Source organism: Ahaetulla prasina, chromosome 2 (genome assembly GCF_028640845.1).
Source record: "Ahaetulla prasina isolate Xishuangbanna chromosome 2, ASM2864084v1, whole genome shotgun sequence".
NCBI classification, from domain to species: domain Eukaryota; kingdom Metazoa; phylum Chordata; class Lepidosauria; order Squamata; family Colubridae; genus Ahaetulla; species Ahaetulla prasina.
The window spans coordinates 2,646,761-2,707,708 of NC_080540.1; the positions used below are offsets into that span (position 1 = coordinate 2,646,761).

General features: G+C 43.0%; 3 protein-coding genes and 1 pseudogene across 9 annotated transcripts in view; all 4 read left to right on the plus strand.

Moving 5' to 3' along the window:
* The window catches only part of LOC131192804 (zinc finger and SCAN domain-containing protein 30-like), a 9,388-nt gene extending 6,840 nt beyond the window's left edge, over positions 1-2,548 (plus strand). Inside the window, exons 5-6 of one of the 2 annotated variants that reach the window (XM_058172339.1) lie at positions 1,744-1,870; positions 2,409-2,537. In XM_058172339.1, coding sequence (XP_058028322.1) covers positions 1,744-1,870 — 127 coding nt within the window. In that variant the 3' untranslated portion in view covers positions 2,409-2,537. Of the gene's footprint in view, positions 1-1,743; positions 1,871-2,408 lie in introns of both variants that reach the window. The other variant, XM_058172337.1, reaches the window with a different exon arrangement.
* LOC131192838 (zinc finger protein 420-like) overlaps positions 1-6,698 on the plus strand; it is a 265,780-nt pseudogene extending 259,082 nt beyond the window's left edge.
* A 4,955-nt stretch (positions 6,699-11,653) lies between these two features.
* LOC131192681 (zinc finger protein 91-like) lies at positions 11,654-41,262 on the plus strand. Of its 4 annotated transcripts, XM_058172063.1 has the most exons (5): positions 33,035-33,419; positions 33,699-33,815; positions 34,375-34,457; positions 37,774-37,900; positions 38,464-41,262. In XM_058172063.1, the coding sequence occupies exons 2-5, from the start codon at positions 33,719-33,721 to the stop codon at positions 40,623-40,625; spliced, it is 2,469 nt and encodes an 822-aa protein (XP_058028046.1). In that variant the 5' UTR covers positions 33,035-33,419; positions 33,699-33,718; the 3' UTR covers positions 40,626-41,262. The 4 variants fall into 4 exon arrangements, with proteins under 4 accessions (XP_058028049.1, XP_058028046.1, XP_058028047.1 ...); XM_058172066.1 differs by lacking the exons at positions 33,035-33,419; positions 33,699-33,815; positions 34,375-34,457; positions 37,774-37,900 and adding exons at positions 11,654-12,438; positions 19,224-19,350; positions 20,333-22,483 and having other exon boundaries at positions 39,187-41,262; XM_058172064.1 differs by lacking the exon at positions 33,699-33,815.
* Positions 41,263-47,140: 5,878 nt separating this feature from the next.
* On the plus strand, positions 47,141-60,627 carry LOC131192707 (zinc finger protein 345-like). 3 transcript variants are annotated; one of them, XM_058172124.1, is made up of 6 exons: positions 47,141-47,259; positions 47,392-47,517; positions 47,804-47,920; positions 48,471-48,553; positions 55,614-55,740; positions 57,798-60,627. In XM_058172124.1, the coding sequence occupies exons 3-6, from the start codon at positions 47,824-47,826 to the stop codon at positions 59,648-59,650; spliced, it is 2,160 nt and encodes a 719-aa protein (XP_058028107.1). In that variant the 5' UTR covers positions 47,141-47,259; positions 47,392-47,517; positions 47,804-47,823; the 3' UTR covers positions 59,651-60,627. The 3 variants fall into 3 exon arrangements, with proteins under 3 accessions (XP_058028107.1, XP_058028109.1, XP_058028108.1); XM_058172126.1 differs by lacking the exon at positions 47,392-47,517 and having other exon boundaries at positions 47,143-47,259; XM_058172125.1 differs by lacking the exon at positions 47,141-47,259 and having other exon boundaries at positions 47,290-47,517.
* Positions 60,628-60,948: the final 321 nt, after the last annotated feature.

Sequence of the window (60,948 nt, forward strand, 5' to 3'; positions counted from 1 at the left end):
CCCTTGCATAGGTCTTTGGAGACTCAAGATGTTGTAGGATGTAGTGCAGAGCCATATTAACAGCATCATCTGTTGATCTATTTGCTTGGTATGCAAATTGCAAGGGGTCTAACAGCGGATCTGTGATGGTTTTCAAGTAGGAAAGCACTAGCCTTTCAAAGGTTTTCATGACTACAGATGTTAAAGCAACTGGTCTGTAGTCATTCAGTTCCTTGATGGTGGGCTTCTTCGGCATTGGGATGATACTAGAGCATTTGAAGCAAGAAGGAACATAGCACATCTCTAGTGATTTATTGAAGATTCAAGTGAAGATGGGGACCAATTGGTCAGCACAGACTTTTAAGCAAGAAGGAGTTATCTTGTCTGGGCCTGGAGCTTTCCTGGCTTTTGTCTGTGAAATAGGTCCTGCACTTCCTTTTCTGTGATCACCAGGGGTTGTTAACCCAATGGGATGGGGTCAGTTGTAGGAGGCTTGGCTGTTGTTGGTGTGTCTGAGATGGGGGTTGTGGAGATAGGTGGCTGTAGTTTCCTTTCAAACCTGCAGTAAAACTCATTCAGGTCATCTGCCAGTTGTTGATTACCTTCAGCCTGGGAAGGAGGTAGCCGGTGATATTTTTAAGAGTTTTCCACATGTTTTCCGGTTCATTTGCTGAAAACTGATTCTTTAGCTTTTCAGAGTAGCTTCTTTTTGCTGCTCTGATCTCCCTTGTTAGTGCATTTCTGGCCTGATTGTACAGCATTTTATCACCTTTTCTGTAGGCTTCCTCTTTTAAGGAGATCCCCCAAATTGAATGAAGAACAAAGACACCCCTGACTCCAATTTGTCTTTTAAAACCTTTATCAGTGCCGATTTGGGATGCTTTACAGAAGTCACTTGAAATTGGTCTCTTCCCAGCTTTTTGTTTAGGAAAGAGTCAAAGGGGTTAGGTGACCTCTTTATGGGTTGTTTATGTTGTGGATTTTTAATGTAAGTTACAACTTACACCTTTTAGTGTAAGTTACTTACACACAGATGAAAAGGATGAATTGTACAGTAGGGGCCAAAATTATGGAAACCTTTTGGGAAAAGTTTATTTTTGAGGTTTGATGGCTAATAACACTACTTTTATTTTTTTGGAGTTTCAAGATAATCATATTCCACTGCTGGAATGGCCTGGGAATAGCCCAGACCTTCACCCAATTGAACATCTATGGAGCTGACTAAAGAAACTTGTTAGTCAGAAGTGACCCAGCAATAAAACCCAATTAATAGAAGCAAACCTTCAATCTTGGTTGCACATGATAACAGCTGCAAAACTAAAAGACTTGGTTCACTCCATGGGAAGACGTTGTAAGGCCATAATTCATGCTAAAGATTATCCAACTAAGTATTAACTGACGTGACAATTTTTGTATATCTTGTTTTTTCTATGTGTTTTAATTTTCTTCTTTATGTTGTAACTGCTATTCTAATAGCAAATCCTACATAAAAGATATTGCATTACATTCTTGATTAAATTATCTTTCCATTGATATATAATTTTATGGTGGTGTTAGCTAGTTTTAGAAAATATACTTTTCTCAAAAGGTTTCCATAATTTTGGCCACTATTCTATAACATTTCCAACACCCCCCTTCCCTGAGAGATCAGGGATTGGGGTTATCACATCTTGAGCCCAGCCAGGGAAATGTTCAAATAAGCATAACACTGTGATTAAAGGAAATTCTTCCTGAGTCTGCTCACAGGGATTCTTCCTTCTTTAGGGTCCTTTGTCCTTTTGGGAGGTGGTCATCAATTTCAACAGTGAAGAGTGGTTGCTGCTTGATCCCAGCCAGAAAGCCTTGCATGAAGAAGTCATGTTGGAAACGTCTAGGATCGTGGCCTCTTTAGGTAAGGGTTCCTTTGGAAGAAAACTTAAGTAAGAGCAAGGAGTCATTAGACAGCTTATTTACACCTTGGGAGATCTGTATAAATGTTTTTTTTCTTATTTCACGTGTCCTTATCACCATATTTTCTCCTACAATTATTTCAAGATTTACGATAACTTTTATTGTCATATTTTACTGTGAGCACTTTGGCCCACATTAAAAATGAAATTTTGTTGCCAGCTTTCAAGAGCAAGTATATATCTACCCCTACACACATACATAATACACATGTACACATGCTATATACATACATATATACCTGCACCCATTATATATATAATGATAATGATATCCTTCCCCCCTCCATCTATCTATCTATCTATCTATCTATCTATCTATCTATCTATCTATCTATCTATCATCTATCTATCACTGTCCATTTTGAAAACATAGTGGAAAGAGGAAACTTGAGAGTTCACAAGGTATTTTGCAATGATATGTATATTCTGTCATCGAACATCTGACATTTCTGATTTCCTTTCTCCCCTCCCCTCCCCCAGCAGTTGATGAACAGAAGAATGAGAATTGCCAAGAGCCAAATCTGGTGCCATTGCAAATAATAAAAATTGAAATCCCAGAAGAAACATCCGCAGATAAGTGGGCAATGAGGAAACAGGAAAAAAACCAAACTTACAATGGCAATGAAACATTCACTCTTCGGCATGCAGACATGGATCATTTTCTGACCCAGGTCATTTTCAAGGAAAGCAATACGCGCAACACTCTAGGGAGTGAGGAAATGTTCAAAGGAAAATCCATGATTAGTAATGACTATGAAATTAAAAAGAGAGAGAGCAATAGTAGCAACGTTATTCCCCATAAAATGATCCATATGAAGGAGAATCCCTATAAATGTGAGGACGGGAGAAACAGTTCCAGTTTGATTAGTTCCCTTACTTATAAAAAGACCCATATGGGAGAAAAACCCTATAAATGCCTGGAGTGTGGAAAGAGCTTCAGCAGCAGCAGTTATCTGACCATCCATAAAAGAATCCACACAGGAGAAAAACCTTATAAATGCACAGACTGTGGAAAAAGCTTCAGTATGAAAAGTTCCCTTACTTCTCATAAAAGGATTCACACGGGGGAGAAACCTTATCAATGTCTGGAGTGTGGGAAAAGCTTTGGGAACAGAGATCATCTGACCTCTCATCAAAGGACCCATACAGGGGAAAAGCCTTATAAATGCACAGACTGTGGAAAAACGTTTAATTGGCATGGCCACCTGACTTCTCACAAAAGGATTCACACAGGAGAGAAACCATATAAATGCCTGCAGTGTGGGAAAAGCTTCAGTATGAACAGTTCTCTTACTTCTCATAAAAGGATCCACACTGGAGAGAAACCCTATCAATGCTTAGAGTGCGGAAAAAGCTTCAGTATGAACAGTTCCCTTACTTCTCATACAAGGGTTCATACTGGAGAGAAACCCTTTCAATGCCTGGAGTGTGGACGAAGCTTTAGTATGAAAAGTTCCCTTACTTCTCATCAAAGAATTCACACGGGAGAAAAACCCTATAAATGTGTAGACTGTGGGAAAAGCTTTAGTATGAAAAGTTCCCTTACTTCTCATCAAAGGGTCCATACAGGAGAGAAACCCTATCAGTGCTTAGAGTGTGGGAAGAGGTTCAGCCACAGCAGTCAGCTTACTTCCCATAAAAGGGTCCACACAGGAGAAAAACCCTTTATATGCACAGTGTGTGGAAAGAGTTTCAGCAACAGCAATCACTTGACCTCCCATAAAAGAATGCACACCGGGGAAAAACCCTATAAATGTACGGATTGTGGAAAAAGCTTCAGTATGAACAGTTCCCTTACCTCTCATAAAAGGATCCACTCAGGAGAGAAACCCTATAAGTGTGTTGAGTGTGGAAAAAGCTTCAGTATGAATAGTTCTCTTAGATACCATAAAAGGATCCATATGGGAGAAAAACCCTATAAATGCACAGAATGTGGGAAGAGCTTCATCCGAAGCAGTGATCTTGCTTCCCACAAAAGGATCCATACAGGAGAGAAACCCTTTAAGTGTACTGAATGTGGAAAGAGCTTCAGTATAAACAGTTCTTTTAATTATCATAAAAGGCTCCATACGGGAGAAAAACCCTATCAGTGCCTGGAATGTGGGAAGAGCTTCAGCAAGAGCAGTGTTCTTGCTTACCATAAAAGGATTCATTCAGGGGAAAAACCTTATAAATGTATGGACTGTGGCAAGACCTTCAATTGGTATGGCCACCTGACTTCTCATAGAAGGATTCACACAGGAGAGAAACCCTACAGATGCCTGGAATGTGGAAAGAGCTTTAGTCATCGTGATTCCCTTACTTCCCATAAGAGGATCCACACAGGAGAGAAACCATATAAATGTATGGAATGTGGGAAGAGTTTCAGTCACAACAGTCACCTGACTTGTCATAAGAGGATCCATTCAGGGTTGAAGCCCTATATGTGCAATGAATGTGGAAAAAGTTTTGTTACGAGAGGTTCTCTTACTAAACACATTAGTATCCACACAGGGGAGAAACTATATCATTGCACAGAGTGTGGTAAGTACTTCCGATTGAAAAGTCATCTAAATTCCCATAAAAGAGTACATACAGGAGAAAAATAGTAGAAATGTGTTGGAAGCGGAATAGGGTTTTGTGAAAACAGGATTCTTACTTCTTATGAAAAAAGCCAGTGGGGAAATCATGCATAGTGTATGGAAAAACCTTCATACGACGAAATCAAGTTAATTCCCATAAAAGGACTGATTCAAGGATCTTGTGGAAGACACCTGAAGTAAGCTGTCTTTTTTTTTTTTTTTGGCGAATCACCTGCCATTGGAGAAATTGAATAAAAGTATGGATTTTGGAAAGAACTTCCAGGATAGATTTCTTAAATGTAAATGTTGTACCTTGATGAACGTATCTTTTCTTTTATGTACACTGAGAGCATATGCACCAAGACAAATTCCTTGTGTGTCCAATCACACTTGGCCAATAAAAATTCTATTCTATTAATACCATTTTACCACAGTCAGAGTTGGAAGAGATCTTCTATCCCTGCTCAAGCAGGAAAGCCAATACTGTTTCAGACAAATGGCTGTTCAATGTTTCTTTAAAAACTTCCAATGTTGGAGCACCCACAACTTCTGAAGGCAAGTTGTCAGGAAATTTTGTAGTTTTAAGGTTGGTTTTCTTGTTGATTAGTTTCCATCCATTGCTTCTTGTCCTGACTTCAGGTGCTCTGGAGGATGGGTTGCCCCTGGACTAGACTTCCAAGGTCCCTTCCCAGCCTATTATTTTATCCTCTGTTCTTTGTGGCAGATATTGGAACACTGCTATCATGTCACCGTAGTCCTTCATTTCATTAAACAAGACATCTCCTGCGACTGTCCTTCATATGTTTTAGCCTTAGTCATCTTTGTTGTTAGTCTCTTCACTCTTTCCAGAGCCTCCACATCTTTTTTATATTGTGACCAAAACTGGATGCAATAATCCAAGCGGTCTTTATAATGTAAATTGTCACATTTGTTATGTCAAACCTGTCTGGTCAAGCTGTCTTATCTAGGCAAGAAGCAACATCTGAAGTAAGTCTGATAAGGCTCCACGCTTTGTGGAGAGTTGATGTAATTGTGTTCACACTACTGGCCTTCTTTAAAAATGTAGCAAGCTGTTGATTCTTTTTTCATATGTGTGCATAGGTTTCGTTTAGAAGTGATTTTTTTCCTGAATATTTGTATGTACATGCCTGCTTAGACTTGTATTTGTCCAGTGCAAATGTGCATTAACCCAGCTGAAAGGAGAAACATAACTGGTGAGTTTATCACAGCTGATGCCTCTTTACTTTAAAAATGGTTTTATTGATCTAACATTGTACCATATGAGCAATGTCTTTTTTTAAAAGGAGGGATTTAAATTGCTTAATTTAAATTATTCAGTTATTCACTTCTCCACCTAAATAACCAGAACCTTATTTTCTATTGGGTCAACGTTTTAAAATATCACTTTAGTGCCAATTTTGTGATATCAAGGTGAATAGAAAGATCAATCTAATTTGAAATGTTAAGGGGCCATGGCATTGCAAGTTAGGAACAACTCCTTTTTCTAGTATGATTGTGTCTTTGTGCTTTTTATCTTAGCATAGCTTTTTAAATAACATCTTAGTATATACTTATTATTAACTGTATTGGTTTGCGAGGTTAATATAATAAATTATTGGGAACAATAATTGTTGTGAAATGTAAATGTTTCCTACTTAATATGCAATGAAGAAGAAAATTAAATGAAGAAATCAGATGAATACGCAGGAGATTTTCATGGGGGACGAAAAGTGTGATAAAATGTTAGAAAGTGGAAGGTAGAATGATTTCAGATCTGATTCAGTTTCACACAGCCGAGAATGATGCACATACATATCCATGGAACATGAGGAAAGCATTCTTCACGCAGGATCCACCTATAAAGGCAGCAACAAAGTGGTGCAACTAGAGCCTATTTTAATGTGGGAAGACCATTAGGCTCCTTGTACATATATAGAATTTGAGCAGAACTTCCCAATTACATATTTTTACATCTGTGGAGATAATCCATTCATCATTGAATGTGCTTCAGCCAACTTTCTCTTCTTCCTTTGCCCCGGAGGATTCAAAGGGGGACCAGAAAATTTCAGCCTTTTGCCTCTTTCTACAACTTGGAAGGTATTTTTGGTCTTTAAGTCAGAGCAACGTTTGAGTCAGAGCAACTCTAGGCACATCTTTTTATCTGCGCAGGACTGGACTAGAATTTTAAATTTTAAATTTGGTTTTAATGGGGTTTTTACTATTCTATTGGGGTTTTAATATTCGGCCGTATTTAATAAGTTTTTTAATTGGGGTTTTAACTTGTATTTATGTATATTTTTTACTTGGCTGTAAACCGCCCTGAGTCCCTTGGGAGATAGGGCGGTATACAAATATGATTAAATAAATAAATAAATAAATAAATAAATAAATAAATAAATAAATAAATAAATAGGCAGCGTCTACATTCCCTTTCCTATTTAATACCATTAAATAATGTATTGATTGAATAAGTCCAATATATCCCTTATTCTCCAGCGAGTGATTCCACTCTTTCTTTCCCTTTGCAAATGAAGTCCTGAAAGAAACACCATCATTATTCTGAAGGATCTTTGGGGGCGAGTGGAGGCCGAGGGCTTGAAAGGGGATCCAGTGTGGGGATCTGGAGATCATCCGATTTATTCGCCTCAGTGACGGTGATTTCAAAGGGTCCCTTGGGGGGCTCCCATCAAAGAAGCCGGAAAGGGGCTCCTGAGGGATTTGCAGATCCCTCGCATCCTGGACATAAACTGTTTCAACTCCTACCCTCAAAACGACGCTATAGAGCACTGCACACCAGAACAACTAGACACAAGAACAGTTTTTCCCCCGAAGGCCATCACTCTGCTAAACAAATAATTCCCTCAACACTGTCAGACTATTTACTGAATCTGCACTACTATTAATCGTTTCATAGTTCCCATCACCAATCTCTTTCCACTTATGACTGTATGACTATCACTTGTTGCTGGCAATCCTTATGATTTACATTGATATATTGATCATCATTTGTGTTGTAAATGTTGTACCTTGATGAACGTATCTTTTCTTTTATGTACACTGAGAGCATCTGCACCAAGACAAATTCCTTGTGTGTCCAATCACACTTGGCCAATAAATTCTATTCTATTTTATGTACACTGAGAGCATCTGCACCAAGACAAATTCCTTGTGTGTCCAATCACACTTGGCCAATAAATTCTATTCTATTTTATGTACACTGAGAGCATCTGCACCAAGACAAATTCCTTGTGTGTCCAATCACACTTGGCCAATAAAAAATTCTATTTCTATTTCTGAGGGGGACACTGGGGGCGGAGGGAGAAAAGGGGACCAGAAGGAGGCCCCGTTCGGTCTCTGACCCACAGAAAAATCATTCCGAGGACACCAAAGACCCCAAAATGGCGGCGCTTTCCTCAGAGACGCATCCGCCAGTCTGTCTCAGTTCTTCCCGCCAGAATAGGCTCCTCCCACTCCACTCAGATCCGCTTTTCCCGCTTCTCCGTCTGAGGGAAATGCACGGGGAGGGGCGTGGCCAAGGGGAAAGGGGAGGAGTCGCGCAAGCTCCCGGCTCCCTCGCCCTGCAGCCTTTCCCCCAACGTCTCCCCTGGGGGGGAGGGGTCCCAGTCACCTTCTTCCCCCCGCGCCCCCCCCACGCATCAATCGTCCCTCCCACTCCCCCACCCTTGACAAGGGAAAGTCACTTTTACTTCCTGGGAAACCTTTCACTTTTCCCGTGTCTGTTTTCCTTTTAAGCTTCCGCGGTGCGAGTCTCTCTTTCCATCTCTCCAAAGCTGCCCCCACAGCCGCGATTTCACCCCAGGTGCCAGCAGAGGGCGCTCTCCTGGCTGCCGGCTGACTAGCCCACTGCGCATGCTCTACTCCGTCTGCCTGGTCGGGTCTTTCCGGCTGAGAGTTGCTCCCTGGGAATCTGCGCCTGGCAAGAGGGGATCCTGCGATGCAGATCCTTCCCAGGGGAGGGAAGGAGATTCTGTGGCTTGGAGGGAGCGGGAAACCCGCCCCATAACTGCTCTTGGCTGTGCATGGGGAGAGATCCAAGAATGGGGCTGGGGGGAGGAGAGAAGGAAGCCTAAAGGGATCCCCTGCTCACGTCTCCATTTAGATTCAGATTCCGAGGCTGGAAGGATCTTTGGAGAGCCAGCAGAGACCAGTTTGACCGGTGGTGCCAGTGGCTGGAAGATCCCTTCTGAGCCTGGCAGAGAAGATGAAGCAGGAAGGGCCCCAGGTCAGAGATTCTTCCTTTGGGGAATACGGAGGGAACTTCACCTGCTTGAATTCTTCTATATCTCCCTGATAGGGTTTGGGAGATTAATAATCCGAGTAGGATAGAATAGAATAGAATTTTATTGGCCAAGTGTGATTGGACACACAAGGAATTTGTCTTGGTGCATATGCTCTCAGCGTACATAAAAGAAAAGATACGTTCATCAAGGTACAACATTTACAACACAAATGATGGTCAATATATCAACAGAAAACATAAGGATTGCCAGCAACAAGTTATAGTCATACAGTCATAAGTGGAAAGAGATTGGTGATGGGAACTATGAAACGATTAATAGTAGTGCAGATTCAGTAAATAGTCTGACAGTGTTGAGGGAATTATTTGTTTAGCAGAGTGATGGCCTTCGGGAAAAAACTGTTCTTGTGTCTAGTTGTTCTGGTGTGCAGTGCTCTATAGCGTCGTTTTGAGGGTAGGAGTTGAAACAGTTTATGTCCAGGATGCGAGGGATCTGCAAATATTTTCACGGCCCTCTTCTTGATTCGTGCAGTATACAGGTCCTCAATGGAAGGCAAGTTGGTAGCAATTATTTTTTCTGCAGTTCTAATTATCCTCTGAAGTCTGTGTTTTTCTTGTTGGGTTGCAGAACCGAACCAGACAGTTATAGAGGTGCAAATGACAGACTCAATAATTCCTTTGTAGAATTGGATCAGCAGCTCCTTGGGCAGTTTGAGCTTACTGAGTTGGCGCAGAAAGAACATTCTTTGTTGTCCTTTTTAATGATGTTTTGATGTTAGCTGTCCATTTGAGATCTTGCGATATGATAGAACCCAGAAATTTGAAGGTTTCTACTGTTGATACTGTGTTGTCAAGTATTGTGAGAGGTGGAAGTATGGAAGGGTTTTTCCTAAAGTCTACCACCATTTCTACGGTTTTGAGTGTGTTCAGTTCCAGATTGTTTTGGTTGCACCACAAGGCTAGTCGTTCGACCTCTCGTCTATATGGATTCGTCATTGTCTCGAATGAGACCAATCACTGTTGTGTCATCTGCGAACTTCAGTAGCTTAACAGATGGATCATTGGAGATGCAGTCATTGGTATACAGAGAGAAGAGAAGTGGGAGAGCACACAGCCTTGGGGGCCCTGTGCTAATTGTACAGGTATTTGATGTGATCTTGCTTAGCTTCACCTGCTGCTTCCTGTTTGTTAGGAAGCTTGTGATCCACTTACAAGTCTGTTCCGGTACCTGTAGCTGGTTTAGCTTAGTTAGAAGAATGTCTGGAATGATGGTATTGAATGCTGAACTAAACTCTACAAAAGGACCCTTGCATAGGTCTTTGGAGACTCAAGATGTTGTAGGATGTAGTGCAGAGCCATATTAACAGCATCATCTGTTGATCTATTTGCTCGGTATGCAAATTGCAAGGGGTCTAACAGCGGATCCGTGATGGTTTTCAGGTAGGAAAGCACTAGCCTTTCAAAGGTTTTCATGACTACAGATGTTAGAGCAACTGGTCTGTAGTCATTCAGTTCCTTGATGGTGGGCTTCTTCGGCACTGGGATGATGGTAGAGCGTTTGAAGCAAGAAGGAACATAACACATCTCTAGTGATTTATTGAAAATATGGGTGAAGATGGAGGCCAATTGGTCAGCACAGACTTTTAAGCAAGAAGGAGTTATCTTGTCTGGGCCTGGAGCTTTTCCTGGCTTTTGTCTGTGAAATAGGTCCTGCACTTCCTTTTCTGTGATCACTAGGGGTTGTGAACCCAATGAAATGGGGTCAGTTGTAGGAGGCTTGGCTGTTGTTGGTGTGTCTGAGATGGGGGTTGTGGAGATAGGTGGCTGTAGTTTCCTTTCAAACCTGCAGTAAAACTCATTCAGGTCATCTGCCAGTTGTTGATTACCTTCAGCCTGGGAAGGAGGTTTGCCATAGCCGGTGATATTTTTAAGAGTTTTCCACATGTTTGCTGGTTCATTTGCTGAAAATTGATTCTTTAGCTTTTCAGAGTAGCTTCTTTTTGCTGCTCTTATCTCCCTTGTTAGTGCATTTCTGGCCTGATTGTACAGCATTTTATCACCTTTTCTGTAGGCTTCCTCTTTGGAATGTCGTAGCTGCTTAAGTTTAGGTGTAAACCAAGGTTTGTTATTACTGTGTATTCGCAAGTTCCTTGTAGGTACACATAGGTCTTCACAGAAGCTGACATATGATGTTACAGTATCTGTGAGTTCATCCAGGTCTGCAGAGGTATCTTTAAAATATTCCAATCAGTGCAGTCAAAACATGCCTGTAGCTTTAATTCTGATTCCTCCGTCCAGGTTTTCACTGATTTAATTATTGGTTTTATGGCTTTAAGTCTTTGCCTGTAAGCAGGTACAAGGTGAATCATGCAATGATCAGAGTGTCCTACAGCTGCACGTGGTAAAGACCGATAGGCATCTTTTAGTGTTGTGTAGCAGTGGTCTAAAGTATTCTTGCCTCTGGTGGGACAATTGACATGCTGAAAGTATTTTGGTAGTTCTTTCCTTAAGTTTGCCTTGTTTAGATCTCCCAAAACAATGGCCAGTGAATCAGGGTGTTTGGCTTCAGCCTCCATGATTTGGTCAGCTAGAGTAGATATTTAGGGAGCCAAATTAGCGGATTTGTACTTGTGTCCTTCCAAAAAGTATCTCATTTGGAGCAAGTCTCCCATTGGGTCTCATCCATCACTACTGACGGACAGAAGGGTTTTGTGGGCAGAAAATAAAATCCAGATCCTCTTTTGTCCTGTCCTCTTAATTGATCTTCTTTGCTTATATTTCAGGTTCTGAGGTCCTTCCAGGAATGGGAAGGAATTGGGTGGATCTCATAAATCTTTCTCCTGATCTGTCTTTTTGAGGGATCCCTGAGGATAAAAGTCAAGGTCAAGCTACCTCACTAGGTAAGGGCAGACTGTTCCACTGGGTTGGGGACTTTCTAGAACGATTCTAGTTCTCCTTATTTCTCTGTGTCTTCTCATGTCTTAGTCGCTGGACTTAGTAGAAGGTGACCCAATAAGAAAGATAGAACTCCTTCTTCAAGCTAAAAGATTTAAGGCTCACAAAGGAATTCCCTCCCTTCAGAGCAAGCCTATAATTTGCCTTTCACAGAAGACCGACTCTTGTAGGGACCACCTTGAGTTGCATTCTGGCTCTTCCTCCATCCTGAGAGATTTCTCTTTGTTTTTGGCCTTCCTTAAGAGATAATTTTGACTAAATTCCTACAAAGATCCCTGTTGGGCTATTTCCAACACTGACTTTGCAGGCATGTTTCCTGGGTTGCTAGAATATCACTACTTTCTCTGGTTTCAAACTGCAGAGAGGATGGGGGGAGAGAATTTACCATGATTGAGCAAATGCTTTGGTTGCCAAGAATATAAACTTCCAAAAGGTTAGGAGAACAATCTAACTGAGGTTTGTTCTTCAGCATGTGGTGGGTTTGGTCTTCTTTTATTCTTGGCTCCCAAGATGGAACCTATGAAAGGCAAGAGTGTAGAAGAGGCAGATGGAGGTTTCCTGGGCAGGACAGGAAGAAATCTTAAGTTGTGCCTTCAGGCTAGAAAAGATGGAAGTTGAATCCTTTGCTGTTTCCATCCTGTCTCTCTCCTTCCCAGTGGACAAAATGGAGTCACCGTTGTTCACTGAATCATCTCCTATTGGTGGAACTGAAAGAGCCACTGGATTCCTGACTCAGGTAAGAAGGAAGAGATTAACAATTTATATGGGAGAGCTGTAGGAGACCTCTGGTTTCCTTTGGGGACTCAGCCTGTGATACTGTTTAATTTAACTTTTTTATTAGTTTATCGAAGTTTAAAATACAAAGGAAAAAACATGAAAAATTAAGAAGAGAGGAAGGGGATATAGTGTAATGGGAGAAAAAAAAAGGCATCAACTTTCAACACTCTGGTACAGTCGAAGATAACAATCTTAAAACCATAAGATTTTGCTTTTACACAACATAATGTACAAATTATTTCTATAACAATAAGCCTGCCTACTTTACAAAAACAGAATAAAAGTTTCTTTTTTTTTCTCATTGCAAGCAAAATCCGGAAGCAATTTCCAGCCAGAGGTAAAATGAAATATAACCTCTTATTTGGATAAAAGAATCATTTTAACCATTTCAGCTTCTTGCTGTGGGGAATAATATACAATTCATTCTCATATTTTGAAATCTAGTCCATAATATTTTACCAATTTTAGAATATTGTTCAGCATTACTTAAAGAACCGGCAGACCTGTGTATACATACATATTCATTTAGAAATACAAAACTAACTTAAAGCTTTCTAACAGTAAATATATCATTTTTATCCATCCTAATTAATTAAACCATATTTAAATCACTCCATCCAGCTTATCTTCATAGAGTAGAGTCTTTTTCTTCTCGGGAGAGTCTATCTTGTCTCCTTTCCTAAAGAAGTTCTCCGCTTTATTTATATCCATAAAGTCCCAAAGTTGTTCTGTTAGACGTAAATTGGTCTGAAGCAAATCTTCCCTGATTAAATTTTCCCTCACTGAAATATCTATCATGTCTTCTTTTCTTGAAGAATTCTCAGCCATGTTAATGTCCATAACGGCAAAGTCCCAAACCTGACCTCTTGGAAATTGTGAATCTACTTGATACAACACCATCATCATAAGAAGAAGAGCTGAAGTCAGATTTATATTCCTTTTTAACAGTTTATTTATATATTTTCACATTACCTACATAAGTGCTTACTGAACAGCATATTGTCTGGATCAATTTTTTAAACAATAATACTTTTCCCACTTCTAATTTCTACCTCTGCTAGGCAACCATTTATTTATTTATTTATTTATTTCGATTTTTATACCGCCCTTCTCCCGAAGGACTCAGGGCGGTGTATAGCCAAGTAAAAATACAGTATATACAGATTAAAAGAAGTTAAAAGAAAACCTATTATATTGTGGCCGAGTCCCATGTTCAAAAATATTCTGTATCTTCTTTTTCTTTTCTTTTTTTAGTGTCAGTCTAACCATTTCTGCACGTTCTAAATTTTGTTTTAATTATATCATCCTTTGTAGGAGTTTCCACATTTTTCCAGTACTATGCAAGTACAATTTTTGCTGCTGTCAAGTCATGTAATATTAAATATAGGTTTCCTCTGTCATACTTTTCAGGTATTATGCCTGGCAAAAATATTTCTGGCTTAAAATCTATGTGTTGTTTTAACATCTTCTCCAACCTGTTCATTTTTTCTTTATCAACTTTTCATCTACTCCTAACATTATTTGTCAAATATTGTAGGCTCTTGATAGAAGCCATAATCCTTAATATCTTTCTCATATCTCGATTTTATTTGCATATGCGGCCACCATAAGTCCACACCTTGATTCTGTAACTCTTGTTTGCTTTAAGTTCTCTTTCAACATTTAAAATATCTTTATATGTTAAATTTTTTTTCCAGATTTATTATATTTGGGTGTAGAAATACTTCCATTGTTGAGAGCCAAACTGGAATTTTAATATAAATTTTTGCTTTCACCTTTTCCCATACTGAAAGTTGAGCATTTCTTTTATAGTGTCCTTGATGAGTTTTTTTATTTTATTTACATTTATATCCCGCCCTTCTCCGAAGACTCAGGGCGGCTTACATTGTGTAAGGAAAAGTCTCATTCTATTTGTATATTTATATACAAAGTCAACTTATTGCCCCCCCAACAATCTGGGTCCTCATTTTACCTACCTTATAAAGGATGGAAGGCTGAGTCAACCTTGAGCCTGGTGGGACTTGAACCTGCAGTAATTGCAAGCAGCTGTGTTTAATAACAGGCTTTTTACAGCCTGAGCCACACCGCGGAGAGTCCTGCGCAGCACAGTGGAGGTCTTCCCTCCCTGAATCCAGCGATGGCGCAGGACTCTCCTGCACTTTGCAGGACTCTCCTGTGCTGTCTAGCCAGCTGCTCATCTCAGTGCACAGGAGCGACAGTGGGAGGAGGAGTTGCTGTCCCTGCCACTTAGTGCCACCCCTCACTTAGTGGCCGCAGTACCGGTGTATCGCTCAGCCTCCTGCTTTGTTGTGGCAGCAAGCAAGGAGAAGCTACATCCTACACACACAGACACACGTGTTTCTCTTTGTCTCTTTTCACCCCACGAAAAAAATAAGCCCTGGTGCTTAGTTTGGCGACCAAAAAATTATAAGACCTGGTCCTATTTTCAGGGAGACATCATAGTAGATTAAAACCACAGCTTTTATCCTTATATTTCAGACAAAAGAATATTTCATGCTTCCCTATTTTGGCTGCCTCTAGCAATCCTCTTCCTGTTGTTTTATAATAAAGAAGTGTCAAAAGTAGTGTTCAAAACTTCAAAAACGGGTGGTAAGCTGTAACTAAAGAGAGCCTGTATAGCTTCTAAAGGTAATAGTCTCATAAATGTTTAAGAAATGAAGGACACAGCTTATTGTCTGTTTGAAAAATAAATGCCAAAATGGCTCTTTTGTCCAACAACATAGTTTCAACGCCGCCTCCCAGCTTCAGCTCACCAGTTATCTTGGAAGCTCAGCTTCTAAAACTACTTGCAGGCCGTTGCTGTTATCGGAGGATCTTGAGGGATGATTCTGGGACTTTCCTTCACCTTGGAAAGTCAAGCAGACAAAAGGAAGGCTCCTCCTCCTGTTGTTAAGTTGGAAAAACGACAGTCCAGAGAGAGGGGATTCTTTGGGTATGTCAGCTGCTGGCCATGTCATCCCCTCTTTTTCTCTTCCTATTTTTCCATGGTTTTTGTCCTTTGTATTTTATACTTCGAAAACAAAAATGTTAAATTGAAACGTTCATGAGTGTGAGCAAGGGTGACCCTTTAAAGAATCATAAAGACCATTTGATTACGATGTCAGAGGAAATCCCACAGAACCTCTTGCAAACATGACGAAATATTGGGGCCACTGGTAGATGGTTTGTCTAAGGCACGCTATGCCACTTGATGAAGGCAGGTTGATGATATTGAAGATCTGCAGAGTCAGTCAAGGTGATAAAAGGTAAAGGTAAAGGTTCCCCTCGCACATACGTGCTAGTCGTTGCCGACTCTAGGGGGCGGTGCTCATCTCCATTTCAAAGCCGAAGAGCCAGCGCTGTCCGAAGACGTCTCCGTGGTCATGTGGCCAGCATGACTCAACGCCAAAGGCGCACGGAACGCTGTTACCTTCCCACCAAGGTGGTCCCTATTTTTTCTACTTGCATTTTTACGTGCTTTCGAAACTGCTAGGTTGGCAGGAGCTGGGACAAGCAACGGGAGCTCACCCCGTTACACGGCAGCACTAGGGATTCGAACCGCCGAGCTGCCGACCTTTCGATCGACAAGCTCAACGTCCTAGCCCCTGAGCCATAATGCACTAATTGAATGTCAGCAGTAGGCTATGGATTCTGCCGTTTTTATGATATAATGTGTTGGGTCTACCTAGGGAAATGTCAAGTGAAGAATTTTTACTTTGGCTTTTAGTCCCAAAGGTGCTTTTCTCAAGAGGCAACGGGACTTCCTGGTTGTTGAAGAAGCTTCTTGGATGAGAAGCAAAATGTCTTCAAAGAAAAACCAGAAAGTCCAGTTGCCTTTTGAAAAAAGCACCTGTGGGACAACTTCGGCCCTCAAATTCTGATTTCTCCATTTTTAATCATATATATTTTCTTTTAACTTTCATGGTATTTTATTCTTTATCCTGAAAGATTTAAACTTGTTCAGGGTTGCCTTTCTTCCATTTCCTCTTTTTTGTTTTACAGCAGTCCTTCTTCTCCCTCTCTTCTCTTTCCTCTCCCTCTCTTCTTTTATCTTCCTACTTTCTTCTTTCCTCCTCTCCTATTCCTTCTCTACTTCCCCTTCCTTTCTCCCCCTCCTCCTTTCTTCCTCCCTATCTAACCTTCTCTCCTATTCTTATTTCCCCTCCCTTTCTTCCTCTCTTCCCTTTCTTCTATTTCTCTCTCTCCTTCCTCTCTTCTCCCTTCCTTCCATCTCCCTACTCCTTCCATTCTCTCTATATTACTGTATTCATTTTCAGTTCAGTATTTTCCACTATGGTGTCCAAGAAACCCCGATTTCTCCTCCATTGATTGAATATATTTCCCATCACATTTTTTAATTATTAACAATGTATGTCAACAATTAATTTTAATTATTAACAATGTATGTCAACTTATTCCATTTTTACCTTAACCTTTTAACTAAATTAACCTTCCACATCTTATTTTCTTCAGTTCCTAATTTCTTATTCCGACATCAATGAATTGTTTTTCTCTTTTACTAGCATTTCAATTTTATATCTCAATTTCAATTATTTTCACATATAAACCAATCTATCTTTCACATTGCGTCTGCTGATCTATTTTACATTAGACAATATACTTCTTTTTTGCTTCTTACATACATTTCATTTCATCCTTACTTACATCAAAAGAAAATGGTTTAAAGGGGAAGAAATAATGGATAGTAGAAAGGGAATTAAAGCATTAATATGAGGATTTAAGGGAATGGTACTAGTACTGGAACTTGTATGTAAGAAGTACCGTATTTTTCAGTGTATAAGACGCACCTTAATTTTTGGGGAGGAAAACAAGAAAAAAAGAATTCTGCCTCTGCCTACCAGCATCAGTATCAGCAGCATCCTCACTCGGATTTTGATAACGAGCAGCACAGATCTTTTTATCCATTTAAAACAAGCCCTATCACTATACATGCATTTAACTGGAATGAGTGGGGCAGGGGATGATTTTCATGGGGGCAGAAGAGGGACTTGGCACCGAAGGTGTCAGGCCTGGAAACCATACTAGACTTTAGGGTTCCAAACGCTGCCACATTTTTTCCCTGAGGGGAAGAAGGAGGGTTGAGGGGTATGGTAACATTCTTCAAGCGGTCAAGGTCGGATGGTGTTCACATCTGCAGGAAGAGTGGCGAGAAGATATTCGAATGAACTGGGAGAACGTGGGACCATGTGACCAGCAAAGGGGTCAGGGGGGTGGGACTCTTGGGGTTTGTATAACTGGGAAAAGAATCTGGAAGTTCAGTTTTGGAATTTCACTCATCGTGTGCCAGTTTCCTCATGCTAGTAAAGAACTCTGAAAAACAATGGCTTCTGAGTTTTTTTTATGCAGAAAAGGTTTTTCTGGAACCTTGCTCGCGAGATGCCCCCGTCTTCCTACCTATAGCTCTGGGGGGAGGGTTGGAGCACAGCCTGAGGAACAAACCTCTTCAGGACGGTGGGGGGGGGATCTGCCCAAAAGCTTTGACGAACAAGACGGGCCACACCGTTTGTGGCTGGTCACCACTCTGGCTGCCCAGTGGGCAGCTCAGGCCAGACAATGATCCCGATGACTTCACTCCCCAGCAACGTGAGGAGCCACTGCTGCCGCCACCGCCTAAGCCCTCTCTACGCCCAGGAGCTGAGTCGGGATTGGGAGCCTCTATAGTGAAACGTCCCTCCTTTCCAGCCACCCCTGCCCGTTGGCTCGATTCCCCAATGCAATTCTCAGAGCCGCATTTCAGATGTTGTGCAGTGGGGAACCGGGAACCGTTTTGGATTTGGGGAGGGGATTGCGGGTCTGCCGCCTGAAAATGCTTTCCTTCCTGTTGCACATTGCAGAGCCGTGCACCCTCGTCCTCTTCAGCAGACTCACCTCTTTCCTCCTGGCCAGATCTGTCGTCTAAAACTCGATGCACTTTTTTTGCTTCTGCACACCCCACTTTTGGAATCAGGAAGGGGATTGTGGATCTGCTGCCCCAAAACGCTTTACTTTGGAATCAGGATTTCCCAATTCCAAAGGAAAGCATTTTCAGGTGGCAGACCGTGATCCCCTCCCGGAATCCAAAACAGTTCCTGGTTCCCTGCTGCACATTGCATGGGATCTGGCCAATGCCTGAAATGCAGCTCTGAGAATTGCATTGGGGAATCGGGCCAACGGGCAGGGGTGGCTGGAAAGGAGGGACGTTTCACTTTAGGGGTTCCCACTCCCTGCTTGGCTTCTGGATGTAGAAAGGGCTTAGGCGGTGGCGGCAGCAGTGGCTCCTCACGTTGCTGGGGAGTGAAGTCATCGCGACCATTCTCTGGCCTGATCTACCCGCTGGGTGGCCAGAGGGGTGACCAGCCACAAACCATAGGGCGCGCCTTGTTCGCCAAAGCTGCCGGGCAAATCCCCCTCCCAAACTGTACCGAAGAGGTTTGTTCCTCTTCGGGACAGGCTGTACCCCAACCCAGATCCCTGCCACCTGGAACTGCCCGAGAATGTCCAAAGGGTGGGCGCTGGTGGGTGGGCGGGGCTACATTTGGCATATAAGACACACCCAGATTTTCACCCTCTTTTTTGGGGTAAAAAGGTATGCCTTATACACCGAAAAATACGGTAAATTAGAAGAAATATACAGATTACTGTAAAATGGAATAATTAATTGAAATTAAAGTATAAAATTGAAATGTTAGTAAGAGATCTTGCAAATTCTATTGAGTCTTCTCACAAGGATTCTTCCTTCTTTAGGGTCCTGTATCCTTTGGGGAGGTGGCTATCCATTTCAACAGTGAAGAGTGGTTGCTGCTTGATCCCAGCCAGAGAGCCCTGTATAAAGAAGTCATGTTGGAAACATCTAGGATCGTGGCCTCTTTAGGTAAGCGTTAATATGTAACTTGTTAAACATGATTTCATTTCTTCTGTTTTCTTCTTACATTAATTCCAGTCCCCCTTCATGGTCTTCCAAGTAGCACAGTTTCAGTTTCATTTAGAAGAAAGAGATCAGATTGGTGACCAGCAAAGGTTAACATTCAGTCTCGTGGTCATCCTTGGGCCCTGGGTCATTACTGCAAGTTGGATGCATCATAGTTGTTGTTGTTGTTGTTATTATTATTATTATTATTATTATTATTATTATTATTATTATTATTATTATTTATTTATTTGATTTTTATACCGCCCTTCTCCCGAAGGACTCAGGGCGGTGTACAGGCAACAATAAAATACAGACTCTACAATATACAATTTAAAATGCAAGTTAAAAAACTTATTATAATTAGCCTAGAACTTTAAAAATTTATAAAAACCAAAACCCAATTTAAAATTAATAAAAAATTTAAAATCGATGAAATTTATGTAATTTAAAATTTAAAATTTAAGCCAGCCCCGCGCGAATGAAAAGATGTGTCTTCAGTTCACGACGAAATGTCCGAAGGTCAGGTATTTGGCGTAAGCCCGGGGGAAGTTCGTTCCAAAGTGTGGGAGCCCCCACAGAGAAGGACCTTCCCCTGGGGGCCGCCAGCCGACATTGCTTGGTGGACGGCACCCTGAGAAGTCCCTCTCTGTGAGAGCGTACGGGTCAGTGGGAGGCATATGGTAACAGCAGGCGGTCCCGTAAGTTGAGACAATTTGTGTGCCACGTCCTGATGTCAAGATTTGTTTTTGCTTTAACTTTTTAACTGCCAGGAATGAGGGTTAGATGAGCAGCCATGCTAGTCTTTTAAGTTATTAACTAATATTCATCCTGCCATTTCCCTCGTTCCTTTCTCTTCAGATGCCTAGTAGTAGATAAATCTATGCATAGGGACACCAAAATGGATGTTGTATATTATTCTAATTTATTTTTCTTCCCCCACAAGCATTTGATGCGCAGAAGAAGGAAAACGACCAAGAGCCAAATTTAGTGTCATTGCAAATAATCACAACTGAAATTCCTGAAGAAACATCTACAAATAAGCACGGAAGGAAAAAACATGAAAAGAAGCACAATTTGAGAGAAAAATCTATTCTTGAATCGGTGGAAATAGATCGTTTCCTGATCAAACGTGATTCCAAAGAAAATACGGGGAAATGTCAAAGTAGAAACAGATTCAAAGCAAATCCCAATGTTAGTAACCCCTGCAAATCAGGAAGAAGCTCCAGCAATAATGATCTTACTTCACATAAAAAGAACCAGGCAAGGGAGAAGCTCTACAACGGTGTGGACTGTGGAAAAAGCATTGGGAAAAGAGGTAATTTAACTTCTCATAAAAAGATCCATAAATGTGTGGATTGTGGAAAAAGTTTCAGTAGGAAGGGTTCCCTTACTTCCCATAAAAGGATACATACTGGAGAAAAACCCTTTAAATGCATAGAATGTGGGAAGAGCTTCAGAATTAGTAGTGACCTGATATGCCATAAAAGGATCCATTCAGGAGAAACACCTTATAAATGTGTGGATTGTGGGAAAAGGTTCAGTAGGAAGTATTCCCTTACTTCCCATAAAAGGATACATACCAGAGAAAAACCCTTTAAATGTATAGAATGTGGGAAGAGCTTCAAAAGTAGTATTTACCTGATGTGCCATAGAAGGGTTCATTCAAAAGAAAAACCTTATAAATGTGTGGATTGTGGGAAAAGATTCAGCATGCAGTGTTCCCTTACGTTCCATAAAAGGATACATACAGGAGAAAAACCCTATAAATGCATGGAGTGTGGAAAGAGCTTCAGGGGAAGCAGTGCTCTCAATTGTCATAAACGGGTCCACACAGGAGAAAAACCCTATAAATGCCTAGACTGTGGGAAGAGCTTCAGGCAAAGTGGTAGCCTTGCTTCCCATAAACGGATCCACACGGGAGAAAAACCCTATAAATGCATGGAGTGTGGAAGGAGCTTCAGTGTAAAGAGTGCTCTTACTTCTCATAAACGGGTCCACACGGGAGAAAAACCCTTTAAATGCAAACAGTGTGGGAAGAGCTTCAGCAGTAGTAGTTCCCTGATATGCCACAAAAGGATCCATACAGGGAGAAAACCGTACAAATGTGTGGATTGTGGACAAAGCTTCAGTGTGAAGGGTTCCCTTACTTCCCATAAAAAGGTACATACTGGAGAAAAACCCTTTAAATGCATAGAATGTGGGAAGAGCTTCAGAAGTAGTAATTACCTGATGTGCCACAGAAGGATCCATTCGGGGGAAAAACCTTATAAATGTATGGATTGTGGGAAAAGGTGCAGTACAAAGTGTTCCCTTACATCCCATAAAATGATTCATACAGAAGAAAGACCCTTTAAATGCATGGAGTGTGGGAAGAGCTTCAAGGGAAGCAGTTCTCTTAATATTCATACACTGATCCACACAGGAGAAAAACCCTATAAATGCCTAGACTGTGGGAAGAGCTTCAGCCAAATCGGTAGCCTTGCTTCCCATAAACGGGTCCACACAGGAGAAAAACCTTATAAATGCGTGGAGTGTGGAAAGAGCTTCAGTGTAAAGAGTTCTCTTACTTCTCATGAACGGGTCCACACAGGAGAAAAACCCTATAAATGCCTAGACTGTGGGAAGGGCTTCAGCCGAAGCAGTAGCCTTGCTTCCCATAAACGCATCCACACAGGAGAAAAACCCTATAAATGCACGGAGTGTGGAAAGAGCTTCAGTGTAAAGAGTGCTCTTACTTCTCATAAACGGGTCCACACGGGAGAGAAACCCTATACATGCATGGAGTGTGGTAAGAGCTTCACTATCAAGACTTCTCTTACTTCTCACAAGAGGATCCATACAGGAGAGAAACCCTATAAATGTATGGAGTGTGGGAAGAGCTTCAGCCGAAGCAGTCAACTTAGTTTGCATAACAGGATTCATACAGGGGAAAAACCTTATAAATGCACAGACTGTGGAAAGACCTTCGCTGCCAGTAGGTCTCTGACTTCCCATAAAAGGACCCACACAGGACAGAAACCCTATAAATGCATGGAATGTGGGAAGAGCTTCAGATTTAACAGTAATCTTGGTTTACATAAGAGGATCCACAACGGAGGGAAATAGAAATGTATGGAATGCGGAAGGAGCTTTTGTGAAAGAGAACGCTTCTCAGGAAAGAATCCAGAGTAGGCAGTTATGATGTTATTTCACATTCAGGAGTCTGACAGCCCACGGATAAAAACTGTTCTTCAGCCTTTTTGTGCGGCTGGCTATGTTTCTATATCTTCTTCCCAATGGTAGGGTAAAGTAGTGGTGACCAAGGTGAGAGTCGTCCCTGAGAATTTTCCTCACTCTTCTAAGGCAGCAAGCCGTAGCGATCTCATCAAGTGGTGTCAGGGGACAGCCCACGATGTTTGTGCTGTGCTCACCACCCTCTAATAATTTTCTATTTGCGGTTGTCAAGCCAGCATGCCATGCTGTGATGCAATAAGTGAGGATGCTTTCTATTGTGAACCGGTAAAAGGAGGTCATTAGTTGTTGTTCCACCCTGTTTTTACATAAGACCCTAAGGAAATTGGGCCTTCCTGGCCATCTAGATCATGTTCTTTTTCCAAGTGAGGTCTTCACTGAGATGGACTCCCAGGAATTTAAAGGAAGAGACTCTACACAGCCCCCCTCAATGTAAAGTGGGGCAGGTTCCTCACTCTTCCTCCAGAAGTCCAACGCCCTCTTCATTGTCTTGCTGATGTTCAGGTGCAGGTTGTTTTTTAACCACCATGCGGATAGCTTTTGAACCTCCCCCCTGTATGCTGTTTCGTCTCCACCTGTAGTACGACCCAGTACGATGGTGTCATCTGCAAACTTAATGATCACAGTGGATGGGTCAGACGATACACAATTGTGTGTACAGTGAATACAGGTAGCGACTGAGCACACAGCCCTGTGAGGAGCCAGTGCTAAGTTTCAGGGAGGTGGATATGACAGGCCCAACCCTCACTGTTTGTGGCCAGTCCCTCAGAAAGTCTTTGATCCAATCACAGATGGAAGAGGGAAAATCCAAGTCAGTCAGCTTTTGGATAAGGATGCTCGGAAGAATGGTATTGAAGGCCAAGCAATAGTCTATGAAAAGCATCCTGACATAGTTCCTGGGTTTCTTCAAATGGCTCGCTACAGAATGTAAATCAGTAGCTATGGTGTTGGCTGTCGACCTATCCCCCCTGCAGGTAAACTGATGTTTGTCAAAGTCCAGTGGAGGCATGTCTTAAGGTGTTGGAGAACCAATCTCTTGAAGCATTTCATCACTACAGACATTAGTGCAATAGGTCTGTAGTCATTTAGGCAGTTAGTTGCAGTTTTCTTCAGGACTGGGACAATAGTGGCTGCTTTCAAGCATGATGGAGCAAAGGCCATTTGCAGGGAGATATTAAAGATCCTTGTCAGGACCCCAGCTAATTGATCAGCACAATTCTTTACCACTATCCCCAGCACTCCATCTGGGCTTGCAGCTTTGCAAGGATTCACAGCCTTCAATACAGCTCTCACTTGGTGTTTGTAGAGAGGGAGTGGCTGGGAATCAGAAGGCCAGCAGGCAGTGGCTACGGGATCTGGTCTTTTCACCTCGTAGCAGGTGAAGGTGTTCAACTCCTCCACCAATGAGGCATCTGTTGACCGTGCTCCTCGTGTTGCCCTTATATTTAGTTAGATGCTTCAGTCCCTGCCGCACGTGTTTTGGATTGTTATCTGCCAGATACATACAATACAATATAAAAATACAATAATCTTGAAATACGTTAGGCAAGAAAAAAGAGCAAGAATAAGACTAAAAATGCTGCAAGAATCTAAAAACAATGGGGGCTTTGGGTTGCTGGATTGGGAGCTTCATTACCAGGCTTCCGTACTAACTTGGGTGAAAGAATGGATAAATCTAAGACACAGAAGACTACGACTGTTGGAGGGACATGATCTTTAATTAGGATGGCATGTCTTTTTGTGGTAGGAAAAGAATAAAATGCATAGATATTTTCAAAAACACTGTGATGACCTTAGGCGTTGCACAAAGGCAACAGAGCCAGAGAATAAGTACGAGTCCCTTTATTAACTCCAATTTGTCCCACCCAACGTACCTTTTAATCTCCAGTCTGGGGAAAAACTCACCCACAAACCTGTAACAGCCTTTGGCTGAAAATACTCCAGTCCAAGCGTTATAAACAGTTATAAACGTCCAAATATAAATCCAACAAGACAAGATAAAGTAATTAATCCGGCAGGGCAATCAAGATAAGGAGTTCCAGAAGTAAAGTTGCATGACAGTAAATCAAATCAGTTGGGAGGATGGCAGGAACTCCAATAAAGCAGTTAACACAACAAACGCAGTGTTTTTTCCTGACAATCGCCCCTTCCATTTGCCTCTCCTTTAAACTCCATCCCCAGGTGTGCCTTGTGAAGGGAATTGGGGCCCTTTCCTCCCGCCTAAGCCATGCAACCCAAACAACTTTCTTTGTTCTTCCCGGCATGCCCTAGGATGAGGAGGCAGTGGGCCTTGGTCTTCATCTGAACCCCCTCTCCCTTGTTCTACCTCTCCCCTGCTGTGCCCAGCCTGACTTTGCCCTTCCCCAGTTTCCTCCACAGGCAACTCTCTCGCAGATCCACTCTCTCGCTCTGAGAGAGATTGGACAGATCCACTCTCTCGCTCTGTCAGCTGTTCATCTTCCCCCTCGGATTCAGACTCTTGACAGGGGGCATAATGATCTTCGGACCTTTAAGCACGAGCTCAAGACCTTATTTTTTCACCAAGCGGGGCTGGCCTGATTGATGTTAATACTGTGGGTTTTTAGTGGGCTTTTAACAGGGGTTTTATTCTATTTTGTAATTTTCTTACTTAATATTTTTTAACATACAGCGATTGAATTAGATTTTTAAACCGGATATTGTATTTTAAAAATTTTTGGATTATTGGTGTTTTATTTGCTGTACACCGCCCTGAGTCTTCGGAGAAGGGCGGTGTAAAAATTTGAAAAATAAATAAATAAATAACAGACACTATGTAAGAAACACTCTACTCTTAGTATGGGCAAAGGTTAAAGCAAAAAACTATGAAAATACCAGTTTCGCTTTCCAGAATGGAAGCACTAATACAACCAAATGTAAACACAGAAAAAATTCTAAAATATAAAGTCATTCTGAATGAGGGAGGGGAACTAAAAACAAAACGGGAACTACAAAGCCGAAGTGTGGGCCTTGCATGGTGGCCACACCTGCAAACACAATCAAGATATGAGAAAAATAGCAAAGACACATGGTTTCTATAAAGAGCCAACAACATGACCAGATATTATTAGTGATGGATGAAAAAGTAAAAAAGAAAATATATAGCTTTCTATTCTGGAGAAACCTCTCCATTTGGCATGGTGAATTGATTGGACCATGTGACGGACATGTGAGTGCAGGGGAAGAAACTTTGACTTTCTTTTGGCTGGGGAAAACCTAGGGGGACTTTCAGATTCAGGTTTTCCCAGATGTGCCAGGATGACATCTCTAATAAAATGGAACTTTGAGGAAAATGCCTGTCTTGGAGTTTTACTTCTGTTGGGGTGTTACATGGAATTCTGACAAATGTATATATATATATATGTTTTCTGAGGTTTTCGCGGGTGTTTGTATGTAGGTCTTTGGTTATTCGGGTTTTCTCCCGCGTAAAATTGGAAGTGTCTTGGCGACGTTTCGACGAAGTCTCATTCGTCATCTTCAGGCTTCAGCTTCGTGCTTCTGGGAGCAATGTGTGATTGCAGCTGTTTCTTCCTTTTTAACTGCTAGTGGGGGTTTGAACTGATTGGGTGGGAGCTTGGCTGTGCTCTGATTGGATGTGGGTTTTTTTGTGCTCTGATTGGATGGGGGTGTGTCCTGTTTGGGTGGGGGCTTGGTTGTGCTCAAATTAGTCTGAGTTGCAGGGGGATCTGAGCTGGTGAGCTGCACTGCTGCTGTTTGGCTTCGTGTTCGTGGTCGTGCTACATCTTCGTAGTGGGTGTCAGTCTGCTGCATGTATGGATTGGAGGGGTTTGAAATGGCTAATGTTGCAGCTGCGGTCTGGCTTCTGGTCCTTGGTCGTGCTTCCTGATCAGTGTGGGTTTGGGTGTGCTTTCTGGGTGGATGTGTGGTGACATCCTGTGTGGACCTCGTGAGTGTGGGTCTGGTGTCATTCCTCGTATTAGGGACACGTTTGTCAATAAGGGCAGGTTTCCAAATGGCTGGTAGGCGGGAGGTATCATCTCGTTTGTTCATGCTGTGTGGGCGTTTTTCTATCTCGATGGCTTCTCTGATTATTCTGTTGTTAAAGTGTTCAGTTTTGGCGATTGTTCTGGTCTTTTTAAAGTCAATATCGTGTCCTGTGACTTTAAAGTGTTGGACCAGGGAAGAAGTTGGTTCCTCTTTTTTGAATGAGTTCTTGTGTTCTTCAATGCGTGCACTTATTCTTCTGTTGGTTTGTCCAATGTATGTGGTGGGGCAGGCGGTGCATGGGATTTCATATACTCCTTGATTTTCTAACTCAATTTTGTCTTTGGGGTTTCTTAGGATGGTGGATATTTTTTGGTTTGTGCAGAATGCTGTCTTGATGTTATGTTTGTGGAGGATCTTGCTGATTCTGTCTGTGGTGCCTTTTATATATGGGAGGAGGGCTGTGCCATTTTCTTGCTCTCTGTCTTGGGTTTTAGTGGGGGGTTCTTTTTGGATTAGTTTGGTAATCTTATTTCTCTGGAATCCATTGGATGTTAGTACGTTTGTGAGAGTGTGTAGTTCGGTTTTTAGGTGTTGTTCGTCAGCTAAGCATTTTGTTCTAGAGATGAGTGTCTTGGCTACGGAGTTGATCTGTGCTGGGTGGTGGTGTGAGAGTGCATGCAGATAGCGGTTTGTGTGTGTTTTCTTCTGGTAGATGGTGTGTCCTAGGGAGCCATTGGGTTTCTTGTAGACTAAGACATCTAGGAAGGGAAGTTGGTTGTAACACTTTAAAGTCACAGGACACGATATTGACTTTAAAAAGACCAGAACTATCGCCAAAACTGAACACTTTAACAACAGAATAATCAGAGAAGCCATCGAGATAGAAAAACGCCCACACAGCATGAACAAACGAGATGATACCTCCCGCCTACCAGCCATTTGGAAACCTGCCCTTATTGACAAACGTGTCCCTAATACGAGGAATGACACCAGACCCACACTCACGAGGTCCACACAGGATGTCACCACCACACATCCACCCAGAAAGCAGACCCAAACCCACACTGATCAGGAAGCACGACCAAGGACCAGAAGCCAGACCGCAGCTGCAACATTAGCCATTTCAAACCCCTCCAATCCATACATGCAGCAGACTGACACCCACTACGAAGATGTAGCACGACCACGAACACGAAGCCAAACAGCAGCAGTGCAGCTCACCAGCTCAGATCCCCCTGCAACTCAGACTAATTTGAGCACAACCAAGCCCCCACCCAAACAGGACACACCCCCATCCAATCAGAGCACAAAAAAACCCACATCCAATCAGAGCACAGCCAAGCTCCCACCCAATCAGTTCAAACCCCCACTAGCAGTTAAAAAGGAAGAAACAGCTGCAATCACACATTGCTCCCAGAAGCACGAAGCTGAAGCCTGAAGATGACGAATGAGACTTCGTCGAAACGTCGCCAAGACACTTCCAATTTTACGCGGGAGAAAACCCGAATAACCAAAGACCTACATATAAACACCCGCGAAAACCTCAGAAAACATATATATATATAAAACTTATTTTCCTTATTAACATGACCCACATCAGGGCTATATACAGGATGGGAGAGAGATCCCTTTAGGGACTGAAGTGTCCTTAATTTGTTTAAAAGGTTTTGCTGTGATATGAAACCATCTAAAGGAGGGTTGTTGAACTCAAGGGCCCGCAATGTGGTCTGATCCGTCCCGCGTAGATGTCCTGCAAATGGTAAGGCGCTGACCTGCATTGCTTCGCCCTGGCCCATCACATCCTGGCAGACGCGCATGTGCATAGGCGGCAAGCAGACACGCGCAGAGGGCCCAGCCCACGCCATTCTGGCAAGTGCGCATAAGCGGAGGAGGAGGAGGACATATGCCGGGATGGGGCAGGCTGGCAGCATGTGCATCGGCCAGCTGGTCTTCCGGGTTCCAGTGCTGCCGTATACACAAAGACCAGCTGGTCGGCGTGCAGGCACACCCTGGAAACTGGAAGAGCAGCTGGCAACAGCACACATGCCCAGAGACAGGGCTCTGTATGCCACCTCTGGCACACATGCCATAGTTTGCCATCACTGGTATAGGGTGTCTAAAAAACATATTTCCTTATTGTTAACCATCTTTCTCAATTTGAAAGGTTAAGCAATTGAAATTTTCCTAGTTGTGTACATTTTACACCTGGAGATAATCCATGAGACATTGAAAGTACTTCAGCCAACTTTCCCTTCTTCCTTTGCACCAGAAGACTCAAAGGGGAACCAGAATTTTTTTTTTTTGTTTACATTTATACCCCGCCCTTCTCCGAAGACTCAGGGCGGCTTACAGTGTGTAAGGCAATAGTCTCATTCTATTTGTATATTTACAAGGTCAACTTATTGCCCCCCCCCCCACAATCTGGGTCCTCATTTTACCTACCTTATAAAGGATGGAAGGCTGAGTCAACCTTGGGCCGGGCTTGAACCTGCAGTAATTGCAGGCTTTGTGTTCTTAATAACAGGCTTTACCAGCCTGCGCTATTCACCGCTTAAGCCTTTTGCCTCTTTTTACAACTTGGAAGGTATTTTTGGCCTTCAATGATTTGCACTTTCAGTCATATTGGGGAGATCCAGGCAGCTTCTACATTTATCTTCCCATTTAATATCATTAAATAATGTATCGTTGAATAAGTTCAATATATTCCTTATTCTCCAGCCACCGATTCCACTCTTTCCCTTTGCAAATGAAGTCCTGAACGAATTAATCTGAAGGGTCTTTGGGGGTGAGTGGAGGCCGAGGGCTTGAAAAGGAGATCCAGTGTGGGGATCTGGGGATCGTCCGATTCATTTGCCCCAGTGACAGGGTGATTCAAAGGGTCCTCTGGGGGTCTCCCATCAGAGAAGCTGGAAAGGGGCCCCTGAGGGAGAGGGGAGGAGGCCCAATTCGGTGTCTGACCCAGAGAAAGGAGTCTAGTCCCTCCCTGAGGACCCCAAAGACCCCAGATGGTGGCTCTTGCCTTAGAGCGGTGTCTCTCTGCTCTTCCTGCCAGAATAGGCTCCTCCCACCCCTCTAGGACTCAAGGACTCACTGGAGAAGAGCCTAATGCTGGGAACGATGGAGGGCAAAAGAAGAAGGGGACGACAGAGAATGAGGTGACTGGATGGAGTCATTGAGGTAGTCTGTATGAGTTCAATGGATTCTAGGGGATAGAAGACAGGAAAGCTTATAGGAACATTGTCCATGGGGGTTGTGATGGGTCGGACACGACTTAGCGGCTAAGAACAACTCCTCTGGAAACCCCTTTTCCAGGTTCTCCCTCTGAGGGAGTAGCACTGGGAGGGGAGGGGCCATGCAAGCTCCACCTCACTCGTGTCTCACCTGGGGGGGGGGGTCCCAATCAACTCTCTCCCAGCAGTATCAATGGTCCCTCCTACTCCCCCATCGTTACCATGAGTCCTCCTTCCCCACTTCGCTTCCAGGGCTCTCTGCGGACATCCACACCAGCAGCAGCAAAGTGCAGAGCCCATGGAAGCTTCCCACAAGAGAGGAGAGAAGTGGAATTGGGAGAGGGGGCTTGACGGATACTTCGAACTTGGCTTGCCAGGAATCAGTTTGCGCCAATGGGAATCCTGCTTTCTGTTGAGTCATCGGTCTCTGGGCAGTATCACTGTTGATTTCTCCCTGCCGAGAAAGCCTTTGGAGCAGAAACAAAGGGGGAAGGGTTATGCAGGTTCTGTGCAGCACAACTGGAGGGGACCTTTCTGTGTTCAACTGGAGGGAGGGTGTCCCAAAGAGGGCACAGGTGGGCCCCCGAGTGAAGCAATGTCTAGGGGAGGCAATGATTGCTGAGATGGGGAAATCCCAGGCCACTAGCCGATGAGGCCCCAAATCTAGAGGTCTCCTCCAGCCACAGCTCACTTGTTTTTCACACGACCCCCCGCCATGACACGTGACTCTAGCCTTCCAGTGCACGATCAACTCTTGCTTTCCAGAGGACTCTCTGTGTGACTCTCCCCCTTCTACTTCATGGGGAGCCTGTTTCCCTGACCTCCCGGGAAGTTTGACATCTATGAAGCATCAGGTGATGAGGATCTTTTTAACATTTATCTCTGTCTTCCAGGGTAGTGGCTGTCATTTTCCCCTCCACGCTTTTCTCACCATCCTTAGTTCCATAATGATCAATTACATGAATACTGAAGCTCGGTGATCAAGGTCAGAGTCTGCATTCCCATTTCTTGGGAGAAATCTCCATGTATCTCCTGGGATTTATTTACACAAAGGTGAAAAATCTGGATGAAATGTATCACTGCAGGCAGCCTTTTGTGGGTTGTTTGGAGGATGGAAACAGGGATTGTCCCTCCTGGCTCCATCATCTGCTCCGAAAGATGAAGGAGGAGAAAACTCAGAGGATGTGGCCCAGGAAACTCTGGTGACAGTTTTATGAGGATGTAGTCTACAATACAATTGAGGCACGGTGGTGCAGTGGCTAGAATGCAATACTTTAGGGTATTTCTGCTGATCACCGGCTGCCAGCAGTTTGGCAGTTCAGGTCTCACCAGCTCAAGGTTGACTCAGCCTTCCATCCTTCCGAGGTGGGTGAAATGAGGACCCAGATTGTTGGGGACAATATGCTGACTCTGTAAACTGCTTAGAGAGAGCTGTAAAGCACTGTGAAGCGGTATATAAGTCTGATATAAGCAATAAGCAATATAGGGATACATTAGCAGGCATATGCATAGAGAGCATCTGCACCCAAGACAAATTCCTTGTGTGTCCAATCACACTTGGCCAATAAAAAATTCTATTCTATTCTATTCTATTCTATTCTATCGTTCAAAATCTCAAAAGTAGCAGAATGTAATATGTTCTGACTTTTTTTTCGGGGGGGGTGAGCCTCAACCCGCCCCCCTGGTCTATCAGTCTCCACTTGTTCCAGAAAGGCTCATTAGCTTGCTAAAATGAGTCTATGGAAATTCTCAGTCCTCCAGATCATAGTTGTCCCAAGGTGCTGTTTCAAAAGGCAACTGGACTTTCTGTTTTTCTTTTGAGGATGCTTCGCTTCTCATCCAAGCAGCTTCTTCATCTCAAGGAAAAGATGAGGGTTTACAGCACGGTCCTTTCAGCACTTCCAAGAAGGCTCCACACTCATTTGCACTACTCGGGTGACCCTGAGGAAGAGCCAGATAGACCTCCAAGTGGCCTCAAGGACTCGCTAAAACATTGCAAATGTCCCAGCAGTCTGCAAGGAGTATCAATCCTTCCATTCCCCACCATCCAATTAGAGCTGAAGAAGCATCTTGGATAAGAAGCAAAATGTCTTCAAAGAAAATTGGGCGCTATCTAACAAAATGAAATTCAACAGTGAAAAAAGTAAGGTTCTATATTTAGGCAAAAAAAAAACCAAAATGCACAGGTACCGGATATGTGGTACCTTGCTCAATAGTAGTACCTGTGAGAGGGATCTCAGAGTCCTAGTGGATAACCATTTAGATATGAGCCAGCAGTGTGCAGCAGCTGCTAAAAAAGCCAACACAGTTCTGGGCTGCATAAACAGAGGGATAGAATCAGGATCACGTGAAGTGTTAATACCACTTTATAATGCCTTGGTAAGGCCACACTTGGAATATTGCATTCAGTTTTGGTCGCCACGATGTAAAAAAGATCTTGAGACTCTAGAAAGAGTGCAGAGAAGAGCAACAAAGATGATTAGGGGACTGGAGGCTAAAAGATATGAAGAACGGTTGCAGGAACTGGGTATGTCTAGTTTAACGAAAAGAAGGACCAGGGGAGACATGATAGCAGTGTTCCAATATCTCAGGGGTTGCCACAAAGAAGAGGGAGTTGGGCTGTTCTCCAAAGCACCTGAGGGCAGGACAAGAAGCAACGGGTGGAAACTGATCAAGGAAAGAAGCAACTTAGAACTAAGGAGAAATTTCCTGACAGTCAGAACAATTAATCAGTGGAATGACTTGCCTGCAGAAGTTGTGAATGCTCCAACACTGGAAATTTTTAAGAAAATGTTGGATAACCATCTGACTGAGATGGTGTAGGGTTTCCTGCCTGGGCAGGGGGTTGGACTAGAAGGCCTCCAAGGTCCCTTCCAACTCTGTTGTTATATTATATTAAAAAACGAAGTCCAATTGCATCTTTAAAAAGCACCTTTGAGACAAACCCTCTGTGGGTTTGTGTGTGTGTGTAAGAGAGAGAGAGAGAGAGAGAGAGAGAATGAATGAGAAAATTGACAGAGTTCCCAAAAGGACGGAAGCGGCATCTGATCTCCGCCTGGCTTCTCCCGGACGCCACTTGCAGAGCTCGCCTCTCCAGGGCAGGTGCAGCTCCGGGCAGAAGTTGCCCTGCACAGCCTCCAAAGCTGCCCCACACGGCCGCCATTTCACCCCTGGTGCCAGCAGAGGGCGATGTTTTTGGCTGTCGACAGCGAGGCCACTGCGCATGCTCCACTCCATCTGAATGGTTTGGTAGTTCCGGCTGAGAGTTGCTCCCTGGGAATCTGGTGGGAGCGAGCAAGATGGGATCATGCGATTCATATCCTCCCCAGGGGAGGGAAGGAGATTTGAGGCTTGGAGGGAGCGAGAAACCCGCCCCATAACTGCTCTTGGCTGTGCATGGGGGGAGATGCAAGAATGGGGCTGGGGGGAGGAGAGAAGGAAGCCTAAAGGGATCCCCTGCTCATATCTCCATTTAGATTCAGATCCCTGGAAGACTGGAAGGATCTTTGGAGAGCCAGCCGAGACCAGTTGCCCGGCGGTGCCAGTGGCTGGAAGATCCCTTCTGAGCCTGGCTGAAAAGCCAACAAGCAGGAAGAGCTCCAGGTCAGAGATCTCTGGGGAATATGAAGGGATCTCCACATGCTTGAATTCTTTAATATGTCCCTGATAGGGTTTGGGAGATTAATAATCCGAGTAGATATTTAGAGAACCACATTAGCGAAATTGGTTGTGTCCTTCCAAAGAATATCTCATTTGGAGCAAGTCTCCCATTGGGTCTCATCCTTCGCCACTGATGGACAGAAGGGTTTTGTGGGCAGAAAATAAAATCCACATCCTCTTTTCTCCTGTCCCCTTAACTCCTATTCTTTGCTTACATTTCAGGTTCTGAGGTCCTTCCAGGGATGGGGAGTAACAGGGTGGATTGCACAAATCTTTCTCCTGATCTGTCTTTCCGAGGGATCCCCGAGGATAAAAGTCAAGGTCAGGCTACCTCACTAGGTAAGGGCAGACTGTTCCACTGGGTTGGAGACTTTCTAGAAAGATTCTAGTTCTCCTTAATTCTCTGTGTCTTCTCATGTCTTAGTCCTTGGACTTAGTAGAAGGTGACCCATTAAGAAAGACAGAACTCCCTTTTCAAGCTAGAAGACTTAAGGCGCACAAAGGAATTCCCTCCCTTCAGAACAAGCCTATAATTTGCCATAAAGACCAACTCTTGTAGGGACCACCTTGAGTTACATTCTGGCTCCTCCTCCATCCTGAGAGATTTCTCTTTGTTTCTGGCCTTTCTTAAGAGATAATTTTGACTGAATTCCTACAAATATCCCTGCTGGGCCATTTCCAAAGGTTAGGAGAACAATTTAACTGAGGTTCGTTCTTCAGCATGTGGTGGGTTTGGTCTTCTCCTTTCATTCTTGGCTCCCATGTTGGAGCCTATGAAAAGCAGAGTGTAGAAGAGGCAAATGGAGGTTTCCTGGGCAAGACGGGAAGAAATCTTAAGTGGTGGTTTCACAAGTTAAGTTGAACCCTTTCCTGTTTCCATCCTGTCTCTCCTTCCCAGTGGACAAAATGGAGTCACTGTTGTTCACTGAATCATCTCCTTCTACTGGTGGAGCTGAAGGAACTGCCGGATTCCAGACTCAGGTAGGAAGAAAGAGATTAGCACCTTATATGGGGGAGCAGGAGGAGACCTCTGGTTTCCTTTGGGGACTCAACCTATGATACTGCTATTCCTGAGCAAAGCACAACAAGGAAATTAGAAATCTAAATTTACGATCAGTCAAACTAGGCCCACCTCTCAACAAAGACTTGGAGATCTATGGAATTCCTTAGTGGTTGTATAATTCTGGTTTCAAAAAATGCCACATGGCAGTTCATGTTGTCCGTCCCAAGTAAAGGAGAAAGGAGATGAACAGATAGGCTAAATCTACTTTATTTTAAGTGTAATCTTTTTTTCCTATTGTTGGGGAAAGGGATAAAAACAGGAGAAGCAGAAATTGCTTTGTGTATCATCTACATCTTGATGCCTGGAAGTGAATCCCTAGTATTTTCATGAATGTTCATGAGTGGTGTGTTTTTTTTCAATTTAACTTTTTTATTAGTTTATCAAAGTAAAAAATACAAAAAAAAACCCATGGAAAACTTAAGAAGAGAGGAACGGAAAAAAGGGAGTATTAGGAGGGAAAAAAAGCCATCAACTTTCGACACTCTTTGGTACAGTCGAAAGTAACATTACAACCATAACCTTTTGCTCAGCTTTGTTAATGCCCATGAAGCGAAAGTCCCAAACTTGACCTCTTAGAAATTGTGAATCTACTTCACATACTTGCGTGCGAGAAAGAGAAGACTGTGTGAGAAAGAGAGGACCCGCAACTAGCTGATTTTTGCGATTCCGCATCCTTCACAGACAACGCCAGTCACAGTCCCCTTCTTGTCATTTGTTTTTCTGAGTACACTTCATAATATCCCAGTGTTATCTGGTATAAATCCTACATTGTTTTTAATTTGTCTTTTTGGAAGGAACCCATTTTGATCTGGGTGGATACATTCAGTCAGAAATCTTTTTAATTTCTCTGCCATTATTGATGCAAAAATTTTATAATCAGCATTTAATAATGATATGGGTCTATAATTCTTTAGATGTGTCAAATCTGAGTCTTCTTTCGGAATTAAAGTAATATTAGCATCTATTCAGGTGTTTGGTGAAGTCAGATTTATATTCTGAGGTTACAGTTAGGTAGTTTTTCATTATCAGGTATTTGTAAAGTTGACACAGTAGGTTGATCATTTTCTACATTTTCTACACCTAGTTGTGTTTCTTGTTCTATTTTATATTTTGGTTGATTCACAAAATGACGATGTCAGGGTTCAAGGAACACCCCCAACAACAACCCCCTCCCAACTTTCCCAGCTAAAATATGTGGCAGTTACAAAGCAAAAAGAAAATTGCCTTCCAAAACTGACAGACGAATCTTCTCAAAGAACTGATCAAGAATCTTCTTTATAACTGACACCAGCTTAGAATTAGGCATCCTCGTGGCTCCCTCTAGTGTTTAGAGACTGTTATTTATTCATTTAATTATTTTTTTCCATAGCCAATCCAAACACTTAAATATTGGCAATTTCAACCACCCACAACAAAACAGTTTAGAGCAATTTTAAAAGTAAAGTAAAAGGGAAAAAAATAAAAACGATTGCTCTGGGATAGGGTGGAGAGTTAGGATTTTGCATCCACAATTCCCACCCCAGAACAACCACAATTCCTTCCTTCACTAACCAGCTTTCCACCTCCGTTCTCAGCCGCCACATGCAGGGAAACAAAAGAAGTTTTTAGGACTAAAAATTAAAAAGATCAAACCTTCCAACTTCTTGGGAAAAAAAATATCTCGCAAAGTTGGAAGGTCTGATTGAACTTTTTTACCGGTAGTTCCACAGCCTTCTTTTGTTGCCCTACATGCAGTGGTGGCGAATGGAGCTGGAAAGCAGATTAGTGAACGGATGCTTTGGGGAAGCAAGAGGAGATGGGCAGGAGCTGAAAAGCAGGTGGCAAGGCAAATGCAGCCTGTTATTAACAGCAGCTGCTTGCAATTACTGCAGGTTCAAGTCCCACCAGGCCCAAGGTTGACTCAGCCTTCCATCCTTTATAAGGTAGGTAAAATGAGGACCCAGATTGTTGGGGGCAATGTTGACTTTGTACATAATATACAAATGGATGAAGACTATTGCTTCACATAGTGTAAGCCGCCCTGAGTCTTCGGAGAATGGCGGGATATAAATGAAAATTTAAAAAAAAATCCCCCAAGGGCTTCAGGCAACTGGTGGTGGAATGTGAGTGGTGGCAGGTGGTGCCCTGTTGGCGGCCGCTGTTAAGTGATAGAGAAGGGGATGCTTGCCACCGCCACCTCACTGCCAGCATCACGGCTCTGAAGTCCGAGCAGCCAAGGATACTGTTGGGGCTTCATCCTCCACGCTCCCACCGCCTCACTTAGTGGCCGCAGCACCAGTGTAAACTCGGCCTCCTGCTTTGTTGTGGTGGTGAGCAAGGTGAGGAAACGTCATCCTCCACACATACACACATCTCTCTTTGTCTGTTGCAGCACAAAAAAAATAAGACCTCAATGAAAATAAGCCCTGGTGTTTATTTTGGTGACCAAAAAATTATGAGACCAGGTCCTATTTTTGGGAAAACATGGTAGCAGATCAAAACCACAGCTTGAGGGATGATTCTGGGACTTTCCTTAACCTCGGAAAGTCAAGCAGACAAAAGGAAGGCTGTTCCTCCTGTTGCTAAGTTGGAAAAATGGCAGTCCAGGGAGAGGAGATTCTTTCGGCGTGTCAGCTGCTGGCCATGTCATCCTCTCTTTTCCGCTTTCTCTCCTCTTTTCCATGTTTTTTTTTCTTTGTATTTTATACTTCGAAAACAAAAATGTTAAACCAAAATGTTCATGAGTGTGAGCAAGGGTGACCTTTTAACGAATCACAAAGACCATTTGGTTAGTATGTGACACAGAAATCCCACAGAACCTCTTGCAAACATCATGAAACATTGGCGCCACTGGTAGATCGTTTGTCTGAGGCACTCTATGCACTTGATCAAGACAGATTGATGATATTGAAGGTCAGCAGAGTCAGTCAAGGTGATAAAACATGCACTAATTGAATGTCGGCAGTAGGCTGTGGATTCTGCCCTTTTTATCATATAATGTGTTGGGTCCACCTAGGGAAATGTCAATTGAAGAATTTTTATTTTGGCTTTTAGTTCCAAAGGTGCTTTTTTCAAGAAGCAACTAGACTTCCTGGTTGTTGAAGAAATTTCTTGGATGAGAAGCGCACCTTTGGGACAACCATGACCATGGATGACAGAGAATCTCCATAGACATTTGTGCTTTTAGGATTTGCAGATTAAAGGAGATCTTGCAAATTCTATTGATTCTGCTCACAAGAATTCTTCCTTCTTTAGGGTCCTGTGTCCTTTGAGGAGGTGGCTGTTAATTTCACCAGTGAAGAGTGGTTGCTGCTAGATCCTAGCCAGAAAGCCTTGTATCAAGAAGTCATGTTGGAAACGTCTAGGATTGTGGCCTCTTTAGGTAAGGGTTCCTCTATACGCAACTTGTTAAACATGATTTCATTTCTTTTTTTTTCTTTTTACATTACTTCCAGTCCCCTTTCATGGTCTTCTAAGTAGCAGAATTTCATTTAGAAGAATGAGATCAGTGTGATGACCAGCAAGGGTTGACATTCAGTCTTGTCATCCTTGGGCCCTGGGTCATTACTGCAGAGTTATTGGGAAGACGATCAGGGAGAGGCTGTTTTTGCCTGTTGCAGTTGTCCTACTTAGCAACAAATTTTGTACTGCTTTGTTTTGCAATGACATATGTTGTCTTATTAATACAAATTGGGTGTGTCATAGTTGAGATAATTTGTGTGCTACATCATGATGTCAAGACTTGTTTTTGCTTTAACTTTTTAACTGCCAGGAATGAGGGTTAGATGAGCAGCCATGTTAGTCTTTTAAGTTATTAACAAATATTCATGCTGCCATTTCCCTCGTTCCTTTCTCTTCAGATGCCTAGTAGTAGATAAATCTATGCATAGGGACACCAAAATGGATGTTGTATATTATTCTAATTTATTTTTCTTCCCCCATAAGCATTTGATGCGCAGAAGAAGGAAAACAACCAAGAGCCAAATTTAGTGTCATTGCAAATAATCACAACTGAAATTCCTGAAGAAACATCTACAAATAAGCACGGAAGGAAAAAACATGAAAAGAAGCACAATTTGAGAGAAAAATCTATTCTTGAATCGGTGGAAATAGATCATTTCCTGACCCAACGTGATTCCAAAGAAAATACGGGGAAATGTCAAAGTAGAAACAGATTCAAAGCAAATCCCAATGTTAGTAACCCCTGCAAATCGGGAAGAAGCTCCAGCAATAATAATCTTACTTCACATAAAAAGAACCAGGCAAGGGAGAAGCCCTACAACGGTGTGGACTATGGAAAAAGCATTGGAAGAAGAGGTAATTTAACTTCTCATAAAAAGATCCATAAATGTGTGGATTGTGAAAAAAGTTTCAGTAGGAAGGGTTCCCTTACTTCCCATAAAAGGATACATACTGGAGAAAAACCCTTTAAGTGTATAGAATGTGGGAAGAGCTTCAGAATTAGTAGTGACCTGATATGCCATAAAAGGATCCATTCAGGAGAAACACCTTATAAATGTGTGGATTGTGGGAAAAGGTTCAGTAGGAAGTATTCCCTTACTTCCCATAAAAGGATACATACCAGAGAAAAACCCTTTAAATGTATAGAATGTGGGAAGAGCTTCAAAAGTAGTATTTACCTGATGTGCCATAGAAGGGTCCATTCAAGGGAAAAACCTTATAAATGTGTGGATTGTGGGAAAAGATTCAGCATGCAGTGTTCCCTTACATCCCATAAAAGGATACATACAGGAGAAAAACCCTATAAATGCATGGAGTGTGGAAAGAGCTTCAGGGGAAGCAGTGCTCTCAATTGTCATAAACGGGTCCACACAGGAGAAAAACCCTATAAATGCACAGACTGTGGGAAGAACTTCAGCCAAATCGGTAGCCTTGCTTCCCATAAACGGATCCACACGGGAGAAAAACCCTATAAATGCATGGAGTGTGGAAAGAGCTTCAGTGTAAAGAGTTCTCTTACTTCTCATAAACGGATCCATACAGGAGAAAAACTCTTTAAATGCAAACAGTGTGGGAAGAGCTTCAGCACTAGTAGTTCCCTGATATGCCACAAAAGGATCCATACAGGGAGAAAACCTTACAAATGTGTGGATTGTGGACAACGGTTCAGTAGGAAGTATTCCCTTACTTCCCATAAAAGGATACACACTGGAGAAAAACCCTTTAAATGCATAGAATGTGGGAAGAGCTTCAGAAGTAGTAATTACCTGATGTGCCACAAAAGGATCCATTCAGGGGAAAAACCTTATAAATGTGTGGATTGTGGGAAAAGGTTCAGTACAAAGTGTTCCCTTACGTCACATAAAAAGATTCATACAGAAGAAAGACCCTTTAAATGCAAGGAGTGTGGGAAGAGCTTCAAGGGAAAGAGTTCTCTTAATTGTCATAAACTGATCCACACAGGAGAAAAGCCCTATAAATGCCTAGACTGTGGGAAGGGCTTCAGCCAAAGCAGTAGCCTTGCTTCCCATAAACGAGTCCACACAGGAGAAAAACCCTATACATGCATGGAGTGTGGAAACAGCTTCAGTGTAAAGAGTTCTCTTACTTCTCATGAACGGGTCCACACAGGAGAAAAACCCTATAAATGCCTAGACTGTGGGAAGCGCTTCAGGCAAAGTTGTGACCTTGGTTCCCATAAACGGGTTCACACAGGAGAAAAACCCTATAAATGCATGGAGTGTGGAAACAGCTATAAAAGTAGCAGTTACCTGATCCTCCATAAACAGCTCCACACGGGACAGAAACCCTATAGATGCCTAGAGTGTGGAAAGAGCTTCACTATCAAGACTTCTCTTACTTCTCACGAGAGGATCCACACAGGAGAGAAACCCTATAAATGTATGGAGTGTGGGAAGAGCTTCAGCCGAAGCAGTCAACTTAGTTTGCATAACAAGTTCCATACAGGAGAAAAACCTTATAAGTGCACAGAGTGTGGAAAGACCTTCGCTGCCAGTAGGTCTCTGTCTTCCCATAAAAGGACCCACACAGGAGAGAAACCTTATAAATGCCTAGAATGTGGAAACAGCTTCAGATTTAACAGTAACCTTGCTGTCCATAAGAGGATCCACAACGGAGGGAAATAGAAATGTATGGAATGCGGAAGGAGCTTTTGTGAAAGAGAATGCTCCTCGGGAAAGAATGCACAGTGGGCAGAAAAATATCCTGTGGACAGCAGTCAACTTATTTCCCTTACAGATAAATAGAAAAATGAATGGACAAAGTAGTCAAGAAAGTTAAATATTTGGGAGTATACTTAACAGCAAGATGTGCAACTATTAAAGGAGATAATTATAAAAGATTAATACAACAAATTAAATTGGACTTGGAGAACTGGAAAACCTTGCAACTGTCTATGAGAGGAAAAATAACAACCATAAAAATGAATATCCTGCCGATGGTACTTTTTTTGTTCCAAGCGATCCCTATAAAATTAGAGGGAGAAAAACTCTTATGAGCTAAATACAATAATCTTGAAATATGTTAGGCAAGAAAAAAGAGCAAGAATAAGACTGAAAATGCTGCAAGAATCTAAACACAATGGGGGCTTTGGGTTGCCGGATTGGGAGCTTTTTACCAAGCTTTTGTACTAACTAGGGTGAAAGAATGGATAAATCTAAGACATAGAAGACTATGACTGTTGGAGGGACATGATCTTCAATTGGGATGGCATGTCTTTTTGTGGTAGGAAAAGAATAAAATACATAGATATTTTCAAAGACACGATGTAAGAAATGTTTTATTCTTATTATTTAAAAAAGTTAAAGCAAAAAACTATATGAAAATACCAGCTTGGCTTTCCACAATGGAAGCATTGATACATCCAAATGTTGTAAATTTGAAAAAAACTAACATATAAAGACATTATGAATGAAGAAGGGGAACTAAAAACAAAACAGGAACTACAAAACAAAGGTGTGGACTTAGAATGGTGGCCACACCTACAACTCTTGACTGGATACTATTAGCGACGGATGAGGAATTAATAAAGAATATATATAGCTTTCTATTAAGCCTTAAAATGGAAGATGAACAAGTGAAAGAAACAATGAGAGCATTGGCAAAAACTATGGATCTACCATAGAATTAGATAGATGGCAAAAACCTTGGGATAGAAATTATAAATTGACAATAGCAACTACCTGTAAGGAAAACCTTTATAAAATGTTTTACAGGTGACATTTGCCACCAGGAAGGGTAGCAAAGATGTTTAAAAACATGTCCGCCAAATGTTGAAATGTATTCAGATACTAGGCTCTTATTACCATATGTGGTGAACATGCCAAAAGGCAAAAAAAAATTGTATGAAAATACATACATGGTTAGAGAAAATGTTAAACATATAGATTTAAAGTCAGAAATATATTTGTTAGGTATAATACCAGAAAAATATGACAAAGGGAACAAATATTTAATACTATATGTCTTGACAGCAGTGAGAATTGTATTTGTACAACACTGGAAGAATGAGGAAACTCCTACAGATGAAAATATAATTTAAAAAATACTAGATTGTACAGAAATAGGTTAATATTAAAGGTAGAGGACAAAGAAGACACGTTTTTTAACATGGGTTTTATTTTATTAATGGTTAGACAACAGAGGTAGAAATTAGAAGTTAGAAGATTATTACTAGGTATAAGTGAATAATATTATTATATACAAGTAAATTAACCCAGACAATACATTGTTTATTAAGCACTTATGTCTGTTAAAGAAAAATGTTGTCAGCTCTGGAGGCCATCTTTCTTTGAATCTTCAGGGCTGCCACACTTAGTAGATGGGCATGCTGTGGGAAAACGGGAGGGGGATTGGATGGAGTTGCAGTGAGATATGTAGCCATAACAACATTCTTTTCTCTGGGAGTCAAGGACCTTCAGCCTGCACCTGGAAAAGCGTGACTGGGAAACATCTCCAGTTGGGAAGGTGAATTGAATGGACCATGTGATAGGCACGTGGGTGCAGGGGAAGGGACTCTGACTTTCTTTTGGCTGGGAAAAACCCGGAGGACTTCCAGATTTGGGTTTTCCCAGATGTGCCAATATCACATCTCTAATAAAATGGAACTTTGAGGAAAATGCCTGCATTGTTGGCACAGGCAGCAGGCAGAGTCGGGGGAGAGGGGGAGGCACATGATGCGCAACATCTGACTCTGTTTCACATTGCACAATGATGCCTTGAAAGCTATGGAATGAGAAAAGCATTAGTAAGGTAGATTTTTCTATGAAAGAAGCAAACAATTAAAATGTAGGAATAATGCTCATAAAATACTGGCATTTTTGTTAAAATTTTCCTAATGATGTAAATTTTACACCTGTGGAGATAATCCATGGGTCACTGAAAGTGCTTCGGCCAACTTTCTCTTCTTCCTTTGCACCAGAGGACTCAAAGGGGGACCAGAAAATTTTAGCCTTTTGCCTCTTTCTACAACTTGGAAGTGGGACGCAGTGGCTCAGGGGCTAGGATGTTGAGCTTGTCGATCGAAAGGTCGGCAGCTCAGCGGTTTGAATCCCTAGTGCTGCCGTGTAACGGGGTGAGCTCCCGTTACTTGTCCCAGCTTCTGCCAACCTAGCAGTTTCGAAAGCACATAAAAATGCAAATAGAAAAAATAGGGACCACCTTTGGTGGGAAGGTAACAGCGTTCCATGCACCTTTGGCGTTGAGTCATGCTGGCCACAAGACCATGGAGACGTCTTCGGACAGCACTGGCTCTTCGACTTTGAAACGGAGATGAGCACCGCCCCCTAGAGTCGGGAACGACTAGCATGTATGTGCGAGGGGAACCTTTACCTTTACCTTTACCTTACAACTTGGAAGGTATTTTTGGCCTTTAAGGATTTGCATTTTGGGTCATAGTTTGGATTCAGGCAACATCTACTACATTTATCTTCCCATTGAATATCATGAAATAATGTATCAATTGAATAAGTCCAATATATACCTTGTTCTCCAGCCACCGATTCCACTCTTTCCCTTTGCAAATGAAGCCCTGAACGAAACACCATCATTAATCTGAAGGGTCTTTGGGGATGAGTGGAGGCCGAGGGCTTGAAAGGGGATCCAGTGTGGGAATCTGGGGATCGTCCCATTCATTTGCCCCAGTGACAGGGTGACTTCAAAGGGTCCCCTGGGGGTCTCCCATCAGAAAAGCTGGAAAGGGGCCCCTGAGGGAGAAGAGGGGAACAGAAGGAGGCCCAATTCGGTGTCTGACCCAGAGAAAGGAGTCTAGTCCCTCCCTGAGGACCCCAATCCTCCCCCACCCACCCGCGCCAACGGTGGCTTTTCCCTCAGAGCGGCGTCTGTCTCTGTCTCTGCTCTTCCCGCCAAAATAAGCTCCTCCCACCCCTCTGGGACTCAAGGACTCCCTGGAGAAGAGCCTAATGCTGGCAACCCCTTCGCTCCCAGGGCTCCCGGCCGACGTCCCCACACGCAGCGGCAACAGGCGGAGCCCGTGGAGGCTTCCCACAAGCAAGCCCCCTCCCCAAGAGAGAGGAGAATTGGGGGGGAGGGCGCTTGACAGGGATACTTCGGAGTTGGCTCGCCAGGAATCAAGTTTGCGCCAATGGGAATCCTCCCTTCCGTCGAGTCATCTGTCTCCGGGCAGAATCTCTTGTTGATTTCTCCCTGCGGAGAAAGCCTTTGGAGCGGAAACAGAAAAGGGGGGCGGGGCTATGCAGATTGCGTGCAGTGCAATTGGAGGGGACTTTCCCGTGTTCAACTGGAGAGGCGTGTCCCAAGGAGGACACAGGTGGGCCCCGAGCGAAGCAATGTCAAAAGGAGACAACGATTCCTGAGATGGGGAAATCCCAGGCTACTAGCCGATGTGGCCCCAAATCTAGAGGTCTCCTCCAGCCACAGCTCGCTTGTCTTTCACACAATCACACACACACACACACACACCCGTGTCTGTAGCCTTCCAGTGCACGACCAACTCTTGCTTTCCAGAGGTCTTATCTGTGTGACTCTCCCCCTTCTACTTCATGGGGAGCCCGTTTCCTTGACCTCCTGGGAAGTTTGAGGTCTGAAAAGCATCAGGTGATGAGGATCTTTTTAACATGGTGTAGACACAGTGGCTCAGGGGCTAGGACGTTGAGCTTGTCGATTGAAAGGTCGGCAGCTCAGCGGTTCGAATCCCTAACGGGGGTGAGCTCCCGTTAATTGTCCCAGCTTCTGCCAACCTAGCAGTTTCGAAAGCACGTAAAAATGCAAGTAGAAAAAATAGGGACCACCTTTGGTGGGAAGGTAACAGCGTTCCGTGCGCCTTTGGCGTTGAGTCATGCCAGCCACATGACCACGGAGACGTCTTCGGACAGCGCTGGCTCTTCGGCTTTGAAACAGAGATGAGCACCGCCCCCTAGAGTCGGCAACGACTAGCACGTATGTGCGAGGGGAACCTTTACCTTTACCTAGGCTTTCCTGCCTCGGCAGGGGGTTGGACTAGAAGACCTCCAAGGCCCCTTCCAACTCTGTTGTTGTTGTTATTATTATTATTATACCATTTATCTCTGTCTTCCAGGTTGTCATTTTCCCCTCCACACTTTTCTCACCATCCTTAATTCCATAATGATCAGTTACATAAGTACTGAGGCTCGGTGATCAAGGTCAGAATCTGCATTCCCATTTCTTGGAGAAATCTCTTATGTATCTCCTGGGATTTATTTACACAAAGGTGAAAAATCTGGATGAAATGTATCGCTTCGGGCAGCCTCTTTTGGGTTGTTTGGAGGATGGAAACAGGGATTGTCCCTCCTGGCTCCCTCATCTGTTCCTGAAGGTGAAGGAGGAGCAACACAGTTTTATGAGGATGTGGTCTACATATGGGACGCGGTCGATCAGAAAGGTCGGTAGTTCAGTGGTTCAAAACCGTAGTGCCGCGTAACTGAATGAGCTCCCTTTAGTTGTCCCAGCATCTGCCAATGTAGCAGTCCGAAAGCATGAAAAAAAAAATCACCACGGTAACATCTTCGGACAGTGCTGGATCTTCAGTTTTGAAACGGAGATGAGCACCAGCCCCTAGAATCAGGAACAACTAGCACATATGTCTATATTACAGTATAACTGAGCCGCAGTGGCTAGAATGCAATACTTTAGGGTATTTCTGCTGATCACCGGCTGCCAGCAGTTTGGCAGTTCAGGTCTCACCAGCTCAAGGTTGACTCAGCCTTCCATCCTTCCGAGGTGGGTGAAATGAGGACCCAGATTGTTGGGGACAATATGCTGACTCTGTAAACTGCTTAGAGAGAGCTGTAAAGCACTGCGAAGCGGTTTATAAGTCTAATATAAGCAATATAGGGATACATTAGCAGGCATATGCATAGAGAGCATCTGCGACATTGTGACATGTTCTGACATTTGGGGGGTGAGCCTCAAGACCACCCCCGTCTATCAGTCCCCGCTTGCTCCAGAAAGGCTCATTAGCATGCTAAAATCCACACCCATCCACATTACTCTCTACATGGGGCTTCCCTTGAGGAGCACCCGGAGGCTCCAGTTAGTCCAGAATGCGGCTGCGCGGGTGATAGAGGGAGCCCCTCGTGGCTCCCATGTGACACCACTCCTGCGCAGACTGCACTGGCTGCCTGTGGCCTTCCGGGTGCGCTTCAAGGTTTTGGTAACCATCTTCAAAGCGCTCCATGGCTTAGGGCCGGGCTACTTACGGGACCGTCTACTGCCACCGATTGCCTCCCACCGACCCGTGCGCTCTCACAGGGAGGGACTCCTTAGGGTGCCGTCCGCCAGGCAGTGCCGACTGGCGACACCCAGGGGAAGGGCCTTCTCTGTGGGGGCTCCCACCCTCTGGAATGAACTTCCCCCAGGACTCCGCCAACTTCCTGACCTTCGAACCTTCCGCCGCGAGCTTAAAACACATCTATTTATCTGTGCAGGACTGGACTAGAATTTTAATTTTAAATTTAATTTTAATGGGGTTTTTATCATTTTAATTGTAATTTTAAATTTTGGCCTATTTAAATAAGTTTTTTAATTTAGTGTTTTATCTTGTATTATATTTGTATTTTTATCGGGCTGTAAACCGCCCTGAGTCCTTCGGGAGATAGGGCGGTATAAAAATTTGATTAAATAAATAAATAAATAAATAAATAAATAAATAAATAAATAAATAAATTACTCAGGTGACCCTGAGGAGGAGCCAGATAGACTCAAGCACTCTCTAAAATGATGCAAATGTCCCAGCAGTCTGCAAGGAGTATCAGTCCTTCCATTCCCCACCATCCAATTAGAGCTGAAGAAGCATCTTGGATAAGAAGCAAAACGTCTTCAAAGAAAAAAACGAGACAGACCAGTTGCCTCTTGAAAAAGCTTTGACACTCCTCGCTCTGTCTGTCTGTGTGTTTGAGAGAGAGACAGAGACAGAGAGGGAGAGAGAGAGAGGGAGAGAGAGATAGACAGACAGACAGAGAGAGGACGGAGGAACCGGCATTTGATTTCTGCCCGGCTTCTCCCGGATGCCACTTGCAGAGCTCGCCTCTCCAGGACAGGTGCAGCTGCAGGCAGAGCTTGCCCTGCACAGCCTCCAAAGCTGCCCCCACGGCTGCCATTTCACCCCTGGTGCCAGCAGAGGGCGATGTTTTGGCTGCACATGCTCCACTCCGTCTGAATGGTCTGTCGTTCCGGCTGAGAGTTGCTCCCTGGGAATCTGGGGCTGGCAAGAGGGGATCCTGCGGTTCAGTTCCTCCCCAGGGAAGGGAACGAGATTCTGAGGTTGGAGGGAGCGGGAAACCCGCCCCATAACTGCTCTTGGCTGTGCATGGGGGGGGGGGAGATCCAAGAATGGGGCTGGGGGGGAGGAGAGAAGGAAGCCTAAAGGAATCCCCTGCTCACGTCTCCATTTAGATTCAGATCCCTGGAAGACTGGAAGGATCTTTGGAGAGCCAGCCGAGACCAGTTTGCCCGGTGGTGCCAGTGGTTGGAAGATCCCTTCTGAGCCTGGCAGAGAAGATGAAGCAGGAAGGGCCCCAGGTCAGAGATGCTTCCTTTGGGGAATACGGAGGGATCTTCCCCTGCTTGAATTCTTCTATATCTCCCTGATAGGGTTTGGGAGATTAATAATCCGAGTAGATATTTAGGGAGCCAAATTAGAGAATTTGTCCTTGTGTCCTTCCAAAGAATATCTCATTTGGAGCGAGTCTCCCATTGGGTCTCATCCATCCCCACTGATGGACAGAAGGGTTTTGTGGGCAGAAAATAAAATCCACATCCTCTTTTCTCCTGTCCCCTTAACTCCTATTCTTTGCTTACATTTCAGGTTCTGAGGTCCTTCCAGGGATGGGGAGTAACAGGGTGGATTGCACAAATCTTTTTCCTGATCTGTCTTTCCGAGCGATCCCCGAGGATAAAAGTCAAGGTCAGGCTACCTCACTAGGTAAGGGCAGACTGTTCCACTGGGTTGGAGACTTTCTAGAAAGATTCTAGTTCACCTTAATTCTCTGTGTCTTCTCATGTCTTAGTCCTTGGTGACTCATTAAGAAAGACAGAACTCCCTCTTCAAGCTAGAAGACTTAAGGTGCACAAAGGAATTCCCTCCCTTCAGAGCAAGCCTATAATTATCTTTCACAGAAGACCAACTCTTGTAGGGACCTCCTTGAGTTACATTCTGGCTCCTCCTCCATCCTAAGATTTCTCTTTGTTTTTGGCCTTCCTCAAGAGATAATTTTGACTAAATTCCTACAAATATCCCTGCTGGGCCATTTCCAAAGGTTAGGAGAACAATCTAACTGAAGTTTGTTCTTCAGCATGTGATGGGTTTGGTCTTCTCCTTTTATTCTTGGCTCCCAAGATGGAACCTATGAAAGGGAGAGTGTAGAAGAGGCAAATGGAGGTTTCCTGGGCAAGACGGGAAGAAATCTTAAGTGGTGGTTTCACAAGTTAAGTTGAACTCTTTCCTGTTTCCATCCTGTCTCTCTCCTTCCCAGTGGACAAAATGGAGTCACCGTTGTTCACTGAATCATCTCCTTCTATTGGTGGAGCTGAAAGAGCCGCTGGATTCCTGACTCAGGTAAGAAGGAAGAGATTAGCACCTTATATGGGGGAGCAGGAGGAGACCTCTGGTTTCCTTTGGGGACTCAACCTATGATAACTGCTATTCCTGAGCAAAGCACAACAAGGAAATTAGAAATTTAAATTTACAATCAGTCAAAATAGGCCCACCTCTCAACAAAGATTTGGAGATCTATGGAATTCCTTAGTGGTTGTATAATTCTGGTTTTAAAAAAATGCCACATGGCAGTTCATATTGCCCGTCCCCAGTAAAGCAGACAGGAGACATGAACAGATAAGCTAAATCTACTTTATTATAAGTATAATCTTATTTTCCTATCGTTGGGGAAAGGGATAAAAACAGGAGAAGCAGCAATTGCTTTGTGTATCGTCTACATCTTGATGTCTGGAAGTGCTTCCCTAGGATTTCATGAATTTTTTTTTTCAATTTAACTTTTTTATTAATTTATTGAAGTATAAAATACAAAGGAAAAAAACATGGAAAAGTAAGAAGAGAGGAAGGGGGACAAACCACGAAAGAAGAGCGTTAATCCATTGTTCTTAAAACCACTTAACCTCCTCTCCCTCCCTCCTGAAGGACCCTTTGGCTTGTCCGGGAACTTATCGTGAAATTGTTTCACTAGTCTATCAGCTTTCAGATCCCAACTTTTGACCCACGAGCTTCTGAAGAAAGGGTACCTTTTCCAGTGTACTAAATATTGTAACTGACCCCATTGCTGTGTAGAGTCCAGAATCTTCTTTATTTCGTAATGAGTTTCACCTTGTACTATCAAAGGAAAAAAAAAAGATCTTGAGACTCTAGAAAGAGTGCAGAGAAGAGCAGCCAAGATGATGAGGGGACTGGAGGCTAGAACATATGAAGAACGGTTGCAGGAACTCGGTATGTCTAGTTTAATGAAAAGAAGGACTAGGGGAGACATGATAGCAGTGTTCCAATATCTCAGGAGCTGCCACAAAGAAGAGGGAGTCAGGCTGTTCTCCAAAGCACCTGAGGGTGGAACAAGAAGCAACGGAGGGAAACTAATCAAGGAGAGAAGCAACCTAGAACTAAGGAGAAATTTCCTGACAGTTAGAACAATTAATCAGTAGAACAACTTGCCTGCAGAAGTTGTGAATGCTCCAACACTGGAAATTTTTAAGAAAATGTTGGATAGCCATTTGTCTGAAATGGTGTAGGGTTTCTTGCCTGGGCAGGGGGTTGGACTAGAAGACCTCCAAGGTCCCTTCCAACTCTGTTGTTATTATTATTATTAGGAGGGGGGTGGAGCAGCCGGTAAGGGTCTTAGGTAGAGACCACTGCTGGTTTTAAGATGATGGATTTTCCCCAGGATTCGAGGAAGTTGAGCTGGACTGTTGCAGGGTTAATCAGCTTCACTATAGAGAAAGGACCGATGAATTTCACTCCAACTTTCTAGCTAGGTAGCCTCAACCTTAGGTACTTCGTTGACAAATATATCTTATCTCCTATTTAAATATATCTTATCTCCTATTGACCATCAATTGTGTTGTAAATGTTGTACCTTGATGAACGTATCTTTTCTTTTATGTAACACTGAGAGCATATGCACCAAGACAAATTCCTTGTGTGTCCAATCACACTTGGCCAATAAAATTCTATTCTATTCTATTCTATTCTATTTGAAAAGGCGGCTGAAGAGACCTATGTTTGTCTGCCTGGGTTCTATATTTCTCAGCTGCTTCTGCTAGAGCTTTCTTAGTATTCTCCCAACCCTTTTTTTTAAATTTGCATTTATATCCCGCCCTTCTCCGAAGACTCAGGGCGGCTTACACTATGTCAAGCAATAGTCTCCATCACGACTTTGTATATTATATACAAAGTCAACTTATTGCCCCCAACAATCTGGGTCCTCATTTTACCTACCTTATAAAGGATGGAAGGCTGAGTCAACCCTGGGCCTGGTGGGACTAGAACCTGCAGTAATTGCAGGCAGCTGCTGTTAATAACAGACTGCATTAGCAGCCTGAGCCACAGAGGCCCCTTTTGCAATGAGATCATCCATTCTGTTAGAGACATGGAAGTGTGTGGTTTTCTAGGCCGTTCAGGCAATTTGATTTGCATGTGCGGCCACCATGATAAGTCCACACCTTGATTCTGTAACACTCATTTGGTTTAAGTTCCCCTTCCACATTTTAAATATTTTTATATGTTAACATTTTTTTCAAATTTACTACATTTGGATGTAGAAATGCTTCCATTGTTGAGAGGCAAACTGGAATTTTAATGTAAATTTTTGCTTTCACCTTTTCCCATACAGAAAGTTGACCATTTCTTATATAGTGTCCTTGAAAGTATTGATGAGGTTTGTTTTTATTATACCATAAAAAAGCATGCCATTCTAATAGGAGATCATGGCCTTCTAAAAGCAGTAATCTGTTATATCTAAGAGTTATCCACTGTGGCTTAGACAGCATCACCCCCAGATGGATTCGTAACTGGCTGACCAACCGCACTCAACGTGTAGTCCTCAACGGAACGACATCCACGTGGAGGGAAGTATGCAGTGGAGTACCCCAAGGCTCTGTTTTAGGCCCAGTACTCTCCAACATCTTCATCAATGACTTGGAGAAGGGGATAGATGGGGAACTCATCAAATTTGCAGATGACACCAAGCTGGCAGGAATAGTCAACACTCCAGAAGATAGGCTCAACATACAGAAGGATCTTGACAGACTTCAACATTGGGCGCTATCTAACAAAATGAAATTCAGTGGTGAAAAAAGGAAGGTTCTACATTTAAGCAAAAAACCCAAAATGCACAGGTACCGTATATGTGGTACTTTGCTCAATAGTGAGAGGGATCTTGCAGTCCTATTGGACAACCATTTACATATGAGCCAGCAGTGTGCAGCAGCTGCCAAAAAAGCCAACACAGTTCTGGGCTGCATAAACAGAGGGATAGAATCAAGATCACGTGAAGTGTTAATACCACTTTATAATGCCTTGGTAAGGCCACACTTGGGATACAGCATCCAGTTTTGGTCGCCAACATGTAAAAAAGATGTTGAGATTCTGGAAAGAGTGCAGAGAAGAGCAATAAAGATGATTAGGGGACTGGAGGCTAAAACATATAAAGAACGGTTTCAGGAATTGGGTATGTCTAGTTTAATGAAAAGAAGGACTAGGGATGACATGATAACAGTGTTCCAATATCTCAGGGGTTGCCACAAAGAAGAGGGAGTCAAACTATTCTCCAAAGCACCTGAGGGTAGAACAAGAAGCAATAGATGGAAACTAATCAAGGAGAGAAGCAACTTGGAACTAAGGAGAAATTTCCTGACCGTGAGAACAATTAATCAGTGGAACACTTTGCCTCTAGAAGTTGTGAATGCTCCAACACTGGAATTTTTTAAGAAGATGTTGGATAATAATTTGTCTGAAGTGGTGTAGGGTTTCCTGCCTAAGAAGGGGATTGGACTAGAAGACCACCAATGTCCCTTCCAATTCTGTTATTCTATATTCTATTCTATTCTATTCTATTCGAGTTCCCCATCTGGTAGTTCAAAGCCCCCATTGTTTTTGGACTCTTGCAACATTTTCAATCCTATTCTTGCTTTTTTCCCTGGTGAAACATATTTTGAAATTATAATATTTAATTAATCAAAGTATTTTTTCTAGTTTTATTGGGACTGTTTGGAACAGAAAAGTAATTGGCAAGATGTTCATTTTTATATTTGCTACTCTTCCTACCATTGATAACTGCAGTTTTTTCCATTTAGCTATTATCTATTTTCCTAAGTATTTATCTTTTTTAACGATCTGTAAATCTAATTTCTCTGTCAATTCTCTCTTCTGTTTTCTGTGAGATTTTTAACTAAGATTTTAGTTTTATCTTTGTTTATTTTCAATCCTGTGACTTTCCCATATTCTTCTATTCTTCCCATTAATTTAGGGCCCGTTTCCAATGGTTCTTCTAAAATAAATACTGTCATCTGTATTTTTCCCCTTTTTACCATACCTTTTGTTTCTAAGTTTTGTCTAACATTTCTGTTTAACACTTCCAATGTTAGTATAAATAGCAATGTGGACAATGGACAGCCTTGTCTTGTACTCTTTCTTATACAGTATTAAAATTCTCCGTTAAATCCTCATTGACCATTACTTTTGCCATTTGCTTACAGTATATTGCCTTAATCATTTTTATAAACTTCCTGCCAAAATCCACACATTCTAATTTTTGTATCATAAATTGCCAATTTACATTGTCAAAGGCTTTCTATGCATCTAAAAATATCGGCGCCATTTGTTTTTCCGAGCGCACTTCATAATATCCCAATGTTATCTGGTATAAATCCTACATTGTTTTTAATTTGTCTTTTTGGAAGGAACCCATTTTGATCTGGGTGGATACATTCAGTCAGAAATCTTTTTAATTTCTCTGCCATTATTGATGCAAAAATGTTACAATCAGCATTTAATAACTATATAGGCCTATAGTTCTTCATCTGTGTGAAGTCTGAGTCTTTTTTCAGAATTAAAGTAATATTAGCGTCTTTGGTGAAGCCAGATTTATATTCTGAGGTTACAGTTAGGTTTTTTGCATTATCCAGCATTTGTAAAGTTGACATTTGTAAAGTAGGTTGGTAATTTTCTACATTTTCTACACCTAGTTGTGTTTCTTGTTCTATTTTCTATTTTGGTTGGTCACAAAACGATGAATCTTCTCCAAGGACTGACCAAGAATCTGTTTTATAACAGCCACCAGCTTAGAATTTGGCATCCTCGTGGCTCCCTCTAGTGTTTAGAGACTGTTATTTATTTATTGATTTAATTATTTCTTCGTTTTTCAGCCAATCCGATCCCTTAAATATCGGCAGCTTTCAACCACCCACAAGAAAACAGTTTAGAGCAACTAATTATTTTAAAAGGAAAGGAAAAGGAAAAAAAATAAAAATGATTGCTTTGGGGTGGGGTGGAGGGTTAGGATTTTGCATTATGATTGCGCTGGTCTTGGCTGGCTATGGCTGACATCGCTGCTCTCGCCGCATCCATGGCAGCTTGCTGGTCTTGTAGTGCCTCACTCAGCACACTTAAACTTAGCATGCTTCACAATGGGGAGACGGTATCCCCTCCTCCTCCTCCTGGAGCCCATTATGACTCAGAGCATCAGCTGCAGCCGCCCAGCCAGTGTCTAGGAGCAGAGAGAAGTCATGCCTCTTCCCCAATGGCCAAGGTGCGCATAGCATCAACAAGGGAGGCAAGTAGAGAGGCACTTCGCTCCCACTCTGGAATACAGAGCAAGTCTCCATCTGCCGCTGTCGCCCTTCTCTTCTCAGGGCAGATGAGTGAGCTGGAGAGCGAGGCGCCGGGACAGCTGGCCGACCAGGAGCCACAGCAGCTGGGAACCTGAAATGACTCTTTATTTAAATCATACGGTAAAAAGCACCCAAAGAAGAATAAAGAACATCAGCAAAACAAAAAACAAAAAAACCCCCAACCCTTGCCTGTTTTCGGAAATGGTTAAAGAGGGAATACACACACTTGACAGAGAGATGAGATGGAGAGGGAGAGGGAGAAAGAAATATGAGAGGGAGCAAGAGAGATGTGCAGAGAAGAGCAACAAAGATGATTAGGGGACTGGAGGATAAAACATAGGAAGAACGGTTGCAGGAACTGGGTATGTCTAGTTTAACAAAAAGGAGGACTAGGGGAGACATGATAGCTGTGTTCCAATATCTCAGGGGCTGCCACAAAGAAGAGGGAGTCAAGCTATTCTCCAAAGCACCTGAAAGTAGAACAAGAAGCAATGGGTGGAAACTAATCAAGGAGAGATGCAACTTAGAACTAAGGAGAAATTTCCTGACAGAACAATTAATAAGTGGAACGACTTGCCTGCAGAAGTTGTGAATGCTCCAACACTGGAAATTTTTAAGAAAATGTTGGATAACCATCTGACTGAGATGGTGTAGGGTTTCCTGCCTGGGCAGGGGGTTGGACTAGAAGGCCTCCAAGGTCCCTTCCAACTCTGATGTTATGTTATGTTATGTTATGTTATGTAGATGAGAGAGAGGGAGAAAGATGATAGAGAAAGAGATGAGAGAGAGAAAGAGATGAGAGAAAGGGAGAAAGGTGAGAGAGAAAGAGAGAGCGGGAGAAACAGAAAGACACACAAACAGAGATACTTGTTTAAAAGAAAATATCGGGATCCACAAAACCTGGGTAGACATGGCTGGGAGGGGTCATGTGACTAGGTGGGAATGAGTGATGTCATGTTGGCCACACCCACCCAGGTTTTGTGGCTCTTGGTGTTTTCTTTTCTGTGGGAATCTGGTCCAAATGGCTCTGAGTGTTTTAAGGTTGCAGACCCCTGGTCCAGGGTGAGCAGATTCTCTGCATGTGTCACCTGCTGCCCATGTCATCCCCTCTCTTTCCTTCCTCTCTTCTTACTTTTCCATGGTTTTTTGTTTGTTTGTATTTTATACTTGGATCAACTAATAAAAAAGTTAAATTGAAATATTCATGTGTGTGAGCAAAGCTGACCCTTTAAAGAATCACCAAGACCATTTGGTTACGATGTCAGACAGAAATCCCACAGAACCTCTTGAAAATACTATGAAATATTGGGGCCACTGGTAGATGGTTTTTGTAAGGCAGGCTATACTACTTGATCAAGGCAGGTTGATGATATCGAAGGTCAGCAGAATCAGTCAAGGTGATAAAACATACACTAATTGAATGTCAGCAGTAGGCTGCGAATTCTGCCCTTTTTATCATATAATACGTTGAATCCACCTTTTTATCATATAATATGTTAAATCCATTTCCCACCTTGGGAAATGTCCAATCAAGAATTTTCACTTTGGCTTTTAGTCCCAAAGGTACTTTTTTCAAGAGGCAACTGGACTGCCTGGTTTTTCTTTGAAGATGTTTCGCTTCAAGCATCCAAGAAGCTGAAGAAACTTCTGAAGCACTTTTTGGGACAACTATGACCATGAATGACTGAGAACCTCCATAGACATTTGTGCTCTTAGGATTTGCAGATTGAAGGAGATCTTGCAAATTCTATCGATTCTGCTGACGGGGCTCCTTCCTTCTTTAGGGTCCTGTGTCCTTTGGGGAGGTAGCCATCCATTTCAGCAGTGAAGAGTGGTTGCTGCTTGATCCCAGCCAGAAAGCCCTGCATCAAGAAGTCATGTTGGAAACCTCTAGGATGGTCGCCTCTTTAGGTAAGGGTTCCTCTATACCAGTGATGGCGAACCTATGGCACACGTGTCAGAAGTGGCATGCAGAGCCATCCCTCCGGGCACGCGGAGCCATCGCCTGTTGCTCTTCCGGGTTCTGGTGCGCTTGCCAGCTGGTCTTCAACTGCGCTGGAGCATCAGAAACTGAAAGAATAGCTGCCTGGATTGCATATCCGGCTAGGAAGCAGTCGCGCTCCCTTGGTAGAAGGGGCAGGCGAGAGGGCGGCAGCGGTTCTCCTCCAGCTTCCTTGCCAGAAGCAGCAGTGTGAGAACCGCCCTCACCCCCAGCCGGTAGCTCCTGCTTTTCGCCCTGCCGCTGCTTCTGCTCTGGGTCGGTCTGATGATCCAAAGGCCTCCTTCCCTCCCTCCCTTGTAATTCTGTTCCTTTCTAGCCTGTGCATCTGCCCAACACTTCCTGAGAGTCTTGATCGCCTGGGTGCCTTTAAAGCAAGGCTCCGGGAAAATATTGAAGAACCCAGGAAGGATCTCTCTCTTGCCTTGCTGCTCTTCCTATATTAAGGTTTCCGGGTTAGGGTTAGGGTCCCTTCATTGCCTTTACTTTTTTCCAAGAAATCGTGACAAGGAAAGGCTTCCTCCTCCTCTTCAGTTTCTTGGGCTCAAGGTGTCCAAGAAGCAAAAGGTCGACGGGTAGCTTGGGGAGAAAAGGAGCGAGAGCGGGCAGGCTTGCAAGGGACAGGGTATGTGTGAACTCGCCCAGCACAGAATTCCTGAATGGGAAGGGCCGGCTGGCCATCTTAAATGGAGAGAGATCCCTTCCCTCAACCCTAACTCACCGGCAGGCCTTTCCACCATTTTAAAACAAGCAAAAACTGGAGAACCATCTCCTGATCACCCTTGAGGATCACACTGTTATCTGTGCATAGAAGGGGGTGGTGGAGGTGGTGAAGCCACGAAAAGGAAACTGGCGTGCAGTAATAGGCTATCTGTGCAGAAGCAGTGAGGGTTCTTTGAGCTGTGGGGCAGGGGGGGAGCGAGACTGAAGGCAAGGAGCTGCGCGTTAACCCAGCAGGAGTGGGAAAGGTTTTGTGTGCATTGCGTGCAGCTCCGCCCTCTCCCTTCCTAGCCGGGCAATGGAGCAAACCGCGCGCAGCTGGGGTTCTGCTTATAGGCACCGGCAGCAGGTCGAGGCAGAAGCATGGGGGAGGCAGGTAATCAAGAAGCCCTGTACTGATGCTTGTTCGGCGCGGCCACAGGCAAGCTGAGAGATAGCGGGATGAAGTCATGCGGATGCCGCTCACTCTCCCCTTTGGCGCAGAAGGGGGCACGCCATGACCCTAACCCCCTGCGCATACTTGTGATCCCCCAGGCCCAAAACGAGCAGGGGGTGTGGCACACGTGGGTTGGGTGGGTCACATACGCATGCGGGGAATTGCCTTATGGATGTGGGCACACACGTGTGTGACACCTCCCCCTCGCGCTCCCCCTGCTTTCAGCACACCACAACAAAAAGTTTAGCCATCACTGCTCTATACGTAACTTGTTAAAAATGATTTCATCTCTTCTTTTTCCCTCTTACATTAATTCCAGTCCCCTTTCATGGTCTTCTAAGTAGCAGAGTTTCATTTAGAAGAAAGAGATCAGTGTGGTTACCAGCAAAGGTTGACATTCAGTCTTGTCATCCTTAGGCTCTGGGTCATTATTGCAGAGTTATTGGGAAGATGATTAAGGAGAGGGTGTTTTTGCCTGTTGCAGTTGTCCTACTGAGCAACAAATTTTGTCTTGCTTTGTGTTGCAATGACATATGTTGTCTTACTGAATGCAAGTTGGGTGCATCACAGTCGAGACAATTTGTTTGCCACATCCTGATGTCAAGACTTGTTTTTGCTTTAACCTTTTAACTGCCAAGAATGACGGTTAGATGAGCAGCCATGCTAGTCTTTTAAGTTAGTAACTAATATTCATGCTGTCATTTCTCTTGTTGTTGTTCTTTGCAGATGACCAGTAATAGATAAATCTATGTATTGGGACACTAAAGTGGATGTTGTAGATTAATCTAATTTATTGTTTTTTCCCCCCACAAGCATTTGATGCGCAGAAGAAGGAAAACGACCAAGACCCAGATTTAGTGCCATTGCAAATAATCACAATTGAAATTCCTACAAATAAGTGGGAAAGGAGGAAACATGAAAAGAAGCAAAATTGGAGAGAAAAATCTATTCTTGAGTGTCTGGAAATAGATCGTGTCCTTACCCAACGTGATTCCAAAGAAAATACGGGGAAATGTCAAAGTAGAAACAGATTCAAAGCAAATCCCAATGTTAGTAACCCCAGCAAATCAGGAAGAAGCTCCAGCAATAATGATCTTACTTCACATAAAAAGAACCAAGCAAGGGAGAAGCCCTACAACGGTGTGAACTATGGAAAAAGCATTGGAAGAAGAGGTAATTTAACTTCTCATAAAAAGATCCATAAATGTGCGGATTGTGGAAAAAGTTTCAGTAGGAAGGGTTCCCTTACTTCCCATAAAAAGGTACATACTGGAGAAAAACCTTTTAAATGCATAGAATGTAGGAAGAGTTTCAAAAGTAGTATTTACCTGATGTGCCATAGAAGGGTCCATTCAAGGGAAAAACCTTATAAATGTGTGGATTGTGGGAAAACGTTCAGCATACAGTGTTCCCTTACGTCCCATAAAAAGATCCATACAGGAGAGAAACCCTATAAATGCACGGAGTGTGGGAAGAGCTTCAAAGGAAGCAGTGCTCTCAATTATCATATTCTGATCCACACAGGTGAAAAACCCTATAAATGCCTAGACTGTGGGAAGGGCTTCAGGCAAAGCGGTGACCTTGCTTCCCATAAACGGATCCACACGGGAGAGAAACCCTATAAATGCATGGAGTGTGGAAGGAGCTTCAGTGTAAAGAGTTCTCTTACTTCTCATAAACGAGTTCACACGGGAGAAAAACCCTTTAAATGCAAACAATGTGGGAAGAGCTTCAGCACTAGTAGTTCCCTGATATGCCACAAAAGGATCCATACAGGGAGAAAACCTTACAAATGTGTGGATTGTGGACAAAGCTTCAGTGTGAAGGGTTCCCTTACTTCCCATAAAAAAGTACATACTGGAGAAAAACCCTTTAAATGCATAGAATGTGGGAAAAGCTTCAGAAGTAGTAATTACCTGATGTGCCACAAAAGGATCCATTCGGGGGAAAAACCTTATAAATGTATGGATTGTGGGAAAAGGTTCAGTATAAAGTGTTCCCTTACGTCCCATAAAAAGATTCATACAGAAGAAAGACCCTTTAAATGCATGGAGTGTGGGAAGAGCTTCAAGGGAAGCCGTTCTCTTAATATTCATACACTGATCCACACAGGAGAAAAACCCTATAAATGCCTAGACTGTGGGAAGAGCTTCAGGCAACGCAGTGCCCTTGCTTCCCATAAACGGATCCACACGGGAGAGAAACCCTATAAATGCTTGGAGTGTGAAAAGAGGTTCAGTGTAAAGAGTTCTCTTACTTCTCATAGACGGATCCACACAGGAGAAAAACCTTATAAATGCATGGACTGTGGAAAGGGCTTCAGGCAAAGCTGTGACCTTGGTTCCCATAAAGGGGTCCACATTGGAGAAAAACCCTATAAATGCATGGAGTGTGGAAAGAGCTATAAAAACAGCAGTTACCTGAATCTCCATAAACAGCTTCACACGGGAGAGAAACTCTATACATGCATGGAGTGTGGAAAGAGCTTCACTATCAAGACTTCTCTTACTTCTCACGAGAGGATCCACACAGGAGAGAAACCCTATAAATGTATGGAGTGTGGGAGGAGCTTCAGGCGAAGCAGTCAACTTACTTCTCATAACAGGATCCATACAGGAGAAAAACCTTGTAAGTGCAGAGTGTGGAAAGACCTTCGTTGCCAGTAGGTCTCTGACTTCCCATAAAAGGACCCACATATAAAAGGGCCCAAAGGCAAAAAAAAAAAAATTGGACGAAAATGCACACATGGTTAGAGAAAATGTTAAAGCAACATACAGATTTAAGGCCAGAAATATTTTTGTTAGCTTTAATACCAGAAAAATCTAAAAAAGGGAACAAATCTTTAATACTATATGTCAGTGGTTCTCAACCTTTATAGTGCTGTATAATTCCCCACGATGTGGCAACCCCTTTAATACAGTTCCCCACAATGTGGCGACCCCAACCATAAAATTATTTTCGTTTTGAATTTATTGCGCCTGAAGCCGTATTGGCTAGCGATCTGAACTGCTTGCGATTGCCTTGAGGACGGAGGCATTAAAGCGGAGACTCCTCCCCTATTAAGTTTATTGCGCCTGAAGCCAGATTAGGCTAGCGATTGGGAGTGATTGCAGCTGGCTTGAGAGGGAGACATCACAGCAAAGATTTCTCTCTTTTTTAATTCATTGCGCCTGAAGCCGAATTCGGCTAGCAATTTGAAGAGCCTGCAGCTGGCTTGTGGAGTCAACCATTGGAGCACGATTCTTCGACTCGCAAGTATACTTCCATATTTCCGATGGTCTTAGGCGACCCCTGGCAAATCGTCATTCGACCCCCAACGGGGTCCTGACCCACAGGTTGAGAACCGCTGCTATATATCTTGGCAGCAGCAAGAATTGTATTTGCACAACAGTGGAAGAATGAGGAAACTCCTACAGACAAAAAAATAATTAGAAAAATACTAGATTGTGCATTAAGGGATATGTTAACATTAAAGATAAAGGACAAAGAAGACACAGATTATTTTTAACATGGGATTTGTTTTATCAATGGTTAGAAAATGGAGGTAATAGAAGTTGGAAGATTATTACTAGGTATAAGTGAATAATATTATTACTATTATTATGTACAATTAAATTGACTCAGACAATACAATATTTACTAAGCACTTATGTATGTTAAAGAAAAATGTATAAATAAAATATTTTTTAAAATTATTTTGCTGTTGTTTGGCTTTGTATTGGTGGTAGTGCTACATCTTAATGGTGGGTGTCAGTCTGCTGCATGTATGGATTGGAGGGGTTTGAAATGGCTAATGATGCAGCTGCGGTCTGGCTTCTGGTCCATGGTCGTGCTTCATCATTGGTGTGGGTTTGAGTCTGCTTTCCACGTGGATGTGTGGTGGTGACATGTTGTGTGGCTCTCGTGTGTGTGGGTCTGTCGTCATTCCTCATGTTAGGGACTTGTTTGTCGATAAGGGCGGATT

What these genes read in the sequence shown, in the direction of transcription:
- LOC131192681 (XM_058172066.1), top strand. Translation starts at nt 12,250, where the DNA reads ATGGAGGTTTCCTGGGCAGGACAGGAAGAAATCTTAAGTTGTGCCTTC. An exon ending in CCACTGGATTCCTGACTCAG is followed by an intron (nt 12,439 to 19,223) that starts GTAAGAAGGAAG and finishes TTCCTTCTTTAG; the next exon opens with GGTCCTGTATCCTTTGGGGA. An exon ending in ACATAAGAGGATCCACAACG is followed by an intron (nt 22,484 to 39,186) that starts GAGGGAAATAGA and finishes GGGTCCATTCAA; the next exon opens with GGGAAAAACCTTATAAATGT.
- LOC131192707 (XM_058172124.1), top strand. Translation starts at nt 47,824, where the DNA reads ATGGGGAGTAACAGGGTGGATTGCACAAATCTTTTTCCTGATCTGTCT. An exon ending in AGGTCAGGCTACCTCACTAG is followed by an intron (nt 47,921 to 48,470) that starts GTAAGGGCAGAC and finishes TCTCCTTCCCAG; the next exon opens with TGGACAAAATGGAGTCACCG. An exon ending in CCGCTGGATTCCTGACTCAG is followed by an intron (nt 48,554 to 55,613) that starts GTAAGAAGGAAG and finishes TTCCTTCTTTAG; the next exon opens with GGTCCTGTGTCCTTTGGGGA.